This window comes from Thamnophis elegans, chromosome 1 (genome assembly GCF_009769535.1).
Source record: "Thamnophis elegans isolate rThaEle1 chromosome 1, rThaEle1.pri, whole genome shotgun sequence".
Classification (NCBI taxonomy): Eukaryota; Metazoa; Chordata; class Lepidosauria; order Squamata; family Colubridae; genus Thamnophis; species Thamnophis elegans.
Window position 1 is genome coordinate 183,073,306 of NC_045541.1, and position 72,089 is coordinate 183,145,394.

The 72,089-nt window shown below is 41.2% G+C and overlaps 2 protein-coding genes across 2 annotated transcripts; both read left to right on the forward strand.

Annotated features, from left to right (window-relative positions):
- Positions 1–6,306: 6,306 nt before the first annotated feature.
- Positions 6,307–30,243, forward strand: LOC116506828 (vomeronasal type-2 receptor 26-like). Its single transcript, XM_032214756.1, has 7 exons — positions 6,307–6,572; positions 13,766–14,011; positions 14,735–15,026; positions 15,431–16,240; positions 16,705–16,896; positions 26,972–27,190; positions 29,305–30,243. The coding sequence occupies exons 1-7, from the start codon at positions 6,307–6,309 to the stop codon at positions 30,241–30,243; spliced, it is 2,964 nt and encodes a 987-aa protein (XP_032070647.1).
- A 2,721-nt stretch (positions 30,244–32,964) lies between these two features.
- On the forward strand, positions 32,965–46,825 carry LOC116506835 (vomeronasal type-2 receptor 26-like). The gene is made up of 7 exons (XM_032214767.1): positions 32,965–32,977; positions 34,889–34,994; positions 35,136–35,381; positions 37,451–37,742; positions 44,032–44,250; positions 44,935–45,064; positions 45,921–46,825. The coding sequence occupies exons 1-7, from the start codon at positions 32,965–32,967 to the stop codon at positions 46,823–46,825; spliced, it is 1,911 nt and encodes a 636-aa protein (XP_032070658.1).
- Positions 46,826–72,089: the final 25,264 nt, after the last annotated feature.

Here is a 72,089-nt window from a genome sequence, read left to right on the forward strand (position 1 = left end):
ATTGGAAGAAGAAAGATTTACCTATAATTCAAGAATGGACTTTGAAAGTTATGAACTTAGCCGAAATGGCCAAAATCTCAGCATATCTCAAAGAACATTCAAACGAGAGATACAAAAGAGACTGGAAAAAGTGGATTGATTACATAAAAAGTAAATATGGGACTAAAAAACTCCAGATAGCTTATGCTTAGTATCAGTAATACTTTAAATAGTTTTAAATTTGGGTAACAGTAAGAAGCTGAGTTCAATGTAGAGATATTTCAGACTGTGATTGTTCAAAAATTATACCACGTATGGTCTTTGGGAAGTCGGGGGGAGGGAAGGGAGGTGGGGATTTAGGGGGAGGGGGGAGGGGGGAAATACAATATGTGTTAAGAAAAATAAATAAATAAAAAATTGCAAATCTCAAAAAAATAAAAAAAAAAATAAAAAGGTCCACCTTGGTTTAAGGGTTGGACTAGAAAGTCCTGTAGGGAACCCATGAATTGTGCTCTGGAATTACCCTGTACCCTGAGTCCCCTTCGGAGGAAAAGGGCGGCATATAAATACAATAAACTAAATTGCTGAGGAGCAGAAAAGCTGTCTGGGGTGGGGGAGGGATGAAGACAGTTTAGATACATGAATTTAGAGGTTCTGCTGAAAAGCGTGAATTGTTTGAAGAATGTCAATCTACCAAACAATGACAATACATTTGACATTTGTTTTTTTTTTATCCTGGAAGGTCTACATTTAAAGTGTGTTGTACCTGTCTCATTAGAAATGGTTCCTTCTGGACAAAGGACACATTGGTAGCAACAGACCTGCTCACCCTCTGGAACTCTTCTCCTCTCTCCTGCATGGCACCTCTTCATGACACACCTAGCAATAGGCACCTTCTAAAAGAGAAAAGACAAATACTGTTGGTGGCCCAAACATTGAATATGCTTCTTTTATTGATTTGTTCATTCCTGATTCCATTATCTGAGTGTCTTCAAAAGAAATGATTACATAGGGCACATCACAAATCAAGAAAACCCATAGGGGGGTTAAGGCCAGTGCCACTCCAAACCACCCATGGATACTGGAGATTGGAACTGGGACTCAGCATGCAAAAGAAGACTTATGAATTGAGACATAGTTTTCCTAAAACAAACAATCTAAAACAATTTTTGATCTGTCACAAATCAGACTTCAAACATGTTCTATGTAAAATAATTTTTTCATCAAATGGTTGCCCACTATTTTCTGGTAAGGAGGATTTTTGGAATCCCCAGAAGGGAATGAGTCTTTAGAAGGAATTTATTTGACCTTCCAGCTCACCTTTATTGCCCAGACAATTGCATCAGAGTTGATGATGAAATCTTGGTCTTGGGAAGCCCCAGGGTCTATATGTCCAACTTTCATGGGGACAAAAGATAGATTTGGGAAGAGAACCCAGTTGAGAAGATCATAACGAGCAGACCCCAGTCCATCTTCTGAGAAGTATATTTCATCTCCAGCACTGTTGTTGAACTGGACAGTCCTCAAATAGGGAAGAAGCTGAAAGAAAACAGACATTCAGACAATGGAGTAATTTGTTGAAGACAAAAATTGGGGCATCATGGTTTCTATCATTCTTGGGGTGGCCATCATCTTAGGAGATGTGTGTATATCTGAGAATCTAGAAGAGTTTCTTTGGTGGAGATCTGAATAATCAGAAGTAACACAAAACTTCAAAATCTCCTCTTTCACAATGGGCATTTTTATTATGGCTTCTTCAACTGCAGTTCTATGAGAATGATACCTATATACAAAGAATTCAATGTATTATTTCACATAAATAGGAGTGGAACCAATTTCCACCGGAGATAGTGGGTCAATCATATGTCACTGAGATTAAGCTTGCTTGGGATCACATATCCATCATCTGACAAAAATGAAAAAAATAACATAAAAATAAATAAACTATAAAAATAGTAATTAAAATAAAAACAAATACAGAGATTAAAAAGAAAGAAAGAAAGGGGAGAGTCAATGGACCGCTATGTCTTTTTCTCCTGTCGGTTTCCATGTTTCTTTACTTCTATTTATTCTCACTATAATGAAATTTTTCCTTAATTCTAGGCTGGATCTCTCTTTGATAATCTTCCATCTATTATTTCTTGTCCTGCCTTCAGATGCTCTGGAGATAAATTGAGCCCCTCTTCTCTGTGACAGCCCCTCAATATTTGGAAAGCTGCATTCAGTTCACCCCTAATCTTTCTCTTTGTTGGACTAAAGTTCCAGTTCCCACAACCTCCAAAACTACAAAAGCCAAAAACCCATGTGAATGAAACACTGATGGACACAGGGAATGGGGCATGAGAGAAAGGGCATTGAAGTAGAGAACTAAAAGAAGGATGAGGCATTTGGTGGAACAAGCAAGATGACTCTGAAGCTACAATGGTAGAGTAAGATGTAGTTGATCATTTCTAGCCTTACAAGCCTTCCTGAGATACAGACCAGCTACAGCCATCAGGTCACAAGAAACTCTTTCCTCCCAAGAACTGTGTGATGAAGGAGCAACTCACTCAAATTGAAGTTTACAAGGCTTCAGAAGTATCAAGGCTGGAAGATGTTGAATAAAGGGGGATTAAGCCCTGGAAAATGAACCAAATCACCCAATCCTTAAAAGTGAAGGCTGCCAAGGAATGGTGGTTATGCTGCCTTCATAGCTAAAATGGTGGGTAGTTAAAAGAATATAGAGTGAAAAGGCAACTTTTAACATTTAGCACTAATAATAGCACTTAGACTTATCTACCACTTCACAGTGCTATACAGCCCTCTCTAAGTGGCTTACAGAGCCAGCCTCTTGCCCTGAACAATCTGGGTCCTCATGTAACCCACCTCAGAAGGATGGAAGGCTGAGTCAATCTTGAGCCTGGTGAAATTTGATCTCCCAAATTGCAGGCAACTGGCAGTCAGCAGATGTAGCCTGCAGTCCTGCATTCTAACCACTACATCACACCGGTTTAGCTATTGTTATGGAATCCAAATGCAGTTTTGAAGCAAATGGTCAAGGCTTAGGGCTGTGTTTATTGTTAACATGAGCATTGGAGGCATTCTCTCCAGAAATAATGGGAGGAACTCCCACAGAGAACAGGACAAACTCATATGTATGCATTTCAGAAATGAATTTTACACTACGTTAAGTCCTATTGAGTGTGCTAAAGTTAACAGAGATTGTGTTCATACAACCAGCTCTGCAGCGCAAGAAATGGCAAACTCAATACACTGGTCGACTCACACAAGTCAAGCCATACAGTGTTGGGTTGACAATTTTTCCACTATGTGTTTTGGCGTGCTCCCATAAGCGCTCATGTGTATGAACAATGATTCTGTGCACACACAGAAATGTATGGGTGGGTGGGCAAAGCCTCCCACTGCCACTACTGTAGTACTGGTTCTGCCAAATTGGGCTGAACTGGGAGCAACCCACCACTGAAGCCATAGAAACTAAGCCACAATTAAAATGAACTGAGGTGAGTATCTTTTTGGAAAGGAGGGCAAGATCAGAAAATGTGGAGGGAATCAGGTGTATAGGATTGCAAAGAGTCGGACAGGACTGAATGGATAAGAACATCACCATCATCATAATCACCACCCAGGCTACATCCAGAAGGAAACTGAGATGGTTCTGAAAGTATACCCACTAGGACAGTTGAAACATCTGGCAGAATCTTGTTCTATGTTATTCTGGGATGATGATACCTCCCTGGAATGACCACTTTATGAAACTCAATCTTTGAGGACCTTTTTCAAAGGGCTTCCCTAAATGGAACCTATGGCCAATGATTTTTTTCCCCTTCTACCTTTTTTCAACAAAAACTATATGAAATTCACTTGACAATTGTTTTTTAATTAGTTTCCATTTGGTTTGATGCCAATTATATGCAGTGATATGATGCCATGTGCATTTTATTTCCAGAAATGCACATTGGAAACTTCTTCTTGAAAGATCTATGGACTGGATTAAAAAAAAAGTCACAGAAATTACCTGCCATGACTGGATATTTGAGATCCTCTTTCCAAGTCTTAGCATGGCTGGTCGCCCTCTGGACTCATACATTGCATGTAATGAATGTGCCAGAGCATAAATGGCATTGTAGATATTGTAACTTTCACCTGCCATGCTTGCTTCAAACACATAAGCTGGCAGTTTCTGCAAATTCTCCTTTCCTGTACAGGGTTTTTTCTCTTTCGTAGGGACCTTGTCTGGTTTGTGGATCTGGCAATCAAAGACCCACTCCCACCATCGTGGGAGAAAGATATTCCTTTGTGGGTTCAAAGGGTCTAAAGACATGAGAACACAGCTGAATTCGGAGATATCCCTGGTGTGGTCTCTAAAATGCAAAGCCCCGTGGAAGGGCTTTATAGCTTTCAATAGATATTCAGATTTCATCACATTAAATTTCCAATTGGATGTAAGGATCCAGACATTCAGAAATGATTTTTTGTCAATGTTTCATAAACTAACACCAACAGTTGTACATTTCTGATGGTACTAGAGTCTCCAAATAGAATAATCACTTTGGCTTTAGACCAAGTGTTTAAAATATGGATTCCTTTCGAACTTGGACTATTAGCAAAATCAGAATTCATCATTTGAGTGAAGGCCAGGCAGATCTCCTTCTCCTTGAGCATTGGCATCACAGATGAGATGAAATGTTCTCCATTGTCATCATCAGGGGCCACCAACCCAACCCAGTTCCACTGGAAATACAGGAGCAGCTGGACTAATCCCATATACTGAGGAAATTCACTGGGATTAATTTGGAAGAAAGAAGGATAAACTCTTCTGTCTCTCTGAGTGAACTCAAAGCCAACACCAAGCTGGAGAAAGTGAGAAACCTCTTTAAAAGACAAAGCACATTTTAATGCTGACTTTAAGGGTCCCCATTGTATGTTTTATTGTCCCAATACTCAGGTTTATCCACTTTCAATGGCAGGCTTGATCTTCCTCCCTTCTTAGGAAGAGCCACCAATTACCTATTTTGCCTGGTTGTGATTGATGAGAAGTCAAAGGAACAAACCATCCACCTGCTGCAGAGAATAAACTGAACTGAAAGGTACAGAAACATGATAAATTATGAAAGTCAGGAAGTGCTTCTTCTCTCAGAATTATATCAATATTACCTAGTGGTTATGTAAAAATTTATCCTGACATATAAAATGTGTCCCCCCAACACCTCCTTGGCTTCTGTTGTTTTTCTATTACATATTATATTCCCCTTACCTGTGGGACCTTGAAGAGGCTGAAGATGGAGGCCATCTGCCTTGAGGATTTGGCATTGTCACCTCCAATGACAGAGAGCAGGGTGTCTTGCCTGACACATTTGTAATCTGGAACCATTCGGCCTCGTGTAGACAGAAGAGAGAGGCTGTGTGAGGAAATCTCCCTCGGAATCTGGGCATTCTCATAGACCTGGAAGCCAAGTGTGATGTTGGGGAGGAGATCCAGATCCTTGTTCACCTCCATGACAACAAACATCAAGGCCAGGATGTGCTGGTAGTATTGGGGTGTGAGTCTATTGAGAGAGAAATATTGGGGAACATTAAATTTTGTGTGATTTTTGTGCTGGTGAAGTTGGCCTTGCCATTTTTGTGTCTCTTTGGAACCGGAGTTTCATCACTGGAGGCTTTCAAGAAGACATTGGATTTCCATTTGTCAGAAATGGTGTATGGTCTGCTGCTTGGATCAAGCAGGTCAAGATGACCTCTAAGGTTCCTTCCAAGTCTGTTCATCTGTAATCTCTTTGATTCAGCTTGGATGGATTTCTGCGGAATGACAAAAGCCTGTCTGTCCATATCTCATATCATTCTATCCCCCTCTGTTCTCCCTCCCTTCTTCACTTGGCTGAAGCCCTCCACCATGGGGGGAGAGGCACAGATTTACTAAGATTTACTAAGAGCCATTATTCATAAGCTTTGCTGACTTCTAAACTGAGTGGGTTTTTTTGTAGTACCCCACAGTGGCAAAGATTGAACTTTTATTTGAGGGTATTTTCCTGTGACTTTATGTTCAAAGTAATATTACAAGTCAACTTCTTTACCAGGGCAGTGAGTATCATAGGTGCTGTCCCTCCTAACCTTTAAGTTATATCTCATTTTTCTCATGAAGAGTTCTGGCAAGTTAGGAAATTGTAGCCTATTTCTCAAATGTTCCTCTTTATTGAGACAAGGACAAAGATCTGAAGATCCCTAGAACGCATTTCTTGTCCTAACACTATTTTATTTGGACTAGATGACACCAACGAACCTGGTATCACAAAGGTTTGCAACATTATCAGTAACCATCATACACCAACCATGTCCCCTGAGTTCAAGAACAGTGATGGCTCGTTGGCCCCACAATTTTGTAGAGTCATTTGCAAGAATGAGTCCAGCAAATGCAAATTCATGTATACAATAAACTCAATTGCAAGTACCAACTGGGTCATAAAAAACTTTGCTCATGGCCTGACCTATCCATACTGCAACGAGCCCCCTCCCGAGAACTCTATGAAGAACTCAAAAGACATCAACACCAAGGAGATACTGACTTATACATTGACTGCCATACTGATTGCATCAAAGTAAGTCCCATAGCCCATCATCCAGCATCCAACTCCCATCATCCAAAACTAGGTACATATGCCCCTATCTTCCTCATTACCAACCACTACTGACCTTAAATGCAAGCTCAGTAACACAAGAAGCATCATAAACAAAATGCCTGCGTTCCTCCTCTTACTACATATGGCTACGTTCAACATTATATTTGTCTGCAAAACATGGTTGAAACCACCCCTCCCTGACTCCATTATCAAAGTAAGAGACACCCATGTTTACCGAACTGATTGTGAAACCCGTAGAGGAGGTGGAGTTGCTATCTTCTATAAAAAGTCACAAAATCTAAAATAATATTCAAGTTAAACATGAACATGCTCTTCCTAAGACCATCATATGCGAGTTGTCCTTAAATACCATACTTTGCTTCCTACTATGTTACAGAGCCCTTAATTAGAACATCGTACATGCTAACAAGTTAACTTCACTACTAACATGGGCCACCTCCTACCCACACCCTTTTATCTTTCTGGGTGACCTCAATCTATCTCTTATTAACTGGACCCTAAATGAATGTACAACTGAACCCATACATGCAACCCTATACAATGCTGTTACTAATCTGGGACTGGATCAACTAGTAATTAACAACACTAGACTCAACAACTGCCTTGATCTCATCTTCTGCAATAGTTTAAATTCAATTTATGGACTACAAATAAAAGAACCCTTTTCCACAGCATGATTGACTTTTATCTCAATATACGCCCTTACAAAAATCACCATAAAGATGGGATATAGCAATAGCAATAGCAGTTAGACTTATATACCGCTTCATAGGGCTTTCAGCCCTCTCTAAGCGGTTTACAGAGTCAGCATATTGCCCTCAACAACAATCCAGGTCCTCATTTTACCCACCTCAGAAGGATGGAAGGCTGAGTTAACCCTGAGCTGGTGAGATTTGAACAGCTGAACTGCAGAACTGCAGTCAGCTGAAGTAGCCTGCAGTGCTGCATTTAACCACTGCACCACCTTGACTCTCTATCCAATTATAACTTTTTAAAAAGCCAACTATGATCTCATAGACACTGATCTCTCATCTCCTGATTGGCAAGTTCTATTCATTGACTGTAATACTGCCAAAGACCATTATAACATTTTTTTGCTCGAAGTCAAAAAAGTCATTAAACTATATGTACCACTAATAACCCCCAAAACCAGGAAAAACAGATTACCCAAAACAATAAGGAAGATCCAATCCCCCCCAAAAATCTCTTTGGCAAAAAAACAAGACTGGCTACTTAGCTAACTTTAAAAGCTGTTACAAAAACTTATGCCATCAAATAGAGACTGAATGCACCAATTATCACATCAATCAAAAAGAAAATCTGCAAATGAAATCCACCCACACCTTTTATAATTTTGTAAACAACCAACTTAAAGACTCAAGATCCATCCCATCCCCAAAAGGACCTAATGGCAAAGACTGTAATGATGAAGCGGTTAAAGCGAACCTCTTCAGCTCAGTCTTTGTAAACAGGAATGGCTCATGCCCAATATTTCCTAGTTGTACCACAAATAATTACAATGAACTAACACAAATCAATTTTACAGAAAATAACGTTGAAAATGCACTATGCAGCCTAAAATTATCTCTATCTATTGGACCTGGTGGAGGATGTACATACTTCTTAAAAAAGCTTTGCAATATTTCAGGACCAGCTCCATGCCCAACCTATGGTCATTAGCCACAGTCATCCCTATCTTCAAAAAGGGGGAGCCCAGCCTAGTTGAAAATTACAGACCAATCTCTTTATGTTGCATCACCTGCAAAGTCATGGAGTCAGTCATAAACCAATCCATTACCCTCCACTTAGAAACAAACAAACTACTCTCTAACAAACAATTTGGTTTCAGAAAAAAAGTTGTCCTGTAATCTGCAACTCCTACACTGCAAAAAATATGGACTACACAATTGAATCAGGGCAAAGCAATAGACGCAATCTACATAGACTTCTGTAAAGCCTTTGATTCAGTGATACACTACAAACTACTACTAAAACTAAAATAGTATGGTGTCTCTGAACCCCAACATAATTGCATAGCTACATTCCTGTCAAACAGGCAACAAGTGGTCAAAAGAGGAAGTGCCCTATCAAACCCTGCACCTCTTAACAATGGTGTCCCCCAAGGCAGAACCAACACTCTTTATACTTTACATAAATGACCTTTGTGATCACATTATAAGCAACTGCATTCTCTTCGCTGATGATGTAAAACTATTTAACACCACCGGCAATGCCACCCTTCACCCTTCACAAAGACCTTGACTATGTGTCAGAATGGTCAAACAATTGGCAACTACAAATCTCAACCAACAAATGCTCTGTCTTACACATTGGCAAAAAGAACCAGAACACCAAATACAAGCTGGGTGGACACGACCTTGTAGATGATTCTCACTCTGTCAATGACCTTGGAGTAGTCATATCTAATTATCTAAGTGCCAGAGCCACTGTAACAACATTGCCAAAAAGGCATAAAGAGTGGTTAACCTAATCTTACATAGCTTCTTCTCTGATAATATTATACTGCTAATCAGAGCATACAAAACATTTGCTAAACCAATTCTCGAATACAGCTCATCTGTCTGAAATGTGCACTGCATATCAGATATTAATACAATTGAGTGAGTCTGGACATATTTCACGAGAAAAATCCTCCACTTCTTATGCCACTAGGCTTGAAATTCAGTCTAACCTAAGCGTAGTACACAAAATTATCCGCTACAATGTCCTACCGTCAATGACTGCTTCAGCTTCAACCACAACAATACAGGAGCACACAATAGATACAAAGTCAAGGAAAAGCACTCCAAACCTGATTGCAGAAAATACAACTTCAGCAACAGAGTGATCAATGCCTGGAATGCACTACCTGACTCTGTGGTTTCTTCCCTAAACCCCCAAAACTTTAACCTTAGACTGTCTACTGTCAACTTCACCCCATTCCTAAGAGGTCTGTAAGGGGTGGTACATAAGCGCACTAGCATGCCTACCATCCCTGTCCTAATATTCCCTTGTATTTGTATTTGTACTCATTTCATGTATTCATAATCATGTTTATACTTACAGTATATTTGTTATCTAATACATGCTTGATGAAATGAATGAATGAATGCATGCATGCATGAATGAATGAATGAATAAACAAACAAACAAACAAACAAATAAATAAATAAATAAATAAATAAATAAATAAATAAATAAATAAATAAATATTTCTGAAAGGAGGCCTTACATCCAGAAGGAAGAAAACAATCACCTACATTTTCCCCCTCCAGGTAAAACTTACACAATGCCAATATTAAGCCGCAATGGGAACCCATGGAAATCTGGTATTTTGGACTTCACAAAAGTTACCAGGGGCAAATTCCCTCCAATAATCAGATCTCCAGGTCTGTAAAATTCCCATTGATCTCGGACCTTTACATGTTTTGGCAACGCACATATGGTTTGTATCCTCTTAGCAGTAACTGAAGGTAGGAGCCAGAAGAGCAGAAGCAGTGGCAGGAGAGGCAGCCCAGCCATTCTTCTCACAATCCCTCCTAGATCAGAAATCAAGGCTAGTGCAGAAGCTGAATTGCAGGGAGCATCAGAAATCTCACCAGATTTACATAGTTGAGCCTTCCTTGTCAGCTGGATGGCCCCAGGGCAAATTTATCTGATGTCTCTTCGCATTAAAGCATTTGTATTGTATTGCTTTATTTGCTTCTATCTATCTTATTCTGAAATTAGACTATGTTCTGTATTCTATTGTAATTATAAGGTCACAAGAATAATCCATCAATGAACTACTATTATATCAATCATGTTTTCTGTGTTTGGGCTGTGACATGACAGTCAGTTGAGTCTCAACAAACCCCAAAGCTGGCTTTTTGGAAGACAAGCTAAGGTCCCTCCCTGCTGAAAAACCCAGAGCATGGTTTTCAAAGCAAGTTTTATCTTCTAAGATTCTTAACTAGTTTAACTAGTTTTAACATAATTTAAAAACACACAACAGTCATGCCATTCGAGACGGGGGCAACAGCTCTTTAGCCCCAGGCCTGTCGGAACAGCCAGGTTTTAAGGGCTTTGCGGAAGGCCTGGAGGGTGGTGAGGGTTTGAATCTCCACGGGGAGTTCGTTCCAGAGGGTCGGAGCAGCCACAGAGAAGGCTCTCCTCCGGGTAGTCGCCAGTCGGCATTGGCCGGCGGATGGAATTCGGAGGAGGCCTAATCTGTGGGATCTAATCGGTCTATTGGAGGTCATTGGCAGCAGGCGGTCTCTCAAGTACCCAGGTCCAATACCATGAAGGGCTTTATAAGTGACGACTAGCACCTTGAAGCGTATCCGGAGACCAATAGGCAGCCAGTGCAGCTCGCGGAGGATAGGTGTTACGTGGGTGAACCGACGTGCACCCACGATCGCTCGCATGGCTGCATTCTGGACAAGCTGAAGTCTCCGAATGCTCTTCAAGGGCTGCCCCATGTAGAGCATGTTGCAGTAGTCCAGTCTAGAGGTCACAAGGGCGCGAGTGACTGTTGTGAGGGCCTCCCGGTTCAGGTAGGGACGCAACTGGTGCACCAGGCGATGGGGCATGTTGGGAACCATGGACCAAGAGAGGTTGCAGACAGTGATCCCATCCAAGGCCTCAGTAGCTTTCCTATTCAAGGTAGTGGCCAAGGTCTCAGAAGGACCATGCAGCAGAGCCTGGGGTATAATCCCCATTTCCCTTTGGAACCCCATCAGTCACTAAGAGGGGAAATAGATCCGGCCTCCCTGCAGAGAGGGGCAGTATAAAATAATCTCAAAGGTATCAGGCTGTGATCTGGCCAGGACAAAGAAAACAGGGATAGCTTCTCCTCAAATTACGTTGGAACTGGTCTGTTTTGAGTTGAGCCAAGAATGATGGTGGGCATGTTGAAAAGCCTCTAAGGCCAGTCCCAAGGATGGCAAATGGACCTCTCTCAAGACCATAAGTCGGGGAAACCGATCAGTCAACTGTGAAATGCCCTCCTGAAGCCCATGGAGGTTGCTGTGCAGCAGGAAGGTTGCTACAGAAGTAATGATCCCAACTGGTCCTGTGAATGAATCTTCAAGGAAAGAATTTCAGACCTTGTAATTTGGAGAGCAACATGCCAAAAGGCCAAAAGAGACACTCAGATGACAATTCAGATTCAGATTCAGATTTAGTTTATTTGTATGCCGCCCTTCTCCGGGAGGGACTCAGGGCGGCGAACAACTCGAAAGGGAAAAAGGGGATGTAAAACACAATACACGTAATTAAAATACACAAGAATCACACAGGCATACAAGTCGAGAGGGGAGGGGAACTCATCAACCCCAGGCCTGCTGGCACAGCCAGGCTTTGATGGCTTTCCGGAAGGCCTGGAGAGAGGTGAGGGTCCGAATCTCCGTGGGGAGTTCATTACAAAGGGCCGGAGCTGCTACAGAGAAGGCCCTCCCCCAGGTGGTAGCCAGGTGGCATTGGCTGGTGGACGGAACCCGGAGGAGGCCGACCCTGTGTGATCTAACAGGTCTTTGGGAGGTAATTGGCAGCAGGCGGTCTCTCAAGTACCCAGGTCCAATACCATGAAGGGCTTTATAAGTTACAACTAGCACTTTGAAGCGTATCTGGAGACCGATCGGTAGCCAGTGCAGCTCGCGGAGGATAGGTGTAACATGGGTGTACCGAGGTGCACCCAAAATCGCTCGCGCGGCTGCGTTCTGGATGAGTTGAAGTCTCCGAATACTCTTCAAAGGCTGCCCCATGTAGAGCGCATTGCAGTAGTCCAGTCTTGAGGTCACGAGGGAGTGAGTGACTGTTGCGAGTGCCTCCCGGTTCAGGTAGGGACGCAACTGGTGCACCAGGTGAACCTGGGCAAATGCCCCCCTGGTCACAGCTGACAGGTGATTATCTAAAGTCAGCTGTGGGTCCAGTTGCGCGCCTTGTCGGAGGGGCGTAAATTTTCACCCCCCAGCCTGAGTGATGGAATACTGGTCAAATTCTTGGGAGGAAAATACAACAGCCACTCGGTCTTGTCTGGATTGAGTACAAGCTTGTTAACCCCCATCCAGACCCTGACAGCCTCCAGGCACTGGCACATCATGTCAACCGCTTCTCTGAGTTGGCATGGGGCGGACAGATACAGCTGAGTATCGTCCGCATATTGATGGTATTTTATCCCGTGCCGTCGAATGATCTCACCCAGTGGCTTCATGTAGATATTGAACAGAAGGGGGGATAGGACCGAACCCTGAGGAACCCCATATTTCAGGGGCCTAGAGGTCAACCTCTCTCCCCCAACTAACACCGACTGCGACCTGTCCGAGAGGTAGGAGGAGAACCACCGAAAAACGGTGCCGCCCACTCCTACCTCTCGTAACCGTCGCAGAAGGATACCATGGTCGATGGTATCGAAGGCCGCTGAGAGGTCAAGGAGCACTAGGATGGAGGAATGACTTCCATCCCTGGCTCTCCAGAGATCATTGGTCAGTGCGACCAATTGCTACACTTAGGCTACAGAAACAGAAATGTGCACCTCTTGCCAAAAATCTTGCAGTTAATATCTTGAGATACTTCCTCAATTTACATTTCTGCCTTCTGCCAATTATACCCAAGTAGCACTCCTATAATTTGACCAAACTAGGATATAAGCCAAAATCCAACTTGTGTGCAGGGGTCACTTTCATGTAGGTCAACTACACAACTTCCCCAGGACTCCATCTGCTCTGTGAATTACACAAAGAGATACAAATATGTTTTCCATTCTGCTGCATGGAGAGAAGCTGTTGCTAAGGAGAAGGGACAATGGCTTTTCCCTGCAATTATCAGAAGAACAACAATTCTTCATGTATCCTCTGTGGATTTCTACAAACAGAGATCTTCCATGATAAAACTTGCTTTAAAAATATCTCTGAGTTCGCCAGTTGGGGAGACAGAACGTGTCATCTTGGCCTCTCTTGCAAAGAGCTGACTCCTGGGTTGGCAGAGACTTACATTCCTTTGTTTCCTTTATGGCCACAGCCAAAGTACAGGTAAGAGGAAGCATGGTTTCTATAAATCTGTGTTGGGGCAATCCAGGTGGCACAGATGGTGTCTGATCTGCTAAAGTTCCAGTGAGATTTCAGGAGCAACCTTCAAATCAGTTTCTGCATAAACCTTCATTTCTGTTCTAGGAAGGAAGAAGACATGAAAGACTGGGCAGGAGATATGCTACTGTTCTGGCTGATGCTCTTCTGGCTCCTGGCTCCAACTACAGCAAAGAGGCTGCAAACCATATGTGTGTTCAAGGATTATATGAACATAGATAAAAGTTACTATAAGCCTGGTGACCTCATTATTGGTGGGAATTTGCCTTTGGGGATAAATTTCAAGACTCCTGTTCCAGAGTTTAATACAATGAGGCTTCGTTTAGAGAGTCTGTAAGTTTCAGCTAGAAATTTTTTGCTTTAAATTCAGTGACTCCTTTCAGAAATATTCTTGTGTTTTGTACTGTCCAGTTTAGTGCATATTTTAAGCTTTTCTGAATAAAACAGCAAGCTTTTAAAATAGGCTGGAAATCTCAATCTCTTCATCAGGAAGATGATAAATAGCAAAAATGAAGATGGAAGCTGTGCTGGCCTAATGGAGAAGTCAAGTTATAATATTCATCTGACCAGTAACTTGTGGAAGAAAATTCAAATAAAAGCTCAACACCCTTCAAGTGTTCAGGGGTGAAAAAAAAATCCCCCCCAGTTTGGGAATCAGCATGGTTCTTACATAATGTCCTTCAGTGCATCTATGAGGTGACTCCCACTGAAGTCCTGTGCTCAGCAATCTTTACCCTACCTGAAGAAGCTGCTCCAAGAGAGACCATAAATGATTACAGTGAAAGGGGAGCAGTTGGAAAGGATTACAGCCACTGCAGCAAAGTGAATATGGCAGGGATATAGAGAGTATAAAAGAGGCCATGAGGTCTATAGAAAGGCTTGTTTCCTATCTCAGAAAGTCATCCAAGTTTAGTCAAGGGAAGTCCTTTGAAAGAAAAATCCAATCCAATAAAATGTGGGAGTTTCTGCCATCAAAAGTCTGCCGAAGAGTAAAGCCAATTCTACAGACATGCAGAAGTTTTCCTGTAATGTTCTCCAATGTTTTTCTCACTATAGGTTCATCCTCATTAACTACCAGCAGTTCCTTGCCTTGATGTTTGCTGTCTCCCAGGTCAATAAGGATTTTCTTCTGCTCCCCAACATCACACTTGGCTTCCACATCTATGGCCATTACGAGAGGGAGATTAATATTTCCTTAGACAGCCTCTCCATGCTCTCCTCACGAACAGAAATGGTTCCAGGTTACAAATGTGACCACCCGGACACTCTGCTGTCTGTCATTGGTGGTCTCAGTGCCAAGTCCTCAAGGCTGATGGCCTCCATCTTCAGCATCTTTAAGATCCCACAGGTAAGAGAGCTCTCCTGCATATATTATGGAATAGACAGAGATCAAAATACACACAGAAGCCAAAGATGAAGCAAAAAATAATTTTTTATGGGTTAGCAAATAATGAGCTTGTAATTCTTTATCTCGGAGATAATTCTTTATCTAAATGATGGTAGCTATCATTTTAGTGTCATTTATTCTCCGTATCAGGTTGTTGATCTATTCTCTTGCCTTCTAATATAACACAATCAATAAAAATGGCTAAAAAGGGAAGATTAAGTTTGCCAGTCAAAGTGAGTCAGCCTGACAGTGAAGGCCATCAACCACACAATGGTCACTACTAAAGTCAGCATAAAACTTTTACTTTGTCTTTGAAAGAGGATTCTCTTTTTCTCCAGCTTGGTGTTGGCTTTGAGTTCTCTCAGGGAGAGAGAAGAGTTTATACTTCATTCTTCCGGATTAATCCCAAGGAATCTCCTCAGTATGTGGGTCTAGTCCAGCTGCTCCTGTATTTCCAGTGGAACTGGGTTGGGCTTGTGGTCCCTAAAGATGACAGGGGAGAACGTTTCGTCTCAACTCTGACACCAATGCTCCAGGAGAAGGAGATCTGCCTGGCCTTCACCCTGATGCTGGAATTGGATGATGTTGACAAACGTCTGGAAAAGTTTGTTCTCAATTTCCTTCCCTGCTTTAAAACAGAAGTGTTTATTCTCCTTGCAGATTCAACTGTTACTAGCACTTTAATAGTGGCACTACAGGCTTTTGAAAAATACAAAAAAGTATCATTTAGGAAAGTTTACATCTCCACTTCCCATTGGAAACTTGGTATACAAGAAGCTGAAGGAATATTGAAATACATAAAGTATTTCCATGGGGTCTTGCATTTTTGGGACCACTCCGAGGATGTCTCAGAATTCATACACTTCCTCCTTTCTTTAGACCCCTTGAACCCCCAAGGAGATGTTTTTCTCCCTCTGTGGTGGGAAAAAGTCTTTGGCTGCAAGATCCATAAATCAGGAAAGATCCCTCCAAAGGCTGAAAAACAATGCACAGGAAAGGAGAATGTGCAAAATCTGCCCAATTACAGTTTTGAAACAAGAATGACAGGTGAAAGCTACAACATCTACAATGCTGTTTATGCTCTGACACACGCTTTACATACAATGTATGGATCCAGAGCCTGGCTGACCTTGATGAGGCTTGGAAGGAGGATCTCAAATGTCCAGTCATGGCAGGTAAGTTCTGTGGCTTTTGACTTAGTCCAAAAAGCTTAGATCAGAATTGAAAACTCCTGGAATTGCATTAATATTTCAGTATACAGTAGAATTCAATATTGCTACTGCACTGGGATAAAAGCTATTATTCAGCCTATTTGTCCTTGTTTTTATTGCCCTGTAATATTTCAAAAAATGGGTACCCAGGATGAGGTGCACCTTTAAGAATGTTTTGAACTTTCTTAAGACAGCAGGAGCTATAGAGCTCTTCCAAAGAGGAGAGAGGGCAACCAATGAACCTCTCGGCAATGATATTAACACTCATATATGTCATCAGTTACTGATTAGCGAGGAAGATGGCTGCCGGGTCTGCCGCTCGGCTCCTGTACTATAGTTAATATCTGTAAAAGTTGGATTCTGGCACTCGAGAGTTGACCCAAAGGAGGTGAGGTCGCCTGAACATCTAGCGACCCCGGGACTGGCAGCGGCAACGGAGAATTCGATTGCTCCGAGCTGCCAGCTCGAGAAGACGCCGAGCTCTGAAAGACGCTGAGCTCCGGGAAGCGCTGAAGGATATCGTCACCGCTGTGCCGCCGAACGCCGAACGCCGCCTAACATCGCAGCTCGAATGCAAGAACTGTGAGGACGGCGAGGATCGAGTTAAACAAAGAGAGCCAGTGAGAGGGAGAATTTGGGAGGCGACGCTAGCACCGGAATACGGTCTACCGCTGCTGCTGCTGGCTTGCTGCCGGCATTGTTGGTGACGGAGGCCGCCTAATGCCGATGAACACCGCGGCTTCAACCAAAAAAGAGAACCTGTGGAGACTGCAAGGCTGTAAGACTGATAAACAAAACCTGTGGAGTCTACAAGCTGACAAAACAAAAAAAAGAAGAGAACTGGTGAGAGAGGAAACTGGCCCCTGGGACTGAGCCGAGGGAGTGGGGGAGTGATATAGACGCCCTGGGATTAGTGCTAGCAGCGGACCGGTAAAATCTCACTCTCCGAGCTGCCAGCCTTGAAGGGACGCTAACATTCGTGGATATTGCCATTGACCATCTTGGATTCTATCCTGGATTCCATTTCTGACGCCTTTGGGACCTTAAGAACATCGAGCCCTACCGCTGAATAGAACGGTCCCCCCCTCCCCTTCCACCAGAGACAAGCATTCTTCCTCCCCCTATGACTCTTTGATCTGGAAATGTTACTAGGGGGGATGGCTGGAATGAATTAGCCACCAAACTTTTCCCACTATGGTTAACCTCCTGGCTTACACTACTGCAGCTGCTACCCGAACTCACCCTGCCTCCCAGCCCCCCCCCTCCTTGGACTATATTGAACTCTTTAGAGGAGCCCCCTTCAAGGTGTGGCCCCCCTTCAGGAGAGGGGGGAGGCACCTCTGGACTATTATACATCTAGTACGGACTTTGCGAACCTGCACAATCTTTCTAATTTTATTTTAAATAGGTATGTTGAGTGCATGGGATTGTATGGGATGGTATGAATGAACTCACTTTTTACTATTAATATTGCTGTATTTGTGTTTTAACTTTTTAGTGAGGACTGTCTGTGTGAGAGTTTGGGTATGACTGATTCGGAGGACCTGGCGGGGCATGCAGGGGTCACCGGGGTGGTCGGGGGAACTACATCCACGGGAGAGGGTCGGGGCATTACGGTCATAACAGGGAGAGGCAGATATGGCGGGGACTTTAGGGCAGGCCATTACCGGGGAAGGAGGGCTCGCTATATCACAGGGATCCCTCCTTCCGGCCCTAGGAGTCCCAATCCAAGGTCAGATGGTGCGAGCAATCAGGACCCTGGTCTCAGGCTGGTGTCGCTAAATGCCAGGTCTGTTGTTCATAAGGCTCCCCTCGTCCGGGATTTAATTTTAGACGAGGGGGCAGACCTGGCATGTATTACTGAGACATGGCTGGGCACGGAGGGAGGAGTCCCCCTCGTAGAGATGTGCCCAGACGGATTTCAGGTGCTTCATCAGCCGAGAGCCCAGGGAAGGGGTGGCGGTGTGGCTATTGTAGTCCGGGAGTCTTTAGTACCTCGTAGGATCCCTGCTCCGGAGCTTGTCGGGTGTGAGACCCTACTGGTGAAGCTGGACCTCAAGGGTCAAGTGGGTCTGCTGCTAACGTACCTGCCTCCCAACTGTATTGCAGCAGCCCTCCCCTCGCTCCTCGAGTCAGTAACCGAGCTGGCAGTTGAGTTCCCCAGGCTTATGGTTCTGGGGGACTTTAACTTGCCTTCGCTCGGTGAACGCTCTGATGGAGCGCAGGAGTTCATGGCTTCCATGACAGCCATGGGCTTGATCCAGATAATTCGAGGCCCGACTCACTCAGCGGGTCACACACTCAACCTCGTATTCCTCTCGGAGCAGTGGAGTTATGATCTTGGTCTGAGGGGTAATGAGATCATAACCCTGTCGTGGTCAGACCACTGCCTACTGAGGCTAGACTTCCGGAGGCCAAACCCCCACCGTAGGGAGGAGGAACCGACCAGGTGGTTCCGCCCCAGGCGACTTATGGACCCTGTAAGGTCCCAGACGGAGCTTGGGGTTATTCCTGATACTCTTGCCCACAGTTCGGCGGAGACTCTTGCTGCTGCCTGGCACTCGGCAGCGTCAGAGTCTCTGGACCGGATTGCGCCACTATGGCCCCTCCGGGTCAGCGGCTCCCGGAGGCCTCCTTGGTTTACTGAGGAGCTCCGGGAGATAAAGCGCCGGAGGAGACGCCTAGAGCACCAGTGGAGATCCGATAGGTCCGAACCGAACCGAGCACTTTTGACAGCATGCACCAAGGAGTACATCCGGGCATTAAGAACAGCTAAGAGAACACACATTGCCACCTTGTTAGCATCCGCTGAGTCCCGCCCAGCCGCCCTGTTTAGGATAACCCGCTCCCTCCTAAATAGGAGGGAGACGGGGGACCCCTTACAGGGTAGAGCTGAGGAGTATGTTCAGTTCTTGGCGGACAAAGTTGCTCGGTTTCGGTCGGACCTGGACTCCACCCCCGCAGATCCAGCCGAAACACAAGGGAATGACTTGGCAGACAATCTCTGGGTTGAGTTTCAGGATGTTGCCTCCGGGGATGTGGACAAGGCTATGCGAGCTGTGAGTGCCTCCACCTGTATACTGGACCCGTGTCCCTCCTGGCTGGTTGCCAACAGCAGTGAGGTGACACGAGGCTGGATCCAGGCGGTTGTTACCGCCTCTCTTCGGGAGGGGCACTTCCCCACCGCGCTTAAGACGGCGGTGGTGAGACCCCTCCTGAAGAAACCGTCCTTGGATCCAGCTGTTTTTAATAACTACATCCAGTCTCCAACCTCCCCTTTGTGGGGAAGGTTGTTGAGAAGGTGGTGGCCTTCCAGCTTCAGCGTACCTTGGAGGAAGCTAACTATCTTGATCCCTTCCAGTCAGGCTTCAGGCCCGGTTACAGCACTGAAACCGCTTTGGTCGCATTGACCGATGATCTCTGGAGAGCCAGAGATGGAGGCCAGGCGTCCATCCTGGTTCTCCTTGACCTCTCAGCGGCTTTCGATACCATCGACCATGGTATCCTTCTGCGACAACTGCGGGAGGTGGGGGTGGGCGGCACTGTCCTGCAGTGGTTCTCCTCCTACCTCTCGGACAGGTCGCAGTTGGTGTCGGTGGGGGGGGGGGCAGAGATCGTCCCTGAGGCCCCTAATTTATGGGGTGCCGCAGGGTTCGGTCTTATCCCCCCTGCTGTTTAACATATACATGAAACCGCTGGGCGAGATCATTCGGAGGCACGGGATAAAATACCATCAATACGCGGACGATACACAGTTGTATCTGTCCGCCCCGTGCCAACTCAATGAAGTGGTGGACGTGATGAACCGGGGTCTTGAGGCTGTTAAAGACTGGATGAGAGCTAACAAACTGGTACTCAACCCGGACAAGACTGAGTGGCTGTTATGTTTTCCTCCCAACAATTTGGCTGACATTCCATCACTCAGGCTGGTGGGTCAAAATTTATACCCCTCAGACAGGGTCCGCAACTTGGGAGTCCTCCTGGACCCACAGCTGAGTTTCGACCACCACTTATCAGCTGTGACCAGGGGGGCATTTGCCCAGGTTCGCCTGGTGCGCCAATTGCGGCCCTACCTGAACCGGGAGGCCCTCACAACAGTCACTCGAGCCCTTGTGATCTCTAGGCTGGAATACTGCAATGTGCTCTACATGGGGCTGCCCTTGAAGAGCATCCGGTGACTTCAGCTAGTCCAAAATGCAGCCGCGCGAGTGATTGTGGGCGCACCACGGTTCGCCCACATAACACCGATCCTCCGTGAGCTGCGCGGGCTACCTGTTGGTCTCCGGGTGCACTTCAAGGTCCTACTTACCATCTATAAAGCGCTCCATGGTAGTGGATCTGGCTATTTGAGAGACCACCTTCTGCCGATTACCTCCCTCCGTCCCATCAGATCGCATAGAGTAGGCCTCCTCCGAATCCCATCCGCCAGTCAGTGCCGACTGGCGACTACACGGAGGAGAGCCTTCTCAGTTGCAGCTCCGACGCTATGGAACAATCTCCCCGTGGAGATCCGCACCCTCACCACCGTCCAGGCCTTCCGCACAGCCCTCAAGATCTGGCTATCCCGTCAGGCCTGGGGATAAGACTTTACTCTCGCCCCTCCCGAATGTTGAATGAATGTTGGGTTTTTTATTGCTAATTATTTTTATTCACATTTTCTTTTCGTGTTTTGTCCTGCACTCCCCTCCTCTATTATTGTAAGCCGCCCTGAGTCCCCTCAGGGAAAAGGGCGGCATATAAATGCTTAATAAAATGAAAAATGAAATGAAAAAATGATTAAATGTATGCATACTTCCCGTACCAATTTATCTGAGACCCTGTCCTTTTTTTAGTTTAGCATTTGTTGGGCTACTCGGCTTGCTGTGTGAAAAGAAGCTTCTGATTAATAATTGAGGGAAACTAACCAATGAGAGAAGCAACCTACAACTAAGGAGAATTTTTTTAAGGACTCCCATTGCTGGAGTCATTTAAGAAGAGACAGGATAGCCAATTGTCTAAAACTGTAGAGGGTCTGTTGCTTGTGCACGGGGTTGGACTAGAAGACCTCCAATGTCCCTTCCAATACTTTTGAAGGGAAATAATAATAATAATAATAATAATAATAATAATAATAATAATAATAATAGCAGTTAGCAATAGCAATAGCAGTTAGACTTATATACCGCTTCATAGGGCTTTCAGCCCTCTCTAAGCGGTTTACAGAGTCAGCATATCGCCCCCACAATCTGGGTCCTCATTTTACCCACCTCGGAAGGATGGAAGGCTGAGTCAACCTTGAGCCGGTGAGATTTGAACAGCCGAACTGCAGAACTGCAGTCAGCTGAAGTAGCCTGCAGTGCTGCATTTAACCACTGAGCCACTTCGGCTCTCAATAATAATAATAATAATAAGTGGGTGGGGCCCAACTAGTAACCAATGCCAAATCCAGCGAAACAACTGGCCGCTGTGATACAATTGTATAATAATAATAATAATAATAATAATAATAATAATAATAATAATAATAATAATAATCAGGTGGCAGAGGATTATTACAAGTGAAGCAAACAGTTGAAGAAGAAAAACATGCACTGGCTGATTATTTAAAAGACACCCAAGAACATCTATTAATCGAAGTAAAGAACAAAAATCTACTGAAGGCCCAACAGACAAAACAAGAATACAGAAAAGATGTGATAAAATCAAGAATGGAGAGTTGGCAGAACAAAGCACTGCATGGTCAATTTCTGGAAAAAATAAAAGATAAAGTGGACAGTGAACAAACTTGGTTATGGTTAACAACAGGTACATTAAAGAAAGAAACAGAGTCACTAATCCTGGCTGCGCAAGAACAAGCTATCCGCACAAATGCCATTAAGGCCAAAATCGAAAAATCCTCTGATGATGCCAAATGCAGACTTTGCAAAGAAGCTGATGAAACTGTTGATCACATACTCAGCTGCTGTAAAAAAAACACGCAGACTGATTATAAATTGCAGCACAATTCAGTAGCACAAATGATCCATTGGAATTTGTGCAAAAATTATAATATTAAAACAGCAACAAACTGGTGGGAACATCAGCCTGAAAAGGTCACCGAAAATCAGATGGTCAAGATCTTGTGGGATTTCCGTATACAAACCGACAAAATACTGGCGCATAATACACCAGACATCACACTGGTTGAGAAAAATAAGGTCACAATCATAGACATCGCAATACCAGGTGATAGCAGGGTCGCCGAGAAGGAACATGAAAAAATCGCAAGATACCAGGACTTAAAAATCGAAATTCAACGACTATGGCACAAACCAGCAGTGGTAATTCCAGTGGTAATTGGCACACTGGGTGCTATTCCAAAAGCACTGGAATTACATTTAAAACAGTTAAAAATTGACAAAATCACCATCAGTCAAATGCAAAAAGCCGCACTGCTTGGATCTGCACGCATATTACGAAAATACGTTACGACGTCCTAGGCCCCTGGGTGGGGCCCGACTAGTAACCAATGCCAAATCCGGCGAAACAACTGGCCGCTGTGATACAATTGTACAACAACAACAACAATAATAATAATCCAACTGATGAGCTAACTCAAAAAAAAAGAATTGAAGGATAAGATCATGGAGCATTTTCTGCTTAATGAGGAAAGGCAACGTTTACCATCACTATAAACTGTGCCTAAGAAAATTTTGGCCCCTATCATGAAAATGGTTAATGCAGTGTTTTCAACAATTGAACGGGGATCCATCTTGGAAACAAACCAGCTAATGTACAGCGCAGCTGTAATAGTCACTAATGAACTAGGCATTAAAATTAAAGTACCTAGTCACACAACAGAAAAAGCATCAAAGCCAAAGTGGAAAATCTGTTTAGAACAAAAAATCAAAAAATTAAGGGCAGATGCTAGTAACTTAAAGAACATGCATGAGCAACGGCTTAAAAACAACAAAATCATAGATCGGCTAATCAGAAGATATAGATTGGATACAAGAAACATCAATGAAGCTGTAGAGATTGTAAAACAGCAGATAACAGCAACAGCTAGAAAAATTGAAAGATATGAGGCATGAATCATCCAACATAAACAAAATCAGCAATTTCTATCAGACCAATGGCGTTTTTATCAAAGTCTTAATGTGAATGGTGACACCAAAAGTGAAAAACCAGAAAAGCAGGCCACCGTTGAATTCTGGAAAGAATTGTGGGAAAATGCAAAGGATTACAACAAGAAAGCAAAGTGGATACATAACTTTGAGAAAAGCATTCGCAACAAACGAATGCAAGTATTAGAAATAACAACTGAGATGGTCAAAAATCGAGTTAAATGGTAAAGAATTGGACATCACCTGGAAAGGACCAATTACATGGTTTCTGGCTCAAATATCTGACCAGTTTACATGCAATATTGGCCAGGCAACTGAATGAAATTTTACAAAAGGGCCAAATTGATGAATGGTTGACAACTGGAAAAACATACTTGATTCAGAAAGATGCAACTAAAGGAACAACACCTGAAAACTACAGAACAATAACATGCTTGCCAAAAACCTTCAAATTACTCACAGGCATTATTGCAGATAACATAATGGATTATTTGGAAACAAACAACATCTTGCCAGTAGAGCAAAAAGGCAACAAAAGAAGGAGCAGGGGCACAAAAGATCAGCTTCTAATTGATAAAATGATATTAGAAAATTGTAAGAACAGAAAAACGAACTTGAATATGGTCTGGATTGATTACAAAAAGGCATTTGACTCACTGCCACATAGTTGGATCATAAAATGCTTAGAAACAACTGGCATTAGCAAAAATATTACATCCTTTACTGAAAAGGCGATGAAACAATGGAGAACTGAGTTGGCAGTAGGGAATGAGATCTACGGAATGGTTAATATCAAGTGAGGAATTTTCCAGGGTGATTCCCTTTCACCTCTTCTCTTCATCATCGCAATGATCCCACTATCAGTAATCTTAAAAAAAAATGGCTACCAAACAGCCAAAGAAGCTGAAAAAATTTCGCATTTACTATATATGGATGATTTGAAACTCTATGGAAAGTCAGAAATAGAAATCCAATCATTGACAAACACAGTCCGAGTATTCAGCACCGATATTTCAATGCAGTTCGGCATGGAAAAATGCGCCACTGTATCCATAAAAAGGGGCAAAATCACTGCATGTGAGGGAATTGAAATGCCCAATGGCCAATTAATTAAATGCAAAGAAAATGAAGCCTACAAATACTTAGGCATTCTGCAGTTGGATAACATCAAGCATGGAGAAGTAAAAACTATTGTCAGGTGAGAGTACGCCAACAAGAGTTAGGAAAATTTTGAAATCTAAATTGAATGGTGGAAATATAATCAAGGCCATAAATACCTGGGCAATACCAGTTATAAGATACACAGCTGGTATAGTTAACTGGACACAAGCTGATTTGGACCTTTTGGACCGAAAAACCAGGAAACTAATGACAATGCACTACAGTTTACATCCACGTGGTGATACTGATAGACTATACCTGCCACGAAAATCAGGTGGCAGAGGATTATTACAAGTGAAGCAAACAGTTGAAGAAGAAAAACATGCACTGGCTGATTATTTAAAAGAAAGTCAAGAACATCTATTAATCGAAGTAAAGAACAAAAATCTACTGAAGGCCCAACAGACGAAACAAGAATACAGAAAAGATGTGATAAAATCAAGAATGGAGAGTTGGCAGAACAAAGCACTGCATGGTCAATTTCTGGAAAAAATAAAAGATAAAGTGGACAGTGAACAAACTTGGTTATGGTTAACAACAGGTACATTAAAGAAAGAAACAGAGTCACTAATCCTGGCTGCGCAAGAACAAGCTATCCGCACAAATGCCATTAAGGCCAAAATCGAAAAATCCTCTGATGATGCCAAATGCAGACTTTGCAAAGAAGCTGATGAAACTGTTGATCACATACTCAGCTGCTGTAAAAAAAACACGCAGACTGATTATAAATTGCAGCACAATTCAGTAGCACAAATGATCCATTGGAATTTGTGCAAAAATTATAATATTAAAACAGCAACAAACTGGTGGGAACATCAGCCTGAAAAAGTCACCGAAAATCAGATGGTCAAGATCTTGTGGGATTTCCGTATACAAACCGACAAAATACTGGCGCATAATACACCAGACATCACACTGGTTGAGAAAAATAAGGTCACAATCATAGACATCGCAATACCAGGTGATAGCAGGGTTGCCAAGAAGGAACATGAAAAAATCGCAAGATACCAGGACTTAAAAATCGAAATTCAACGACTATGGCACAAACCAGCAGTGATAATTCCAGTGGTAATTGGCACACTGGGTGCTATTCCAAAAGCACTGGAATTACATTTGAAACAGTTAAAAATTGACAAAATCACCATCAGTCAAATGCAAAAAGCCGCACTGCTTGGATCTGCACGTATATTACAAAAATACATTACGATGTCCTAGGCCCCTGGGTGGGGCCTGACTAGTAACCAATGCCAAATCCGGCGAAACAACTGGTCGCTGTGATACAATTGTATAATAATAAGTATTAGTATTAGTATTAGTATTAGTATTAGTAGTAGTAGTAGTAGTAGTAGTAGTAGTAGTAGTAGTAGTATGGTTCATTGACATTGCAATGCCTGGTGATGCACGAATTGAAGATAAGCAGCAAGAAAAAAATCACAAAGTGCTGGGACTTGCAAATTGAGGTTGAGCGACTGTGGAAAAAGAAATCGTATGTTGTCCCAATTGTAATTGAAGCCCTTGGAGCAATACCTAAAGGGCTACCTCGCTATTTGGAAATTTTAAATTTACCTGACTTGAACATTCTGACTCTACAAAAAACCACTCTACTTGGAACATCTTACATCCTCCAATATTACCTTAACAGTTCCTAGGTCCTTGGTTAGGACTCAAGCTGTTGAGCTACTAACGAGCCCCAAAGGCTGTGAATCTCACCAAAGATTATAACAAACAACAACAACAATAATGTATATAATAATAGAACAGGTAGAATTAGTAGGAGATAATAGTAGAGACAGTAGAATTGGTTTGACTTGCTGTTTTCTTTCTGTAAGAATTCCTTTGCTAAGAATTGGAATTGCCTCTGCCTTTTGCTTCTACCGGTGATCTAACTCCTGTTATCTTGTGGGGTTTTTTTGTATAACTCGGTGCCTGGTCCCTATCTGAAACAAGAAGGGGGAAATGTCATGGTTTGTCAGGGTTTCATTGGGCAAATACCTGTGTTGCTAAGCACCAAGCCCTTCTGTTCCTTGCCGCACAGCCAATGCAGGCTAGGGGTCCAGAATTGGGTACTACGCTGATGTTATGAAGTTATAAAAGAATGCCATTCTTTCCCCCACAGATAATGCATCTTATCTGTCTGTTCATGGAATGGTCTACCCAGCTCTTCTTTGCACAAATAAAAGCTGTCTCTTTTCTGAGCCTCTTCTTGAGTCTCTCTCTTTGGCATTCTGCTGACTCAAGTACATTTTGGGACCTTACTGTGATTCTCTTTGACAATATTCAAAGTGGTCCTAATGGGTTCCTGGTCTGAAATTCATCTGAATTTCCTGTATCAAAGGTTAAAATGTTGGACCTCTCTGAACATTATCATTATGTGATGATAAGAACCGCAACATCTCATTTGTACCTTTAACCCAAATACTCCAATTTCTGAAGGTCTCCTTTCTTTCAGATTCTTCCATATTTGAGCAATGTGCAGTTCAACAATAGTGTTGGAGATGAAGTCTCCTTCTCACAAGATGGACTGGGATCTGCTCGTTATGATCTTCTCAACTGGGTTCTCTTCCCCAATCGATCTTTTGTCCCCATGAAAGTTGGACAAGTAAATCCTGAGGCTCCCCCAGGCCAAGATTTCACCATTGACTCTGATGGAATCATCTGGGCCCCAAAGGTGAGCTGCAAGGAAATTTTGTAAGTCCAGGGAAAGATTCATTCTCTTCTTGAGATGCAGAACATCTTTCTAGATTGAAAAATAATCAATTGACTCAGAAATCATGACAGTCATTTGGTGAAAAATATACTAACAAGTTTGAGGTCTGATTTGTGTCATTCCACAAAGGGTAAGGCTTGGGAACATTGTTTCCTTGAAATGCAGGATCCAATTACAGTAAGCAACAGTGATTTCCATGGACCATTGTCACTCAGTTGTATCCTCACAGTTTGTTCTTTAAGAAATGCTTTCGTCCCATCACAAGCCTTCCTCTGCAGGCTGAGATTCCAGATCCAAACTCCCGCATCCATGGGTGTGTCAGGAATGCCCCTGGCCTGATTCCCTCATGACTGTTCATGATTTTTGATAGACAGTGGCAATATATTTCTTTAGAAGAGATTCTGAATATAGAAGTAGGAAGAAGGAAAGGAAATAGGAATGGGGAAAAGAATGGATGCAGCAGGTTCATTGCTTAGGTCATCTCAAGTATTTCTTTTTCCCTCTTTCAGAAGGTGCCCTTTGCCAGGTGTGGCATGAAGAGGTGCCATGCAGGACAGAGAAGAAGAGTTCCAGAGGGCCAACCAGTTTGCTGCTACCAATGTGACACTTGTCCAGAAGGAACTTTTTCTAATCAGATAGGTAGAGCAGACTTCAAATATTAATCTTCCAGGATCAAAGAAGACATTCGTTGTCATTTTTATGAGCTTGACAGGAAATCATATTTTCAGCAAAACTTTTCAGTTTAGAGATATAAACTGCCCTGGCCACAGAGGCCACCTTTCATGATCCTCTGCAGTTCCAGGCAAGATAGCTTTAGGGCAGAATTTATGAATGTCCAACTCGGATTTCTACTGGTACTCTAACGTCCAATTGCAAAAACTGCCTTCCAATATTTCCTGAGGAAGTGTGGTGTGTGCTCCAACCTTTCTTTTTTATTATTCAGAATATCCTCCTTCCCTCAGCACTATCAACCTCTGAGGGAATAGACCTGCCAGGGAAAGAGGACATTCCTCTATCTATGTCTCTTTTATATAGCAGGAGGGAGCAAAAAATGTCTGAATGAACTTATTTGCCAACTTATGAGCCAAGGTGGCGCAGTGGTTAAATGCAGCACTGCAGGCTACTGCTAGATCAGCAGGTCAGCGGTTCAAATCTCACCGGCTCAGGGTTGACTCAGCCTTCCATCCTTCCGAGGGGGGTAAAATGAGGACCCAGATTGTTGGGGGCAATATGCTGACTCTCTGTAAACCGCTTAGAGAGGCCTGAAAGGCCTATGAAGCGGTATATAAGTCTACTGCTATTGCTATTGCTTATTTGAGGTACATAGCGGAGTGTCAGGCCTGGAAGCCATCTTTTACATTGGGCCTTCAAGCCTGTCACATATTCCACTGTGGGAAACTGGGAGGGGAGATTATATGATGCATGGGAGACATATAGTCAAAATAAGATTCTTTCTCATCAAGGTCATCTTGCCCCTGCACCTGGATGACATGATTGGGAGGAAACTTCTCTTGGGACAGTGTTTGATTGGACCGTGTGATGGACATGTGGGTGCTGGGCAGGGACTTGAACATTCACTTGCTTGAGGAAAACCTGGAAACCTTCACATTTGGATTTTTCCCGATGTGCCAATATGATATTTCTAATGCATTGGAACTTTGAGGAAACTCGGGCCTCTGAGTTTTATTTCATTGGGGGTATTACATGGAACCCTGATACAGAGAGATTAAGGCAAAGATAATATACACACAAACAAAATAGCAGCATTCCTGGATAACAGATCTGTCAATCTTCTTAGTGTTCCATTATAAAATGAAAAGAAAAAAAGAGGCAGACGCCTCAGACTGAAAGCCATATTACTCATGGAGGACCACAGTGAATGGATAGCTGGAACTGAACAAAACCTTGTCTCTGGCTAATCTATCTCCTTGATCATCATTAAGGAAGGATTATTTGCTCTTTTCAATGCCCTATAAATTGCACATGGGTTTTTTCACCATTCCCTTTGTGGGTAGAACAGTCACAGAAAGTTAATACCTGCATCACCTTTGGGTTGGGGATAATGTGTATGGTAGTTGCTCAAGAAATCCTTAGACACTTTTTTTCCAGATGCGGCTCAATGTGAACCCTGCCCAGAAATCCAATATCCCAACAAGGACAAGGACTACTGCATTGCCAAGAAGATCCACTTCCTTGCCTATCAAGACACACTGGGATACATTTTAGTTATTCTTGCTGTCTTTTTCTCTGTGATCACTTCTGTAGTCCTGGTGATTTTCTATAAACATCATGACACACCGATTGTCAAGGCCAACAACAGAGATCTCACCTACCTCCTCCTGCTCTCCCTCTTGCTCTGCTTCCTTTGTTCCTTTCTTTTCATTGGTCAACCTGGGAAGGTCACTTGTCTCTTCCGACAAACTGCCTCCGCCATTCTCTTTTCTCTTGCAGTTTCCTCTGTGTTGGCAAAAACTGTCATGGTGGTTCTGGCCTTCATGGCTACCAAGCCAGGGAACAAGGCAAGGAAACTCTTGGGAAAACCCCTGACCAACTCCATTGTCATAGCTTGCCCCCTGATCCAAGCAATTCTTTGTGCCACCTGGCTGGGAACCTCTCCTCCATTTCCCAACCTGGACTTCCACTCCTTATTTGGAGAGACGATTTTGGAATGCAAGGAAGGCTCAGCTTTAATGTTCTACATTGTCCTTGCCTACCTAGGTTTTTTGGCCCTTGTCAGTTTCACGTTGGCATTTTTAGCTAGGAAATTGCCTGATAGTTTTAATGAAGCCAAGTTCATTACTTTTAGCATGCTGGTCTTTTGCAGTGTTTGGATAACTTTCCTCCCCACCTACCTGAGCACCAAAGGGAAGTCCATGGTGGCCGTGGAGATCTTCTCCATTTTGGCCTCTGGAGCTGCTCTCTTGGCTTGTATCTTTTCCCCCAAATGCTACATTATTCTACTGAGGCCGGATCTGAATTGTAGAGAAAATATAGTAAGGAACAGGAATTTCTAACTAATGCAGGAAAGTGTTTCCAGCTAGTGAGGAATTTTTATTGTTTTAAAAAAAGAGACTGCAATTAAAACTTAAAAATCAATTTAAATTGAAGAATAGAACTATGAAGCAGTGGAATTAAATTTGGAATGATTTTGGACAGTGGTTTACTTACTTTTTAAATGCTATTTTCATGAATCGAATCTATGCAAACCTTTTGAAACAGATGGATTAAGTTTTCTTCTTCTACCTTCTCTTTGTGATTCTCTGTAATTTATAGATTAAAGTTTTCCTTTTTTATTGCTGTGGGTAATTTTCTAATTCATTTAAAGATTGGACTTCTTTTTCTAACTTGAAATACAAAAAAGATACAAAAAGAAACTCTTTAACAGTGTTTCCGCACGGACACTGGGAGGTTTTCTTGATCAGAGCTTTGTGTATTCAAAACAGATTTTTTTTTCACGGATTGTTTTGACTTGACACCACAAAGTTTTACTGTTTGGCTACAGAGTGATAAGAAGGGAAGCATATAGATGTCCCTTTGAAGTATATTTCCAGTCAGAGAAAAGTGAAAACAACATTCTTTGTGAATCTATGCTTTAATTTTAGTAACCTTCCAAGCTAGAGCATCTGTGTTTGTTAGAATGGCACAACGTTAAGAGAAAATAGAGGTCTTAACTTTGCAAAATATATTTTCAGAACTACAGAAATTATCAAATATAGATGAAAGAATAGAGAAAAAAACTGGAATACCTAGAGCACATAACAAGAAAATATGATGAAAAAATTGAGGATGTTCATCAAATGCAAAACGGGGTGATTGAAACTCAAAAAACGAAGTGGAAAATGAATATAAAGAGATTAAACCTGCTGATATCTATGATAATTGGTTTGTTTCTGAAAATGGAAAGAATGGAATACTGGAAGAGGAATTAAATGGAGAGGAAATCTATTCCAAAGGTCAAGATATAGAAGTAGATAAAATTAAAGAATCTATGGGCTTAAAGAAAGAAATTCTATTAGCAAAAGCATTGATAACACTGCTGACAATCAAATTGTCAAGAGCCGAGGTTGTGCAATGGTTAAATGCAGCACTGCAGGCTACTTCAGCTGACTGCAGTTCTGCAGTTCGGCTGTTCAAATCTCACCGGCTCAGGATTGACTCAACCTTCCATCCTTCCGAGGTGGGTAAAATTAGGACCCGGATTGTTGTTGGGGGCAATATGCTGACTCTGTAAACCGCTTAGAGAGGGCTGAAAGCCATATGAAGCTGTATATAAGTCTAACTGCTATTGCTATTGCTACAAGCTGAATAAGGACACAAAAAGAGAGCATCAAGATTATATGAGAGATCTTATAAACAAGGAGTTGCTAAGAGAAGACCATACAAAGCTGATCAAGAAGATGATTAGAGGATTGGTACCATAAATGGCAGAAGATATGAGATTGTTTTGTTATTGGAAGGATACATGTTGATAGATGGAAGGATATAACTTAAAACTAGTTAAACTTAGTGAAATTTAGTGATAATAGATATAGTTAAATAAATAATTGATAATAATGTATACAATGTGTAGTGTTATTATAAGTAATAATTGGATATGAATATTGAATGGTACCCATGAAAGGAAGATTAGAAATCCTTTTGGATTATATACAAAGGTTAATAAAAAAGAATTAAGTTAGATACAGTTAAGTTTTGATTATTAGGGGGGAAATGTTAGGATATAGTCAAATAAAGGAGGGATAATGATGACAACCTATATATATGTATGGGTATAACCTAAGGAAACTAGATGAAAATTGTAAACAGTGATTTGGAAAGAAGGATTAGAAAATTTTGTTATTAAATATTAAGGATGTTTAGCTAGAATAGGACATAAGGATTCAGGGTTATTGGAGGATTTTAGAAATATTAAATGAAATGCCAGTATGTGGTTATGTGTTAAATGTTGGTATAGTTTATGATGAAGGACGTTTAAACAATTATAGTCAAATAAAAATGGAGGTATGATGACGGTAACATGTATAAATATCTGAGTTAAGATATTAGAATTAATATGAATTATGCTTGATTACCATAGAAGAGATGCATGATAGACTTTTGTAACCAACTGATACACTTTCTACAGTATGTAAAGAAAAAGGATTTTATGTGTTGTGTGTGTTTTAAAAATAATAAAAAAAATTAATAAAAAAGAATTTCTAACTAATGCAAGAATTGGTTCATTTATGTTTTTAGGGATATTTAGAATGTGATAAAATTTCTAAAATATGATGACATGAAGGACGAATGTTTCCATTAAAAAGTTTCTATAGAGTGCTGTAACTAGTTGCAATATACTTGTGGCCAACAACAATCACTCAGCCTTTTTTAATTGTATACTTTCTTATTTTATCTGGCCTCCAGAAAACCTCTTCCTTGTTTAACAATAAAGAAATCTCAAAAAGGAGTAATAGGCTGTGACTAAAAAGGAGCTTCTTTTAGCTAATAAAGATAATGATCCCAGAAAGTGATTAAGAAATGAAAAGTGTGACTTAGTGTCCATTTGAAAAACAAATTCCAAAATGGCTGCTTTTTCACCAATGAAGTGAGCGGCGCTCTGACTGCTTCAAAGCACAGTTCCTGAGGCTTCCTGCAGACCTCTGCTGTATGGAGGGTCATGTGGGGTGATTCTAGCACTCTCCCTAATGCAGGAGAGTCATAATAAAATGAAGGAATGCCTGTTGCTTTGATACAGCATGGGTTGCACAGGTAAACCCACCAGTGGCTGGCCAGGTTAGGTGGTCTTAATAGAATGGACCTTATAAATTCATTTTAGTTTGGCTTTTACTCCAGTGCCCTGGAGTCCCAAAGTTGACTTTTAGCTTCCTCATAGGTATTACAAATAGGGCTGAACAGTGTGGCAAGACTCTGTAAAGGAGGGGCACAGGAAGCCAGACATGGGGGAGAGATAGAACAGAGAAGTTGCAGAAAACTGTTGGTACGAAATCAGCTTTCCTGTTCTTGATACTTTTGTATGAATATCTGCTTTTGTATTTTTCCAAGATGTACTTCCCTGTTCTGAACAGGGGCTTTTACGTTTTGTATGAATACGCCTCTTTAAACGCCCTCTGATTGACGAAGTTTGATTAAAGATATAAAATCACTGCCCTGGGCGTAGCCAGGTCAGTTCAGATTTTGGTGTGTGAACACGCTGAACTTGATGCATCCAATAAACCTGTTTCTCTCACTTTCATGGTCTCAAGTCCTGCTCTTTCGTAAGTAGATTACTAACCACAATCTGCTGCAACAGCTTTCATTAGAAAGTTGAAATCACGATAATCCTGAAAAAATCCCCTCAGGGAATCTCTCTCATCCAGTCATCAGTCAGTCATCTTCACTGGAAGTCCTACTTTCCTAATGCACAGCTCTGCAGAAAGCCCAGAAGCCTTGGAAGTCTTCAAAAAATACATGCACAAAGGATAATGGGGGTGAGGAAGAGGCCCAACCCTTGTGGAAACTTGGGGAGATTACACCTTTAACAATAAAAACTGCCCTGAGATTTGATTATTGGTTTTGGCTCCTGCATTTCATTCATGGTGGGTTTGGGAGGGAGGGGGTTTGAAGTATAGGCACACATTCTTCCAGATGCAGCCTGAAAGTTGGAGGATTTGGTTCAATCGGTCCCTTCAACCAACATTGAATGGAACCCCCTTTACATGAAGGAGAGAATCACATACCACTATATACCATATTTTTCAGAATAAAAGACGCACCAAGATTTTGAAAAGGTAAATTTAAAAAAAAACGTGTTTGCACTCTGCAGACCTCCCAACCCTCTGCATGGTTTATTTTTTGTGAAAAACAGGGCATGCAGAAAGTTTGAGAGGCCTGCAAAGTGCTTCTGGGGGCTGGCGGGGCAAAAACGAGCAGAAAATGGCCCATTTTTTTGTGACAATGGGCCCATTTTTTGCCAAAAAGGCATGCATAGCTTTTAGGTGGCTTGTAGAGTGTTCCTGGGGGGATGGGGGGGGAACAAGCAAAAAACCAGCCCATTTTCTGCTAGTTTTTGCACTCTCAAGCCCCCAGGAGCACTTTGCAGGCTTCCCGAACTTCTGTACATCCATTTTTGTGAAGGGGGTGGGGTTTCCAGAGGCCAAAAATGCTATATTCAGTCTATAAGACGCACCCAGATTTTCATCCTTTTTTGGGGGGGAAAGGTGCATCTTATACTCTGAAAAATATGGTATACCCATTCTTTGTTATCCCAGTTTCCAACTTCATCCCCTGCCATCTAGTTATAAAAAACCCTGGTTATTCCATCCAAATACTGACATGACCACTCACAGTTACAAGGGTACAACTGATCATTGTATGCCACCAAACCCCATTACTCTCATACTAGCTGACCTATTATGGCACAGACCAATCTCCAACATATTTGCAGGAGGTCAGTTTCATGGAGGTCAAATTAATAACTTCAGAATGGCCCCATCTTCTCTGGTATTACAAAAAACACAAACATGCCCCCCCCATCCAGCTTTATGAGAAGCTATTGCTACAAGGGTAGAACAATTGCTTTTCCTTGCAATTATCAAAACTACAGTAATTCTTAGTGTATCCCCTGTGGATTTCTAGATACGAAAACTTCCAAGCTATAAAAAATATCTCTGAGTTCTCCAGGTGGGGGCAGAATTTGTCACCTTAGCCTGTCTTACAAAGAGTTCACTCCTGGGTATGAAGAGACTCACATGCCTTTGTTTCCTCTATGGTCACAGCCCAAAGACAGGTAAGAGGAAGCATGGTTGTTATAAATGTGTCCTGGGGACATCCAGGTGGCACAGGTGGTGTCTGCTCTGCTAAAGTTCTCGTGAGATATCAGGAGCAACTTTCAGATCAGTTTCTGCATAAACCTTGATTTCTGTTCTAGGAAGAAAGAAGACAAGAATGACCAGGCAGGAGTCATGCTGCTTTTGATGTTGATGCTCTTCTGCCTTCTGGCTCCAACTACAGTGAAGAGGCTGCAAACCATGTGTGTGTTCAGGGATTATATCGACCTAGATGAAAGCTACTATAGGCCTGGCGATCTCATTGTTGGTGGGAATTTGCCCTTGGGAACTATTTTAAAGACTGTTCTACTAGACTTTAATTCACTGAATCCAATTCTACGGAATACGTAAGTTTCAGATGGAAGGGAAGCATGCAGATAAATGTTCTCTTTGCTTTAAATTTGGGGACTTTTTTCAGAAATACTTCTAGTATTTGTACTGTCCTGGTGTAGTGCACATTTTGTGATTTTCTCCATAAATTAGCAAGCTCTTCAAATAGGCTGAAATTCTCAATCAGGAAGATAATAAACAACAGAAATGAAGAGGAAAGCTATGGTGCTGACCTAGTAAAGAAGTCAAATTATAATATTAATCTGAATAGTATCTTCTGGAAGAAAACTCAAAAGCTCAACACCGGGGAACTGCCAGAGGAGTGGAAAGAGCTGACGTAGTTCCCATTTCTAAAAAAGGGAAAAAATAGCTCCAGGAAACCTATCAGCCTGACATCAAGGCAAGATTCTGGAAAAGATAATCAAGCAACGAATCAGTGAACACCTAGAAGCAAAAAAAGTAATAACCAAAAGCCAACATGTGCTTGTCAAAAACAGATAATGCCAGACTAATTTTACTGCATTCTTTGACAAAGTGACAAAATTAGTGAAGTAGAGGAATGCTATACATACAATCTACTTGGACTTCAGTAAGGTATTTGATGAAGTAGACCATAACCTACTACTAGATAACGTAGAAGAATGTGGGTTAGACAACATCACCACCAGATGGATTTGTAACTGGCTGACCAGCTGCACTCACTGTGTAGTCCTGAATGGAACTGCATCTTCATGGATGGAAGCTTGCAGTGGAGTACCCCAAGGCTCTGTTTTAGGACCAGTATTCTTCAACATCTTCATCAATGATTTGGATGAGAGAATAAATGGGGAACTCATCAACTTTGCAGATGACATCAAGCTGGCAGGAAAAGCCAACACTCCAGAAGATAAGCTTAAGATACAGAAGGATCTTGACAGACTTGAACATTGGGCACTATCTAACAAAATGGAATTTAATGGTGAAAAGAGTAAGGTTCTACATTTAGGCAAGAAAAACGAAATGCACAGGTACAGTATAGGTGGTACCTGGCTCAATAGTACTAACTATGAGGGGGATCTTGGAGTCCTAGTGGACAACCATTTAAATAGGAGCCAGCAGTGTGCAGCAGCTGCCAAAAAAGCCAACATAGGGAAAGATAAAATCAAGATCAGGTGAAGTGTTAATATGATTTTATAATACCTTGGTAAGACCACACTTGGAATGCTACATTCAGGTTTGGTTGCCACAATGTAAATAAGATGTTTAGACTCTAGAAAGAGTGCAGAGAAGAGCAACAAAGGTGATTAGGGGATTGGAGACTAAACAATGGTTGCAGGAACTGGGTATGTCTAGTTTAATGAAAAGAAGGACTAGGGGAAACATGATAGCAGTGTTCCAATATCTCAAACTATTCTCCAAAGCACCTGAGGGTAGATCAAGAAGCAATGGGTGGAAACTAATGAAGGAGAGAGGCAACTTAGAACTAAGGAGAAATTTTCTGACAGTTAAAATAATTAATCATGGAACAGCTTACCTCAGAAGTTGTGAATGTCCCAACACTGGAAATCTTTAAGAAGATGCTGGATAGCCATTTGTCTGAAATGGTATAGGCTTTCCTGCCTAGGCAGGGAGTTGGACTAGAAGACCTCCAAGGTCCCTTCCAACTCTGCTATTCTGTTCCACTCTTCAAGTGTTTAGGAGGTATGAAAATCACTCTGTGTTTTGGAATCAGCATTGCTCAATGGCCTTCAGTAAATCTATGAGGTGACCCCCACAGTAGTCCTGTGCTCAGCAATCCTTACCCCACCTGAAGAAGCTTCTCCAAGGGAGTCCTTAAATAATTATGGTGAAAGGGGAGCAGTTTGAAAGGATTGCAGCCACTGCAGCAAACTGAATATGGCAGGAATGATAAAGAGTATAAAACAGTTCATGATATCTATGAAAAGACTTGTCATCCAAGTTTACACAAGGGAAATACTTTGAAAAAAACCAAACCCAATGAAATTTGGGAGTTTCTGCCCCCAAAAGATCCTCCAAACAGTGAAGCAAATTCTGCAGCCATGCACAAGCTTTCCTGTAATGTTCTCCAATGTTTTTCTCGCTACAGATTCATCACCAGTTACTACCAGCAGTTCCTTGCATTGATGTTTGCTGTCTCCCAGGTCAATAAAGATTTTCTCTTGCTCCCCAACATCACCCTTGGCTTCCACATCTATGGCCATTTCCAGAGGGAGATATATATTTCCTTAAACAGCCTCTCCATGCTCTCTTCACGAGGCCAAGTGGTTCCAGGTTACAAATGTGACCTGCAGGACACTCTGCTGTCCATCATTGGTGATCTCAGTGCCAAGTCCTCAAGGCTGATGGCCCCCATCTTCAGCATCTTTAAGGTCCCACAGGTAAGAGAGCTCTCTTGGATACAGTATGGAATAGATAAAGGTCAAAATCACACAGGGGATCCAAAGATGAAACTAAAAGTAGTTTTTTGTGTTGGGGGCCATATAATGAACTTGTGATTATTAATTTATTCTTTACTAATTGGTAGCCATCATTTTAGTGCTGTTTATTCTCTATATTAGGTTGTTGGTTTCTTCTCTTCTGATGTACCACAAGCAATAAAAATGGCTAAGAAGGGAAGAAGATTAAGATTGGCAGTCAAAGTGACTCAGCCTGACTGCGAGGGCCATCAATCACACAATGGTCACTACTAAAATCAGCATAAAACTTTTACTTTGTCTTTCAAAATAGAATCTCTTTTTCTCCAGCTCGGTGTTGGCTTTGAGTTCTCTCAGGGAGAGAGAAGAGTTTATCCTTCCTTCTTCCGGATTAATCCCAAGGAATCTCCTCAGTATGTGGGTTTAGTCCAGCTGCTCCTATTCTTCCAATGGAACTGGGTTGGGCTTTTGGCCCCTGAAGATGAGAGGGGAGAACGTTTCATCTCAACTCTGAGGCCAATGCTCCAGGAGAAGGAGATCTGCCTGGCCTTCACCCTGATGCTGGAATTGGACAATATTCAACAAACTCAGAAATGGTTTATTCTCAATTCCCTTACCTGGTCTAAAACACAAGTATTTATTCTGTTTGCAGACTCAATTGTTACTCTGAGTGTAATAAGCGCTATACATTTTTTTGAAAAATTCATAAAGGTATCCTTAAGAAAAGTTTATATCTTCACTTCCCATTGGAAACTAGGCATGGAAGAAAGTGAAGTCGCATTGCAACATATAAAGCGTTTTCATGGGGTCTTGCATTTTAGAGACCACTCCAGGGATGTCTCTGAATTCAGGCAATTCCTCCTGTCTTTAGACCCCTTGAACCCGCAAGGAGACGTCTTTCTCCCTCTATGGTGGGAAAATGTCTTTCACTGCAAGATCCATAAATCAGGAAAGACCCCTCCAAAGGGGGAAAAACAATGTACAGGAAAGGAGAATATGCAGAATCTACCCAATTATACATTTGAAAAAAGAATGACAGGTGAAAGCTACAATATCTACAATGCTGTTAATGCTCTGGCACACGCTTTACATGCAATGCATGGATCCAGAGTTCGAACGAACATGATGAGGCTTGGAAAGAGGATCTCAAATGTCCAGTCATGGCAGGTATTTACTATTGCTTGCTACTCAGTCCGCTTAGATTGAAAACTCCCCATATGAATTTCTTCGGTTACTGATTGAATGTATGCATGCTCCCATCCAAATTCATCTGAGACCCTGCCCATTTTTTTTAGTTTACCATTTGTTGTGCTACTCAGCTTGCTGGGTTGAAGCAGATTCTGATTAATAATGGATGGAAACTAACCAAGGAAAGAAGCAACCTAGAACTAAGGGGAAATTTCATAAGGAACAGTTTAGAAGTCATGGTTGCTGCATTGTGGGAGTCATTTATGAAGAGACAGAATAGCCACTTGTCTAAAACTGTAGAGGGTCTGTTGCTTGATCAGGGGGTTGAACTAGAAGACCTCCAATGTTCCTTCCAATATTGTTGAAAGCGTGAGCCGACAAATGCGCGCATGACAAAACCGCACCGACAAAACCGTGGTGAGAAAACCGCAACATCGAAATCGCGCCCACAACAGTGCGCCGACAACAGCGCCCTGACAAAAGCACGATTAGGGTTAAGGTAAGAGTTAGGGTTAGGGTTAGGTTCAGGGTTAGGTTTAGGGTTAGGGTTAGGGTTAGGGTGAGGGTTAGGATTAGGGTTAGGGATAGTACGTTGTTTTTGCGTTGTTTGTTGAAGGCGCGCTTTTGTCGCTGTGCTGTTGTCGGCGCGCTGTTGTTGGCCTGATTTTGATGTAGTGGTTTTCTCACCACGGGGTTTTTTTTTTTTAAAGAGAATTTTGGCTCGTTTTATTTCTTTTAAAAAACACAAATATTTCATCATTCATCAATCATTAAAACATTGAAGTACAATTTTTTTTGTATGCCCCTCCCTCCCTCCACCCCCCCAACCCCCCTCCTCCTCCACCCCCGACTTCCCAGAACCCATACACGGTATGGATTTTTAACTAACACTGTCTAAAATGTATTGAGAAAAAAGAAATAAAGAAATTAATGACATTCTACATTGACCTTAGCTTCTTCTTACTGAACTAACTTTAAACAGTTTAAATCATTTCTGATCTTAAGCATAGGCTAACTGGAATTTCTTGGTCCCGTATTTATTTTGTATATAGTCAATCCATTTTTTCCAGTCTCGTTTATATCTCTCATTTGAGTGATCTTTAAGATATGCCGATATTTTAGCCATCTCGGCTAAGTTTGTGACTTTCAATGTCCATTCTTGGATTGTAGGCAAGTCTTCCTTCTTCAGTATTGTGCCACCAACAGTCTTGCTGCAGTTATTAGGTGCAGAATCAAGTTAGTCTCTACCACTGTAAAGTCAGTACATATACCTAGTAAAAATAACTGAGGAGTAAACTTTATCCTTCTTTTAAAAATATTTTGCATAACCCACCATATTTTTATCCAGAATGCCTTAACCTTTTGGCAGGTCCACCATATATGATAATATGTAACATCGAGATTTTGTCACCACGGTTTTGTCGCTGCGCTTTTGTTGTCCGCGCATTTGTCGGTGAACCGTTGAAAGGACATCATAATAAAAATGGAACAGGTAGAATTAGTGGGATGTAATAGTAGAATCAGTAGAATTGGTTTGACTTGCTTTTTTGCTTCTGTAAGAATTCCTTTGCTAAGAATTGGAATTTCCTCTGCTGTTTGCTTCTACCAGTGATCCAACTCCTGTTATCTTTTTATATTATGGTTTGGCAGGGATTCATCTGGAAAATACCTGGGATGCTAAGCACCCAGCTCCCCTGTTTCTTGCTGCACAGCCAATGCACGGCTACAAGGAAGGCATGGGCCAGGGGTCCAGAATTGGGAACTAAGCTGATGTTTCTTTTTTTTTAAAAAAAAATATTTGTTTTATTTTTTCCAGTATAAACATATATATTTTGTGGACAAGACTTTTTCAAACCACATTAACAATAATAATACGAATAATATATGGAGTTCTAATCTTCCAACTTCAACAAGACTAGTCTCATTTCATACTCCTTTTACATTTTTCCATTAATTCCTTTAAACATAAATAACATTTCTTTACACCCTGTGTTTGTTATTCCTTACTAAATGTTATCATTCAATATTTTAAAAGTCACTCATTATTGAACCATAGCCTTAATATTCTAAATGTGTGGGATTACTAATAACACCAATTATTAAAAATATTCACAGGAGTGTATCTTAAAGTCCCCACCATTTCTAATCCTTAGTATTTTAAATTCACAATATATTTTAACAAACTGTTAGTATTAATAATACAGTTAGATTACCTAATATTAAATTAAGATAGAGCCATTTAACCACTGAGCCAAGGTGGTGCAGTGGTTAAATGCAGCACTGCAGGCTACTGCTAGATCAGCAGGTCAGCGGTTCAAATCTCACCGGCTCAGGGTTGACTCAGCCTTCCATCCTTCCGAGGTGGGTAAAATGAGGACCCAGATTGTTGGGGGCAATATGCTGACTCTCTGTAAACCGCTTAGAGAGGCCTGAAAGGCCTATGAAGCGGTATATAAGTCTACTGCTATTGCTATTGCTATTAAATTACCACCTACTAATCTGATTGTATTGGGGGCTGTGGTATTTTCACATTTTATTAATATATTTTCTCATTATCCATCATCTCTTAATATTTCTAAAATTTCATCATTTATTGATTCAACATTTGTCTCTCTCTTGGAATCTTGTATCTCTTTTTGTTTTGTTTTTTGTCTTCTAAACTTTACCTTCTGGGTGCCTTTTATCTCTTTCTGTTGTGTTATTTGAACACCCATCCACAAGACTTTATTTTGTTTTGTTTTGTATTAAGAATATTTTTCTCTTTAATCTCTGTACCATTATAAATTGATGGGTTAAGTAATTATCTTCTACTTATTAATCTTTTCTCCTCCTTGTTCTTGACTTGTCGCTTCTCATTTTTATTTTCCCCTTCCCCTGCTTTTTCTAATTACTCGTCTATTCCTTGCGTATCATGTTCCTCTTTTCCCCCAATTGTTGAGTAGCTTCTACATTCATCTCTGCATCTTTAAACAATCCCTTTGTCTCTTTATTGACTCTTCAAGATTCACACACACTTTTTAACATAAACAATATTTCTTCATAGATCTCTAATGTCTCTTGCAAATCCATTTTATAGTGATTTAATACAGGTTATGAAAAGTATATTTCTATTGCTCCAATATCTCAATATTTAAAAACTCCTACCTAATAAAATTACATCAATCCCATAGTTATACCTCCAAAACCCCTCATTTTATTTCATAATAATTTACAGCCTTATAGTTCCCCAATTATCCATCTCCCAACTGTCCAAATTTTAAAGTCTTATTTTCCTCCTTCTCTCTTTTCTTCTGCTCTTTTACTTCCTTTGCCTTATAGAATATTCTACCAAATAACATTAATAGTCCAAGTCCAAATTAGTCCAAATTAACCCACTAAATTCTTCCAATCTTTCCAATCCATAATCCAATAATCAGTTTTAATAAAGTTTAGTTGTTTACAAATTAGTTCCTTTTATAACTCTTCAAAAGGAAAAACAAACATTGAATGTTCTCAAATTTTCCCAGTCGTCTTTTAATATCAGAGTCAAGGTCAGGCCATTCTCCAGATGTTGTTGCTATTATTCTGTGTATTAGGCTTTGTGTGTATTAGATTAGCTTTCATTGAATATACTGTGGCTATAATGTTGCAATACTACACTTTCTCCAGTAGATGGCTCTTTGATTCCAATGTTAAGGAATCTGTAAAATACAACAACAGCTGATTATCCAATGAATCCAGGTGGTTTAAAAAAAATCAAATAAACAAATAAAATTTCCCTAAAGTCACTTTCAAATTATTTGAGCTCTTTTCCAAGCTTTCTGTATTTTATAGCTTCTCTTGGTCTTTTTTCACCTTTGTTTCTGGAAGGGTTTTCTCTGTGTGTTAATTCACTGCTATTTTAATCTTAGGAGTTTTCTTTTCATATTCTTTTTGTTATTGCAAGTCTTTGGAGTAAAAGTTGGTAATTAACTCACCCAGTTTCAATGTTCTGTCTATACACCACTCCTGCACAAATATTGGGTCCTGATTGTCCCGGCTTTGTGACTGCCAGCAATGGCGGTCATACCGTTTGCCTTTCGGGAGAGCCTGCTTCGGACCTAACGAGGAATTTGTGAGTTCTTTGATCAGAGAATTGTGCCTCCTTCCTTCACCTCCCCACCAAGGAGGCTATGACCCCGAAGGGTCTCCCAGCAGCAATTACCGGCTGATTTTTGCGGGGCTCAGCAAAGCCCACTATTTTCCAGCTGTTCTTACCACAGCTGCAACTGGAAGCAAAAGCTGGTGTTTCTGATGGTATAAAAGGACGCCATACTTTCCCCAAGGTGTGGCCTTATTTACATGCATCTCATCTGAATATTCATGGAATGGTCTACCCAGCTCTTCTTTGTGCAAATAAGCCTCCAAGCCTCTTCTTGGGTTTCTCCCTTTGCCATTGAGGAGACTCAAGTACAGTTTGGGACCTTACACTGTGATTCTGTTTCTATGACAAGATTCAAAGTGGTCTTAATGTGTTTCTGGTCTGAAATTCATCAGAATTTTCTCCATCAAAAGGTAAAATGTTGCACCTCTTTGAATAGTGAAGTGACCAACCAGGTCAGATGCTTCCTTCCACATGGCCCAGTGGATCAAACCTGATTCCTGCATTCTTCTGCTTTTGATAACAAACTAGAGAAAACAATTGGAATTTTCCATGGTTTTGATAGAAATGATTTATTCATTTCAAACATTCATTTATCAGTTAACAAGACTTTCGGCCAAATAAACTATTGGAAAGTGCATGTAGCCAAGTATCACAAGAGGAAATTCCTTAAATTAAATTTAGACTGTGGAACAAAAATTATTGTGTTTTGCTGAAATTGGAGTTGGAAACTATGCCCAGTGATAATTGGAAAATGTTTAGTTTCAGAGTTAAATATTTGGTGTTACATCTGAGTCCTCAGATTGCAACCAAGAGATGGAACTATCTTCTCAAATAGAAACCCATCTTCTCAAGATGGCCATCATGTGATGATAGAAGCCATGATGTCTCATTTGTAGCTCTAGCAAAAAATACACAAATTTCTAAAGGTCTCCTTTCTTTCAGATTCTTCCCTATTTGAGCAAAATGCAGTTCAACAACAGTGCTGGAGATGAAGTCTCCTTCTCAGAAGGTGGACTGGGATCTGCTCGTTATGATCTTCTCAATTGGCTTTTCCTTCCAAATCGATCTTTTCTCCCCATGAAGGTTGGGCAAGTAAATCCTGAGGCTCCCCAAGGCCAGGATTTCACCATTAACTCTGATAGAATCTTCTGGGCTACAAAGGTGAGTTGCAAGGAAATGTTGTATGTTCAGGGAAAGATCATTCTCTTCCTGAGGTGCAGAACATCTTCCTAACTTGAAAAATATTTGAGTCAGAAATCATAGCGGTCATTTGGTGAAAAATCTGTTTTGCATGTAACACATTTGAGGTCTGGTTTGTGTCATTCCACAAAGGGTTAGGCTTGGGAATGACTTCTGCTTGAAATGCAGGATGCAATTACAGCCAGCAACAGTGATTTCTAAGGACCATTTCTACTCAGTTGTATCAAGTGGTGGGATTCAAATAATTTAACAACCAGTTCTCTGCCCTAATGATTTCTTCCAACAACCAGTTCACCAAACTGCTCAGAAAGTTAATACCCCTGAAGTGGTGCAAACCTGCTGAATCCCACCACTGGTTCTATCCTCATGGTTCTATCTTTTAGAAATGCTCTAGTCCCATCATAAGCCTTTCTCTGAAGGCTGAGATTCCAGTTCCAATCTCCTACATCCATAGGCGTGTCAGGAATGCCATTGGCCTGATTCCCTCAGGAATGCTCTCGATTTCTGAAAAATGGTGGCAATATATTTCTTCAGAAGAAATTCTGAACATAGAAGTAGGAATAAGAAAGGGAAATAGGAATGGGGAAAAGAATGAAAGCAGATTCATTTCTTAGGTCATCTAAAGTGTTTCTCTTTTTCTTTCAGGAGGTGCCCTTTGCTAGGTGTGGCATGAAGAGGTGCCTTGCAGGAGAGAGGAGGAGAGTTCCTGAGGGCAAGCCGGTTTGCTGCTACCACTGTGATGCTTGTCCAGAAGGGACCATTTCTAATCAGACAGGTAGACAAGGCTTTGAATGTTAATCCTCCTGGATCAAAGAAGGCATTCATTGTCATTTTTTTTGCTATTGTCATTTTTTATGAGATTGACAGGAAATCATATTTTTCAGCAAAACCTTTCAGTTTACAGATATAAACTCTCCTGGCCACAGAGCCCACCTTTCCCTGATAATCAGCAGTTCCAGGCAGGGTAACTTTAGGGCAGAATGTATGTCCAACTAGGATTTCCACTCCTCCTCTAACATCCAATTAAAAAAAAAACAACTTCCAAACTTTCCTGAGGAAGTGGGGTGTCTGGTCCAAGCTTTAATTTTTTTTTTATTCAGAATATTCTCCTTCTGTCAGCACTATCAACCTCTGAGGAAATAGACCTGCCAGGGAAAGAGGACATTCATCTATCTATGTTTCTTTGATAGAGCAGAGAGAGCAAAAATGTTTGAATGAACAGATTTGAAGTACAAAGCAGAGAGGTTAAGACAGGAATAATATACACACAAACAAAACAGCAGCATTCCTGGATAACAGGTCTGTCCTTCTTCTTTGTGTTCCATTATAAAATGGCCAAAAAAACCAGGCAGGAACCTCAGACTGAAATCCATGTTACTCATGGAAGTGCACAGTGAATGGATAGCTGGACCTGAACAAAACCTTGTCTCTGGCTAATCTATCCCCAGGATCATTATAAATGAAGGATGATCTGCTCTTTTCAATGCCCCATAAATTGCACATGGGTTCTTTAATCAAGCCCTTTGTGGGTAGGCAAACAGCAGAAAGTCTAAACCTGTATCACCTTTGTGGGAGGGATAGTTGCATGGTAGTTGCTCAATAAATCCTTAGATAAAGTCTTTTGTTTTCAGATGCAGCTTCCTGTAATCCCTGCCCAGAAGATCAATATCCCAACAAGGACAAGGACCAATGCATTGCCAAGAAGCTCCACTTCCTTCCCTATCAAGACACCCTGGGATACGTCTTAGTTTTTCTTGCTCTTTTTTTCTCTGTGATCACTTCTGCAGTCCTGGTGATTTTCTATAAACATCATGACACACCAATTGTCAAAGCCAACAACCGAGATCTCACCTACATCCTCCTGGTCTCTTTATTGCTCTGCTTCCTTTGCTCCTTCCTCTTCATTGGTCAACCTGGGAAGGTCACCTGTTTCTTTCAACAATCTGCCTTTGCTATTCTCTTTTCCCTCGCAGTTTCCTCTGTGTTGGCAAAAACTGTTATAGTGGTTCTGGCCTTCATGGCCACCAAGCCAGGAAACAGGACAAGGAAACTCTTAGGAAAACCACTGACCAACTCCATTGTCATAGCTTGTCCCCTGGTCCAAGCACTTATTTGTGCCACCTGGCTGGGAACCTCTCCCCCATATCCCAGCTGGGATTTCCATTCCGTGTTTGGAGAAATCATCTTGGAATGCAAGGAAGGCTCAGCTTTAATGTTTTACACTGTCCTAGCCTACCTAGGTTTTTTGGCCTTTGTCAGTTTCACGGTGGCATTTCTAGCTAGGAAATTGCCCGACAACTTCAATGAAGCCAAGTTCATTACTTTTAGTATGCTGGTCTTTTGCAGTGTTTGGATCTCCTTCCTCCCCACCTACCTGAGCACCAAAGGGAAGTCCATGGTGGCTGTGGAGATCTTCTCCATTTTGGCCTCTGGGGCTGCTCTTTTGGCTTGTATCTTTTTCCCCAAATGCTACATTATTCTGATGAGGCCAGAACTGAATTGTAGAGAAAATATAGTAAGAAAGAAAAATTTCTAACTAATGCAATAGTTGGCCTCATTTATATTTGTTTTTGAGGCATGTTTAGAATGTGATAAGATTTTGGAAAAACATGACATTAAGGAGAAATTTGTCTATAAAAGAATCAAGTGTTGCACCTCTATACAATAAACCTACTTTCAGTAACAATCACCCAGCCTTTCCTTTATCATGTCTTTCATTTATCGTGTTGTCAAAGTATCCTGGCGAGCTCCAGTGCCCTATGTAGATGGGAAGCTAGTTGTTGAAAATGCATTTATTATTCCAAGGATTTATTTTTTCTCATTTTATTCATTTTAATTTTTTTTCTTTAAGATAGTATTTTAAAGGTTAAGTATCAGTGTTTTAAAGATAGGTGGTTGTTTCCTTAGATGTCTGAGGCTTTATGGAGGTCTATACCACTTTTTTAAATTATATCTCCCTTTTCATCAAATGGTTTCTCATGTGAGACGAAGAAACAGAAGGAATTTGTACTAATTTCCCCATAAAATAGCAAACTTGAAAGCTGTGGTGTTCAATAAGCTTTATCACCATTTCTATGGCAATACACCTGATATGTAGCTTATTAAGAATATATTTCTTTGTTGAAGATAGTATCAGTAAAAGGACGGGGGGGAGTAGAAAGGTGGGAAAATAACTGATATTCCAAATTATGAATACATATGCTGACATCATCTATTCCTTATGCATATATCATTTTCTCTTCCTTTCTCAAATGTATAAAATGAGTTCATCTTTTGGTCTTCAAGAGTTCTTCCCACTATTCTCTGGAGAAAATTTATCACAGGCACTATTTTAACAAACTATACTTGATTATTGGTTTTTGGTCCTGCATTTGAAACCACAGAGGGAGGGAGCCTGAAGGATTAAGCAGTTGTAATAGCTACACATTACAGATAGTCCTTATTTAGCAACAATGATGAAACAGTAACTTTGCAACACATTACATTGATGGGAATGGGACAATTGGCTGCAGTCGCCTTGCCCTGGCCACATCACCCCAGCCTCCCCATTTCACCTAAAACACATCATGGCCACCCTTCCCCATTAGCCCCATCTTGGTATGCCCTCCCTATCATCCCCCCTCAACTGATTCTCTCTAATCACCACTCCCCAGCCACCCCATCCCAGCTAACCCACCATGGCCACCCCTCCTTGTCAGCACCTCCCCAGTTGATCCTCTCCAGCCACCTCTCTCCAGCTTCCCTTCTCCTTTGCCTCACCCCAGGTGATTCACTGCACTACAAATTGACCAGGGAGATTTGCCATGCAGGACAATTAGCTGTAGGGGTCTCAACCTTCCAGACCAAATCCATTCACAGAAGGTCCTTCCCACTACACCAACCTCCTCCTACACTGACTCCTGGAAATAGGCTCCATTCCCCATTTTTTCCATCTCTTCCCACATGAGAATCACTCCCAGAGAGGAGGGATCGGTGCCAGGTGGGTTGCGGACAGTAAGAGTTTCTATGTAAGATCTGCCATAAAGGATGGGGGAAGATAGGTGGGGAGGAATGACAGAAAAGGGAGGCAACCACCAACAATGACTGAATGATCCAAGGACACAGGCATGGGAACAGAACACAGGCACCAAACTTTAGAATTGTTACAAAAACAACTAATTTTAACCTCATGGGACACCAACAACATGACATATGGGAAGGACCTGGGAAAATGGAAAATTACATGGTTTATGCGGGAATCTTCAGATCTGGCTTTGCTTACATTGTAACCACTTGACTTTTAGTAAAAGTATATCCCACTCTACAAGGAGTCAAGGATTTTTCTTTCTTAAATATCTAAGCTGGGACAAAGTGATTCGTTCTGCTTCCCTCTTGCTGTTTGTGGAGTGTTGCAGAAAACTCCGGAGATCCAGCAAAGGTGGAATTTCAGGTGGGAGTCAACAACAGTGATTTTGTTTGTTTATTTTATTTTTATTTATTTTAATACCTTACATTAAAAGGAGAAAATAGATTATTTAAAATTAGTATTGATTAAATATTGATTTAATTTAAAAAATATCAAAAACAATATAATAAATATAAAACTTAAACACAGAAGGAATTTAAAATCCTTATGTGACATTATACAGGCTGTCCTTGACTTACAAAAGTTCATTTAGTGACCGTTCAAAGTTACAAAGGCATTGAAAAAAAGAGGTTTTTTATACACTTATGAAAAAGCATTCCCATGGGCAAGTGCTGAAAATTCGGGCACTTGGCAACTGACTCATATTTATGACGGTTGTAGTGTCCTGGAGTCACATGATCCCCTTTTGTGACCTTCCAACAAGCCAAGTCAACGGGGAAGCCAGATTCACTTAACCACCATGCCATTAACAACAGCGGTGATTTACTTAACAACTACAGCAAGAAAGGTTGTAAAATGGGGCCAAACTCACTTAACACATGTTTCCCTTAACAACATAAATTTCCAGTTCACCTGTGGTTGTAAGTCGAGGACAACCTGTATAGCATTTGAGGTTCAGAAAGTAGAGGTTTAGGCATTGAGAGCTGGGATCATGGAAGACCAAAGCTCTTTGCCTTTAGGGGGGTTCAGACAGCAAGAGAAGAGGACAAGAGGAGAAGGTGGCAATTGGGGGCATCTCTGAGAAGGACTACCTGGAGTAAAGCAAGTGGCTATGAGTGTCCAGCTGACTTGAGACTGGAGGAGGCATCTGAACATGATTCTGCCATATGGAGTCATGACACCTCCTGCCAAGGGAAAGGGGGACAGGCCACATGAATCATGATGGGAGGGGACAGATCTCATCTTTGGTTGTGGGATATTCCATGATAGAAAAGATTCTCCTTCTAGAGCCTGCCAGCTGAAGCTCTGACCACAAAGGCCTTCAGTATGGCCCTTCTGCTGAATTGAGAGGAATGGGCCAAAAGTACTGGGTGAGATGGTTCCTCACATACAATATAGGGCTGGAAGGGACCTTGGAGGTGTTGTACTCCTACCACTTTCCCAAGGCAGGAGTCTTTATACTGTCAGGCCTGCAGTCATATTCCTTTTAGGCCACACTCCCGCTTATTTTACTGTGCTTTTTCATTAGTGGGGAATAGGGAGGTGGAATAGTAAGGAGTAGAATGTATGTTGTCAAAATGAAAAAAAATTCCTTCCTAGAAGCCCAAAGTCATCCTTTGTCTCTGTACCTCTGAGCCTGATCAGAACTGGATGGGTGGAACTGCCAGCATGGCAGTGGAAGATTGGACCACATGATGGACTTGTGGGTGTGAGGGCAAGATCATGAACTTTCAACTGGGTGGAAAATCCAGGAAGCTTTCAGATTCTTGTTTTCCACAGATGTGCCAACATGTCTCTCTTAATAAATTGGAAGTTTGAGGAAAGTTCTGCCTTGGCCTCTGATTTTATTTTGGATGATATTTGGAATGCTGACATTAACCCGAATCTCCTTTAAAAATAAATCACCAGTGGAAGAAGGCGGGGCTTAGCAGTGTGAAGACGGACTTTCAGGCTGCTCCTGAATGTCCATCTATACCGGGGCCTCTGGATGGTTCCTTTTTTGAGCCAAGCTGTCCTGAAGAGACAGTGAAAAGTAGGGGGAGACCCAGTGGTCCCAGAGACGTTCGCAAAGTATCTGGGGACTCAGGAAAAATCCTCTTTGCCAGTGACTTCCAGATTAGCCACAAGGCTATTGAAACTGTAGACAGCCCTAAAGAAAGAGAAAGTGTTTCCAGCTGGTAAGAACATTTTATTGTTTAAAGAAAAGAAAAACGGATTGCCTAAAAATTCAAACTAATTTAAATTAAAGAACAGAAGAATCTAGCAGCGATTTTGATCTTTTTAATGGTTTTGGATGGTGGTTATCTTACTTTTTAAATGTTATTCACATGGATAATGGATAGATTACTCCAACATCTTTTCTGATTTTCTGCAAGCGGGCTGTAAACCAAATCACTATAATTTGGCTGTTTACATCTTGACACTTTTATTGCTTGGTTGTTTTGGCTTAAGATCTGATAAGATTGTACAGCTTTCAGTCTGCTTTTACTTGCAAATACCTCAGAGCTTTTAAGAAAAAATACTAACTGCGTATAAACATGGCATCTATTCAAGCGTCTCTTCAAGTGATTCTTTCAGCACTAAAGATGCTGTCTGATACAGAAGACAGAATTCAGAGAAAATTGGATTATTTGGTGTTTTTGGCAACAAAGTACGAGGAAAAAACTGAGGATGTTTTTCAAATACAAAATAAGAATGACAGAGATAAAGAATCTGAGCTTGTTGATATTCGTGACAATTGGTTTACTTCTGAGAGAGGAAAGAATGGAATGTTTGAAGAGGAGTTAAATGAAGAGAAAATTTACTTCAAAAGACAGGGCACAGGAGGAGAAGAAAACATCAAAGAATTTATAGTTTATGAAATACTATCTGCAAAACATTTGATACCACTGCTGATAATTAAAGACAAGCTGATAAAGGAAATAAAAAGAGGGCATCAACATCATATGAGAGGCACTACAGACAAGAAGGTGCAAAGATTTCTTCGTATGGACTTGTTTATAAAGATGTTTGGAGAATTGGACCCACAAATGGCAGCATATATAAGATTGTTCTGTTATTGGAGAGATACAGGTTGATAGATGGAAGAGTATAATTCAAAATTAGCTAAACTTAATTAAATCCATTTGTAATAGGTATAGTTAAATAAAAATTGATAATGATAGTAATGTATACAATGTTGAGTTGATATGATAAGTAATAATTGGATATGAGAAGGGGAGGTTAGAAATATCTTTGGACTATATTTAAAGATTATTAATAGCAATAATAATTATTATAAAAAATAAAATAAAACTATATACAGTTAAATCTTAACTAATAGGGGGAAATGTTATGATATAGGATATAATTACATAAAGAAAGGAGAATGATAATAAATTATATACATGTAGGATTAGAAATCTTTGGTATTAAATATTATGGATGTTTAGCTAAAACAGGATATGAGGATTTAATGTTAATGGGGGATTTTATAAATAAGTAAATGCCAGCATGTGGTTATGGATTGAATTTTTGGTATATTTAAGGATGAAGGATGTTTAAATACCTGTAGTCAACTAAAAGTGGAGGTATGATGATGTTAATATAGTAAATATTTGAGTTAAGACATTCAAATTAATATGAATTAATGGAAGAGATGCACAAAAGCTTTATGTAACCAGCTGATATACTTTTTTATAACATATGCTTGTTGTGGTTTTTTGTGTGTTTTTTATTGTTTGTGTATCAAATATATAAGTATATATACAATAGAGAGAAACAAAGTGTGTCTATGGGGGGAAATATGGTTAGGATAGATTAGCAAAGGTAAGGGAATGATACTAAATTATATCTGGGTTGGTGGAAGTACCATCCCAAGGAAACATAAACTGAGATTTAAAATAGACACACCAACAATAATAGAAAAAGAAAGGGAGAAAGGAGGAGAGAATGAAAGGAAGATGGGGGAAGGAAGAAAGAGGTAAGGAGAGGAGGATGGAAAGGAGAGAAAGAGGAGGAGAGAGGGTAGAAAGGGGAAGAGGAAGAGCAGGAGTAGGAGAAAGGTACGGGAAGAAGGAAGGGGAAGGAGAGGAGGAAGGAGGAAAGTAGAAAAGGGAGGGAGGGGGAAAGGAAAGGGAAAGGAAAAGAAGATGGAAGGGAGAGAAAAGGAAGGAGAGAGGGTAGGAAGGAAAAGAGGAAGAGTAGGAGCAAAGGAGAAGTAAGGGAAGAAGGAAGGGGAAGGAGAGGAGGAAGGAAGAAAGTAGAGAAGGGAGAGAGGGTGAAAAGAAAGAGGTAAGGAGAGGAGGATGGAAAGGAGAGAAAGAGGAGGAGAGAGGGTAGGAAGGGGATGAGGAAGAGCAGGAGTAGGAGAAAGGTACAAGAAGAAGGAAGGGAAAGGAGAGGAGGAAGGAAGAAAGGAGAGAAGGGAGGGAGGGAGAAAAAAAAGGGAAAATAAGGTGGGGTTATAATAGGAGGAAGGGATGGTAAACAAAGCAACCCAAACTGTATATTATAACCTATTAAATGAAATAATAAATGTATAAGAATGATAAATGTTAAAATACTTGTAACCAAACGACATGCTGTATGTGATGATGGTGTTTTGTTTTTTTTTGGTGTATGTGTTTTTTTTTCCTGTTTTGTTTTGTTTTTTGTTTTTTTATTGTTGTGGGTATGTGTTGTCTATGTAACAAAAATATTTTTTTAAAAAAATAAATCACCAGCAACCCCGGCATGACCTGCTCAGTGTAAAATATCAACAAAAATGAAAATCGAGCCTTTGAGAATGGAAGCAGAGGACGAGTCGCTTCTCTGCAAACCTTCCACTTTTACAAAGGAATCTGTGGAGGAGGAAGGCAAGAGATTTATAGCGTCTGGGAAGATGTGGTCGCAGCTGGAGAGGGTTGGAAAAGCTATTTCAACACACTGCTTGAGGGGACCAAAGCAGTCACCCAGCAGCCGACAAGATGATTGGTGCCTCGCAGACCAACTTGTGCAGCTAAATGTGAGTAGATGATCCCCCTCCTCCCCCAGCCAAGGCTCGGCAAAACCCAGGAGTGGAGATTTTGACTCCTTCCATACAGTGATAAATGAGCTGAGCCAGCAGGAAGGGATTTGGCCAGCATCTCTCACTACTCAGCCCCCGATGTTTGGGCTGCAGCCTGTGAATTAAGCACCACCAAATCAGGCTTTCTTCCCAGGTCATGGATGGGAGAGATGTCTATAGCTGCCTGCTTGGCCACCAATATGGGAAAATCAACCCAGCCAGCGGAAAGGGGCTTGGGCCATATCTTCCCCTAGCCAGCCATCGATGTTTGGGCTGCAACCAGTGAATCAAGCAGCCCCACAATGGGCTTTCTTCCCAGGTCATGGATGGGAGAGATGCCAGTGGGCACCTGCCTTCCCTCAGCAGATGTGCCAACATGTATCTTTTAATAAATTGGAATTTTGAGAAAAGCTCTGTCTTGAGCTCTGATTGAATTTTGGATGATATTTGGAATGCTGACATATTTATTAGGAACAACCTCTCGGCAATACCCGTGTGGAGTCAGATCTAATTTCAGTTTAATGATGGCTGAACTTTATACCTGTGTCTCCCCTCTCCTCAGTCTGTGTCATAAATAACATTCGCCAACAAAGTGCTGCAGCAGGTTGTAAAATTTTGCACCTCAAAATCCTGCTGTAATAATCTGAAATCCGTCTCTAGCCGAAGGTATCCATGGAATTCTCTCCCCCCTTTCCTCCAATATCAACTTAATAACAGACATGGAAATGCTTTACAAGTTGACAGCCTATTTTCCCCACATCCAGATTCTCATAGACTCTACACATCAGGACAGGGCATGCATAGCATCGTTTAGTTTACCAGAAGCAAAGATGTACAATTGGGTGTCCTTAGCATACTAAGGATGCCTCACCATATGGCGATGGATGAGCTTACCCTGGGGTCTCATGCATATGTCGAACAAGAGAGGGGACAGCACAGACCCATATGGCACTTCCCATCAAGAAGGATCTCTCCTCCCCAATCACCACTGTCCAGGATGGAAGCACTGCCACAATCCCACCTACATCAAGACTCACAACCAATGATGTTTCTGTAAGATATCCTGATCTAAAATACATCCAGGTCTAAACCCTGAGTAATAAGCAGAGGTAGTATTCAACAGGTTCTGACCAGTTCTGGAGAACCAGTTGCAGAAATTTTGAGTAGTTCGAGAACCGGCAAACACCACCTCTGACTGCCCCTGCCCCCATCTATTCTCTGCCTCCCAAGCCCCAGCTGATTGGGAGGGAATGGGGATTTTACACTACCCTTACCCTGCCATGCTCACCAAGCCATGCCCACTAAGCCATGCCCACCAAGCCATGCCAGGCCCACCTTGCCACGCCCACAGAACTGGTAGTAAAAAAGTTTGAACCAGAAACCTCTGAAGCTGTTGCACAGCCATCCTCTCCATCATCTACTCCAAAAATTGAATTTCTCTCGTAATTTTAAAAATAGGTAAGATGCTCTCTCAAGATCATGGCTAATTTGAACTCTGCAGGAGTATTGTCTAACAGTTGTCTAGTTGGAACCAGCAAAGTTGGTCTTCTGGGTTGTGTTGGGAAACAATATATGTTTGCGATGGTGGTGAATATCTGTAGCTCAAGTGTAGGCTGGGAGTGGAGATTTGTTCTCCAAACTTGTGAGTTGGTTTATGAATGTTTCTTTACCAGGCTAGGTAAAATCATCACATCTTCAGTGGAATGAGACATCTGGGAACCAACCCACAGACTTGGAGAATGAATCTCCACCCTCAGGACTATATGTGTCCAGTATTGTCAACTGGTGTGGGAAGGAACCCATCATCCTTGGTAAACCTCTGGGGTAATAAGAATGGGTGCAATGTGTTTGTTATGTGTCTCTCTCCTTTCTCTGAAGATGGTCCCAGTCAGTGTCGCTTGGAAGGAAGAGATTGAGCCCAAACTGCTGGTTCTTTAGGTGGCTCAGTGGGGCCTTTTCAGTTCTAGCTCAGAGGTCAACTGTAGGTTGATGATGTTCAGTTCTACAGGCATTGACTGACAAAGCAATGCAGTCAATTTTTTGTCCAGGTGCTTGAAGGCTGTTGGAAGGGGAGGAAAAATCTCAGTTTGAATCCTCGCAAAACTAAGCAGCTGTGGATGATTGGTCCATTCAGGACTTTCTCTCTTTGGTCCTGCATGATGTTACACTGCCTTGTGGTGTGATATTGGAGGGTGGGGTTTCGTACTTGACTCTCAGCTCCTGCTCAAGAATTGGATCCTTTTCTGCTGCTGCCCCTGTTCTCTGGAGGTTTTGTTTTGTCTATTTATTTAAAATATTTATAGAGCCTCCCACCTTCCAGGACACTGTCAGCTTTGCCTGAGAAACTAGATCTGATTCTTGTGTCCCACAAGCTTTTAAAAATAGAATTATTCTGGAATGTATTTGGTGTTTAATGCCTTGCCCTCAATCTATACTAGTGTCTGTTTATTTCTTTGTTAGTGAAACATAAAGTCAACACAAAAATAGTTTGTCATGAAAGCAACTGTCTGTGAAGGATCGTGGATTGGGGCTGAAAGGCAAAAATAAAAATGGAAGCAATATGCTCCATCTCATAATTGAGTAGACCAGGTTGCCCTGGCAAAAAACATTTAATGTTTCCCCTGGTATAGCTGACAAAGGGAGGAGAGCCCATAGCTTAGAGGTTAATACATCTACCTAATATGCAAGTAGCCCGGGTTCTAATCCCAGAAGGGTATGGCTAGCTGATGAGAGCTAAATAGCTTGAAATAGATCTGTACTAGTTTCCCTTTATATCTTTGTTGGTAAAACATAAATTCAACACAAAAATGGTTTGTCCCAAAATTGACTGCCTGAGAAAGATCCTGGATTGGTGCTGAAAGACAAAAATGAAAATGGAAGCAGTACACTCCATCCCATAATTGGGTAGACCAGGTTGCCCTGGCAAAAAAAAATCCTTGCTCTCAATTTCATTGTTTTTATAGGAAATACAGCTAAACTCAGCATAGCTCTTCATACCTTTCCCTTCCTTCAGGCCACCATAGTTTCCCCCAAATCTGTACAGCACAAAATAATTGCCCTTCTTTCAGGTTCTTTTGGGATGCTCCCCTCAGTTTCCCCCATCCATGACTTTCTGTTCCAGGTGGCAAATGGGAGGTTCTGCAACACTCTGGCAAGGGCATCTTCTAAATAGTTTGCTTCAGAGGTGGTATTCAGCCAGTTCTGACCGCTACTGGCAAACGAGTAGTGCAAAATTTGAGTAGTTTGGAGAACCAGCAAATACCACCTCTGGCTTGCCCTGCCCACATCTATTCTCTGCCTCCCAAGTCCCAGATGATCTGAGTCCCAGCTGATTGGCTGGGTCTTCTTATGTTGCCTTGCACCGGAAAATGGAGGTGGAAAGCAGGTTAGTGGAGTGGGGAGGGAATGGGGATTTTACGGTATCCTTCCCCTGGAATTGGGTGGAAATGGAGATTTTGCAGTATCCTTCTATATTTATATTTATTTTATATTTTATTAATATTTATAGGCCGCCCTTTTCCCCACGGGGACTCAGGGCGGCTTACATAAAATAGGGAGGGGGGGTATAAACAATAAACATAAAACAATACATAAGAGTAAAATAGTACACAACATTCATTCTTCATTCGGGTGGGGACAGATTGTGATCTTATCCCCAGGCCTGACGGGATAGCCAGGTCTTGAGGGCTGTGCGGAAGGTCTGGACGGTGGTGAGGGTACGAATCTCCACGGAGAGATCATTCCAAAGGGTCGGAGCTGCTACTGAAAAGGCCCTCCTCCGTGTAGTTGCCAGTCGGCACTGACTGGTGGATGGTATTCGGAGGAGGCCCAATATATGTGATCTTATAGGTCGCAGGGAGGTAATTGGCAAGATCCTGCCACACCCACCAAGCCATGCCCACCAAGCCACACCCACAGAACTGCTATAACAAAATTGAATCCCACCATTGGTTTGCTCAATTCCTCTGCCAAATACAACTGTTTTGGTATTTGATATATTAATTTGCAAATATATTCAACAAGTATGTATTTCAAATCTAGAAAACATTTATTTTGACTTCTGAGAAAACATTTATTCTCATCCATGCTTCTTTCCTTTCTTCCATTCTTCTCTTTGTCCTTCCTTCTTCATCAATAAACCATAAAAAGTAGTAACAATTAGCAGGGACAGAAAAATATTGTTAATATCTACTTTTAATATCTACTATTGTTACTATCTTATATCTTCATAAAGTATTTTTCAATTAATAAAGAGAAAAACAATGTGGATTATTTGAATTCTATAATTTATTTTAAAAGAACTAGTAATCAGTTGAATGAAAAAATTAATAAGAAATTCAGAAAACTTTCAGTGATCTATGGAAACAAAAGTGCTTAAAAATAATGATAGTAAATCCACCCCAACATATTTTCTTAGACACTTTTGATTCAAATAAATCCATCATTTTGGAAAGGAATATTTACATCTTTAACATCCAGATTTATTTCCAAGAAGATCAACTCAAGGGGATTGACTCAGAAGAAGAAATAAAAAAATAAAATAAAAGGTAAAGTGGCTGTTTCAGATTAACAGATACTTTGTAATGGTTTGTATTATCTGATTATTTCATGGAAAAGCCCATTCCTCATTTCATATTTTAAAGAAAGCTGATAAAATAAAAAAAGTCCAAAAATCAAATAAAAGTTATCAAAACCTACATTAGTCAGAGATTCTTGGATCTCATTATGTTTTCTCTACAATTTAGATCGGGTCTCAGTAGAATAATATAACATTTAGGGAAAAAGATGCAAGCCAAGAGACCAGCCCCAGATGCCAAGATGGAGAAGATCTCCACGGCCACCATGGACTTCCCATTGGTGCTCAGATAAGTGGGGATGAAAGTGATCCAAACACTGCAGAAGATCAGCATGCTGAAAGTAATGAACTTGGCTTCGTTAAAGCTGTCAGGCAAGTTCCTAGCCAGAAAGGCCACAATGAAACTCAAAAGGGCCAAAAAACCCAGGTAGGCCAGGACAGTGTAAAACATTAAAGCTGAGCCTTCATTACATTCCAAGATGGTCTCTCCAGTCACGGAGTGGAAATCATTATTGGCAAATGGGGGAGTGGTTATCAGCCAGGTGGCACAAAGAATTGTCTGGATCAGGGGACAGCACAATACAATGGAGTTGGTCAGTGGTTTTCCTAAGAATTTCCTTGCCCTGTTTTCTGGCTTGGTGGCCATGAAGGCCAGAACCACTATGACAGTTTTTGCCAAGACAGAGGAAACTGCAAGGGAAAACAGAATGGCAAAGGCTGTTTGTTGGAAGAGACAGGTGAGCATCCGAGGTCGCCCAATGAAAAGGAAGGAGCAGAGGAAGCAGAGCAGGAGAGAGACTAGGAGGATGTAGGTGAGATCTCGGTTGTTGGCCTTGACAATTGGCGTGTCATGATGTTTACGGAAAACCACCAGGACTGCAGATGTGGTCACAGAGAGAAAAAGAGCAAGAGAAACTAAGATGTATCCCAGAGTCTCTTGATAGGAGAGGAAGTGGAGCACCTGGGCAATGCAGTGGTCCTTGTCCTTGTTGGGATACTGGTCTTCTGGACAGGGGTCACAGTGAGCTGCATCTGAAATCAAGAGTCATTTTGTATTTCATGATGGATCAAAAAGGGTTAATCATCCTTTACTGATGACCCTGATGACAGGTTAGCTAGAGGCAAGGATGTTTTCACCTCTTTGGCTCAAATTCTCTGCTTTGTGTTTTGCAATTACACTTTCAGTATTTTGTTGCAGAGGAGAATACACAGATATAGCTGGATAGAACTTCTCATTCCCCAACAGGTCTATCAATTTTCTGGGACTGAACAATCATACTCTAGATAATAAATATTAGAGCTTGAACCTCACACTCCTCCATGAGAAGATTTGTAGTGGGATTTCCCAATGGGTTGTAAGAGAAGGAGTAGAAAGTCAAGGAGGTAACACATGAAGAGCACCAAGGACTCCTCAACACATGAATTGTGTCCCAAACTACCTTGCGTTAAATTGCTGAGCAGCGGGACAGGTTGTCTCCTCAGGACAACCTCAGGATAACCCTGACACAGGTAGCCTGGGGTGGGAGGTGGGCAGGACAGTTTAGATCCATGAAATTTTTCTGCTGAAAAAACATGACTATGTTGAAGAATGTCAATTTATGAAAAATAACAACAAAATTGATATTTGCTTCTACTGAGTGGTTTCCTGGATCTTAGACGATCTACATTAAAAGTTTGTTCTACCTGTCTGATTAGAAATGGTCCCTTCTGGACAAGGGTCGCATCGATAGCAGCAGACCTGCTCTCCCTCTGGAACACTCCTCTTCTCTCCTGCATGGCACCTCTTCATGGCACACCGGCCAAAAGGCACTTTCTAATAGAGAATAAGGAGATGATTGAGATGGCATAAGCAACAAACATGCTTCACTGATTCATTTGTACATTTATGTTTCCATTACCAAATGTCTTCAAAAGAAATGGTTAACTGGGCTCTAGCAGAAACCTGGAAAAGGCACAGAGAGATTAAGGACCATTCCATTCCAGACCACCAATGGATGCTGGAGATTGTAACTGGGGCTTGACATGAATAGAAGGGTCATGAATTGAGCTATAGCTTTTCTGAAGCAAACACTGATGGAGATCCAACTGGATGGGAATGGTCCATGGAAACCACTATTGGCTGCTCCATCTGCATCCTGGGTATGAAGTAGAATTTCTTCCTAATCTCAACCCTTTTGGATCTGTCACAAATCAGACCTCAAATATGTTACATGCAAAGTAGTTTTGTCATCAAATGGTTGCCAAAGTTTTGATTCAGTAACCTGTTCTCCAGTAAGGGAGATGTTTTGAATCCCCAGAAGAGAATAACTCTTTTGCTGCATTTATTTTAACTTCCAGCTCACCCTTTTTATCCAGACAATTGCATCAGAGTTAATGTTGAAATCCTGGCCTGGGGGAGCCTCAGGTTCTATCTGTCCAACTTTTCTGTGGACAAAAGATAGATTGGGGAAGAAAACCCAGTTGAGAAGATCATAACGAGCAGATCCAAGTCCACTTTCTGAGAAGGAGATTTCATCACCAGCACTGTTGTTGAAGTTGACCTTCCTCAAATAGGGAAGAAGCTGAATGAAAAGAAATTGGAATAACTGGTTTCTATCATTGTGTGATGGCCCTCATATTAGGGGATTCGTATCTATCTGAGAATCTAGAAGAGTTTCCTTGTTGAAGATATGAGCAATCTAGAATAGCATCAATTTTTTAACTACTTCCCCTACAAAAGTTTCTCTTTTGAATTGGCCATTTGTATTACAGCTACTTCAGCTGCAATTTTTATCAGAATGGTGTCTACCTACAAACATGTCAAATTCAAAATTCCTTGTATGATCTTGCTTCTGTGATACTAGGCTCTTTATAATGTTGACTTTGGCCCAAAGTCTTGAAAATGAGTAATGCATTTTAGGAATGATTAAATCATTTCGACCACATCAGTGTAGAATCCCAGTGACTTTCTCTAGCTGAAAATCAAGGAAAGCAGAATGTGGGAACAAGATATGACCAAGTGGGGCCATGTGAAGGAATTTCCTGTCCCAGTTTGTTATTCTACTGTCCAGAAGAGGCCCATGGTTTAGCATTTGATGCCGAATTGTGTGCTTGCTTTTTCCCTTCTTGCCATTTTCTTCCATTAATGGATCAATTGTTTCCTTGACTTTTTTTTTTTTTAAATGTTGAAATAAGTTTTTTATTTTTTTTACTTTTGTAAAAGTTTTGTAAAAGGAAAAGTTCCTTTTAATATGCCAATTAGCAAACATTCTTTCTTTATTTCTGTTTTGCTGATACTCCCTTCACTCTGCTAAGGATTTGTTTTCCACACTGCGTTTGCCCTGATTTGTAGCTTCACTGAAATAAAAACATCTGATGAATTTCAGACTAGGTTGAGTCTAGTTCTGTGTGGTAAATTTGACAAAGGTTGCTTGGGCACAACAAGCTGTTCAGTACAACACGTTGCAAACTAAAGACATGAGGAGGGTCACATAGAATGCTAAGCCATACAAACACAATTAGCTTCAACTGAGTTTAATATCTTTTTAAAGAGTAGTGCAAGATTGGAAAATGAGGAGAGATCTGACCATAGAATCACCAAAAGTCAGGCATGATGGATAACATCATCATCGTCATCATGGGCACATCCATAAGGAAACTGAAGTGGTTCTGCAAATATGCCCACTAGGACTGTTGAAGCATCTAGCAAAATTGCCATCTTGTTCTATGTTCTCTCTTGCTCTTGGATGGTGCTTCTTCTCTGGGTTGACCACTTTATGAAACTCAGACAAACTCTGAAGACCTTTGAAGAACTTTTAGGAAGGTCTTTCCTACATGAACCTTGTGCCGAGGAGCCGAGATGGCACAGTGGTTAGGGTGCAGTACTGCAGGCCACTTCAGCTGACTGTTATCTGCAGTTCAGCGGTTCTAATCTCGCCGGCTCAAGGTTGACTCAGCCTTCCATCCTTCCGAGGTGGGTGAAATGAGGACCCAGACTATGGGGGCGATATGCTGACTCTGTGAACCGCTTAGAGAGGGCTGAAAGCCCTATGAAGTGGTATATAAGTCTAACTGCTATGGGCAATTGTCTTGGATTATTTCTCTTCTCCCCTCCAACTCTTCTAACAAAATATTGTGTTTAATTCACTTTACTGTTGTTTTCTGCTTAAATACTATTTCAGTCTTGTTTGATGCAGTAATATGATGCCATACATATAGTTGATGAAAGAAATACACATTGTGAGTTTCCTATTTAAAGAAGAAGAAGAAGAAGAAGAAGAAGAAGAAGAAGAAGAAGAAGAAGAAGAAGAAGAAGAAGAAGAAGATGATGATAATGGTGATGATGATTGCAGAAATTACCTTTCGTGACTGGACATTGGATCACTATTGACAATCTTCCATTTATTACTTCCTATCCTGCTCTCAGTTACTTTGGAATAGGTTGACCCCTCATTTGTGTTTTTGTTAATAATTACTGTTTTAATTTGGTTTGATGCAGATTTGACGCAGTGATATGATGCCATAGAATTGTTTAATTCAGGAAATACACATGAGGATCTTCCTCTCTAAGCATCTGTGTCCTGTATTAAAAACCTTTATCCAGTCCAAGGAATGGACTGGGCCAAAAAAACCTCACAGAAATTACCTGCCATGACTGGACATTTGAGATCCTCTTTCCAATCCTCATCATGGCTGGTTGCCCTCTGGATCCATGGATGGCATGTAACGTGTGTGCTACAGCATAAATGGCATTGTAGATGTTGTAACTTTCCCCTGTCATGCTTGTTTCAAACACGTAAGATGGTAGATTCCATATATCCTCCTTTCCTGTACATGGTTTACTTCCCTTTGCATGGGTCTTGCCTGGTTTAGGGATGTTGCAGCCAAATACCCATTCCCACCACATTGGGAGAAAAATGTCCCCTTGTGGGTTCAAAGGGTCTAAAGACAGAAGAAAACGGCTGAATTCTGAGACATCCCTGGTGTGGTCCCTAAAATGCAAAGCTCCATGGAAGGGCTTTATACCTTGCAATAGATATTGAGAGTTTGGCACATTAAATTTCCAACCGGATGTAAAGATCCAGACTTTTAGAAATGACACATTTCTCTGTTTTTCATAAACAAACGTAAGTGCCTGTACATTTGTAATAGTATTGGAATCTGCAAACAAAACAATCACTTCACCTATAGACCATATGTTAAAAATTGGAAGTAATTTCAAATCTGAAGTAGCAGCAAAATCAGATTTCATAATTTCAGTGAAGGCCAGGCAGATCTCCTTCTCCTTCAGCATTGGCACCAGAGAGGAGATGAAATGTTCTCCACTGTCATTTTCAGGTGCCACCAGCCCAATCCAGTTCCACTGGAAATACAGGAGCAGCTGGGCTATACCCATGTACTGAGGAAATTCCCTGGGATTAATCTGGAAGAAGGATGGATAAACTCTTCTGCCTCCCTGAGTGAACTCAGAGCCAACACCAAGCTGGAGAAAATAAGAATCTTCTTAAAAAGACAAAGTACATTTTAATGCTGATTTTAAGGGTCCCCATTGTGATTCATTGCCCCACCAGTCACAGTTTATCCACTTTGAGTGGGTGGTTTCATCTTTCTCCCTTCTTAGGAAGAGCCACCAGTTATCTATTTTTTCCTGGTTGTGATAGATCAGAAGTCAAAGGAACAAATCCTAAATCTGATACAGAGAAGAAATTGCACTGAAAGGTGCAGAGGGATGATAAACATTTATGAAAGTCAGGAATGAATTCCTTTTGCAGAATTATATCAATATGGCTTTGTGGTTATATAAAAATATATCTTGACATATAAAATCCAGAAATCAATTCAAATTGGGGTGGATTATTTAAGGCAAATACCACTGATATCCCCCCCCCCAACAACTTTGCTTTCTTCCTTATCTTCTGTATCCTTGTCTACTCCATACTGTACCCCCCACTTACCTGTGGGATCTTGAAGATGCTGAAGATGGAGGCCATCTGCCTTGAGGATTTGGGGCCCTCACCCCCAATGACGGAGAGAAGGGTGTCCTGCCTGTCACATTTATAACCTGGAAGCATTTGGCCTCGTGTGGAGAGCAGGGAGAGGCTGTGTAAGGAAATCTCCCTGTGAATTTTGCTATTCTCATAGATGTGGAAGCCAAGGGTGATGTTGGGCAGGAGATCCAGATCCTTGTTCACCTCCATGACAGAAAACACCAAGGCTAGGAAGTACTGGTAGTTTGCAGGTGTGAGTCTGTAGTGGGAAAAATGTGGGAGAGCATTATATTTTGGGTGCTGTTGAATTTTGCATTGCCTTTCTTGTGTGTCCTTGGAACAGAAAGTCACACATTTAATTTGTTTGGCTTTTTTAAAGGATGTTCCTTGACTCAACTTAGAGAGATTTCTGAATAAGGAGAAAGGCCTGGCTGTCCTTCTCCCATATCAATTTACCCCCCTCTGTTCTCCCTCCTTCCTTCATTTGGCCTGAAATCCTCCCCAGTTGCTCCTCTTCTTCCCTAATCATTTTCTTCCTCTCTCGGAGCAGCTTCTTCAGGTTTGAGCAAAAGACTCCAGTGAGGGTCACAACATAGACTCACTAAGGGCCATTATTCATGACCACTGCTGATTCCTAAACTGAGGGGGTTTTATTTGGCAATGTCCCACATTGGAATAAGATTGAACATTTCTTTGAGAGTTTTTATTACTATAACTTTAGCTCCAAATTAATATTATAAATCAACTTCTTCACTAGGGCAGCTAGAGTCTCGTAGTGTTGTCTCTCTTCAGCTTCATGTTGCCTCTCGTATTCCTCATGAACAATTTAGGGGAGTTAAAAATTTAAGTGTATTTCTTGAATTTGCCTCTTTATTGAGACAAGGACTAAGATCTGAAGATCCCCAGAACAAGGATTTCTTTAAAAAGGCCCTGAATCGAAAGGAAAGAAAACAATCACCTCCATCTTTCCCCTTCAGGTGAAACTTACGTGACTCTATTATTAAGATGCAATGGGTCCTTTTGAAAATCTGGGTTGATGAACTGCAAAGAAGTTAACAGAGGCAAATTCCCCCCAACATTCAGATCGCCAGGCCTGTAAAATTCCCATGGATCTTGAATCTTTAAATGTTTTTGCGATGTACATACAATTTGAATCTCCTTAGTAGCAATTGGGGGAAGGAGCCAGAAGAGCAGCAGCAGGAGAGGCAGCCCAGCCATTCTTCTCCCCTTCCCTCCTAGATCAGAAATGAAGGTTTGTGCAGAAGCTGAACTGCAAGGAGCATCAGAAATCTCACCAGATTTACACAGTTGAAACTGCCCAGATTATCTCAGGGCAAATTTATCTGATGTCTCTTTGAATTAACACATTTGTATTTTATCCCTTTATATCATCCTATCTATCTTATTCTGAAATTAGACCATGTGCTGTATTTTATTCTATTTTAAGGATAGGGCTGGGAGAGTAATCAATTAATAAACTAGTCTAATATCATGCTTTCTCTTACCTGTGTTTGGGCTTTGAGACAAAGACCAGCTGAATCTCATTGAATCCTGGAGTTAGATCTTTGGAAGACAAAGCAAAGTCCTCCACCACTGGGAAAACTCACATCATATTTTCTAAAGCCTTTTTTTGTGGGTCAAAATCCACAGGGGATACAATACAAATTACTGTTCTTCTGATAATTGCAAGGAAAAGCCATTGTCCTACCCACTGAGCAATAGATGCGGTTTGCACATCAGATGGAAAAAACATGTTTGTGTCTCTTGCAGCTAATCCACAGAGCAGATGGACTTGAGAGTCAAAGTGCACTAAACTTTTTGACCTATCTGAAAGTGAACACAAGATGGGGTTTGGCCTGTGCCATAGTGTGTTCAGATAGAATGGGTGCTGATGGGGCAGGGTGGCACTCAGCTGTACCCTAGAAAGAGTGAGCAATCATCCCAGTGCTTAGATGGAAGAACTGGTTTAGTTCTTTAGGGATGGAATGGATTGATTGATCAAGCTTATATGGCCACTCATCTCATGCAAAGTGATCCTGAGCAGCATACAACAGTCCAGTAAAAAGTGTAAACAAGTGTAAATAAAGTGTAAGTGTAAATAAAGAAGACAATCATTGCCCAAAACCTTTATACAACATTTATTAAAAGGAATTAGAATTATTGGGCTCCCCAAGTCTGCAAGCAAGACCAGATTTGAAAGATCTTCAGAAGCTCAGGAGTGATGAGGCCACACAATGCAGCTCAGCAAGCAAAGGTATGATGAGATGTACCAGAAACATAACTGCTCTTCTTAATGCAGTTTGCACCAGCTGAAGTTACTGGATACTCTTCAAGGGAAGGCTCATACGGAACACATTGCCTTAGTCCAACCAAGATGTGACCGGGGCATTTTCTGTCTTGGAAGTGGTGCGACTGGCATATACAGTTGTGAAAAGGCCTTTCTAGCCATATCCTAAAGCAGGAGTTGTGAGTGTAGAAGGACCCCACCTTTCTTGCAGGGTCTGTTTGGGGCAAATGCTACTCCACCCAGCACCATAGATTGTATAGTCCTAGAACTAGAGATCCCCCCAAACCCAAAGCCACTCAGTCTTGCTGAGGTTCCTTAGAAGCCTGTTTTTCCCCATCCAGATATTCATAGCCTCTAGACAGCAGGACAGGACATGTACAGCACTGTTTAATTTACCAGAAGCACTGATGATCCATTGGGTGTCATCAGCATATTGAGGATACCTCACCACATGGAGATACATGAGCTTACCCTGGGGTCTCATGCAGATGTCGAATAGAAGAGGGGACAGTACTGACCCCTGTGGCATCTCACAATAAGAAGGCCCAGGGTGGGGTCACTCCTCCACATTTGCCATTGAGTCGAGTAAGACAAGGATGGACACACTAATTTACCTGTTCCTAGCACTTCACTCTTCTGGGCCCAGGGCTCTGCTGTTGTTCCTGGGATCTGCTGGAGCTCCTCTACCAGTTTAAAAGCCACAGCCCAAAATACCCCTATCACTAGGACCACTTTGTCCTTGACTTTCCTCTCCAATTCATCCTTTAGACCCCAGACCTTTTCAGTGTCCCATCCTCCTTCTTCCTGATCTTGCTATCATTCACAGATACAGATTAACAGAGTTGGAAGGGACCTTGTAGGTCATTTAGTCCAACACACCACCCAAGAAGACTCTATACCATTTTTGACAGATGGCAGTCCAGTCTCTTCTTGAAAGCTTCCAGTTATGAAGCTCCCACAACTTCTGAAGGCAACTTCTGTTCCATTGGACACTGCTTCATCTATCCCCCCTCTGTCTTTTTCTCTATGACCTCTGTGTCTGGTTCATTGGCCAGGACCTGCCAGTCTGCTTTGATCCAGAAGTTCTAGAGGATCTTAGCCCTATTATTCTCCACAACTTTGTGTGCAATATCACAACTGGGTTTTAGAAGGCTTAGCCCATACAGTGTGCATATATTCCTGTTCCAACTACTTGGTGGTGTTATTCAGTGTATGCTGTCCCTGCCTGCATCTTACACCCTGTCACTTATGTATTGGATTCTCTCTGAGGCTGGATGCAATATTGAGGTGTGATCTATCCAATGTATAATAGGGATCCATATCCATTGAGTTGGATACATTTGTCAGTGATTCTATGGGCCAGAATCCACATCTTCTGATCCTGCGCTATACTTTTGAGTTGTTTTATGTTCCAGCTGTTGTCACCTTTGGTAATGTCCAGCCATGGTATTTTTGGTGGCCTGGTTTCCTTTTACTTTTCCAAACATCATTGCTTTCTCAAATTGCGAAAGTAAATGAGACTCAATTTCATAATTTTCTTCCAGCAGCATACCTGGTGTTATATGCTCCAGTACTTGCTTGTCCGTCACATTTACATAAACAAAAGATTGTTTAATATGTTATTTTAATTAGTTAAGAATAGCACATCACAATACTGAGACCTAAGGAGAAATGTTTTAATACTCTAAATTATATTGTACCAAATCTGAAATGCAAATAGAAGGAATTTCACACAGGAACTAAAATGATGTGTCTTTGGACAGAGATGATTATAAAATACAAATAGCACTTAGACTAATATATGACTTTACAACTTACAGCCCTCTATAAGTGGTTAACAGAGTCAGCCTGTTGCCCCCAACAATCTGGGTTCTCCTTTTATCCACCACAGAAGGATGGAAGGTTGAGTCAAAATTGGTGAGACCCAAACTGGCAGCCAGTGATCAGCATCCTGCATTCTAACCACTGCACTACCAAATATTCCCATAATTTCCAATTATTTGAAGTAAAAGCCACTCTCTTGTTTCACCCAATGGACCTAAAGCATCCTGAAGAGATGATCTTGCTAATCTCGGAGATATCGCAAAATCTCCGAAAGAAGCAAGAAAAGATCTTCAAGCCGGTAATAAAAATTCCAGTCAAAAGACTGATTAAGTCGGGCCGGCCTCAGAATGGAATGATGTGGAAAAAGATAGTGTTTCCAGCTGTTTAGAAACTTTTATTGTTTTAAAAAACAGACTGCCTATAAAACCTAAAAACCAACTTAAATCAAAGAATAGAATAACTTAGCGGTGAATTTGATCTTTGTAATGGTTCTGGACAGTGGTTATCTTACTTTTTAAATGCTATTTACATGGATTGAATCTAAGCAAACCTTTTTCAAATGGTTGGATTAAGCTTTCTTCTTCTTTCTTTGTGACTTTCTGTAAGCTACAGATTAATTTTCTCCTCTTTTATTGGTGTGGGTATTTTTTTTAAACTCATTAAAGAGTGGATTCTTTGCCTAATTTGATATACAAAAGAGATAAAAGAAAAAAGAAAAATCCCCACTCCGGAGGCTGATCAGAGACTTTGCTGTATTTAAAGATGGAACCTGCCTCTTTTTTTTCTTTCATGGATTGTTTTGACTTTGGCATTGCAAGGTTTTACTGCCTGGATGTTTGGCTTAAGATCTGATAAGACTCCACAGCTGTCCCTTTGAAGTTTATTTTTGCTTACAGAGAGCTTGTGAACGTATGTTTTAATCTTGCTGACCTTCAAAGAGAAAGCAACTGTGTATGAATATGGCATATGTGGAGTCTCTGAATTTGCAATGAATACTTTCAGAACTGCAAAAATTATTAAATACAAAGGAAAAAATTGAGAGAAAATTGGAATATTTGGAGCATTTAACAATAAAATATGATGAAAAAACTGAGGACGTTTTTCAAATGCAAAATAAGGAGACTGAAATTCAAAAAACTGAAATGGAAGACAAATATAAAGAGATTAAACTTGTTGATATTCATGGAAATTGATTTATTTCTAAAAAAAGAAAGAATGGAATATTGAAAGAGGAATTAAATGGAGAGAAAATTTATTTCAAAGGTCAGGACATAGAAAAAGAAGAAAACATTAAAGAATCTATGGACTATGAAATCCTATTTGCAAAATATTTGTTAACACTGCTGATAATCAAAGACAAGCTGAATAAGGAATTTGAAAGAGGGTGTCAAGACTACATGAGAGATATTACAAGCAAAGAGTTTCTAAGAGGAGTCCATACAGATTTGATGAAGAGGATGTTTGAAGGATTGGTTCCACAAATGGCCGAAGACATTAGATTGTTTTGCTACTGGAAAGATACAGGTTGATAGATGGAAGAGTATAATTTAAAACTAGCTAAACCTAGTTAAATTTAGTGACAATAAGTATAGTTAAATAAAAATTGATAATGATAGTAATGTATACAATGTGTAGTGTTATGATAAGCAATAATTGGATATGAATATTGAATGATACTCAGGAAGGGAAGGCTAGAAATCCTTTTGTACTATATATAAAGGTTATTAATAATAATAACAATAAAAAGAACAAAATTAGACACAGTTAAGTTTTAATTATTAGGGGGAAATGTTATGATATAGGATATAGTTAAATAAAGAAAGGATAATGATAATAATGTGTGTGTGTGTGTGTGTGTGTGTGTGTGTGTATAATATAAGGGAATTGGATGTAAATTGTAAACAGGGATTTGGAAAGGAGGATTACAAAATTTTGGTGTTAAATATTATGGATGTTTAGCTAGAATAGGATATGAGGATTTAATGTTAATGGAGGATTTTATAAATAAGTAAATGAAATGACAGTATGTGGTTATGTATTAAATCTTGGTATATTTTATGATAAAGGAAGTTTAAATAATCATAGTCAAATTAAAGTGGAGGTATGATGATGGTACTATAATAAATATCTGTTAAGATATTAGAGTTAATATGAATTATGTTTGATGATGGTGGAAGAGATGTACAAAAGCCTTTTGTAACCAACTGATACACTTTCTACAGTATGTAAAGAAGGAGTATTTGTATGTTTGTTTTGAAAATAAAATATATTTTTAAAAAGGGGGGCCCAAAGGCAAAATAAATGTTACTACTTTACATATAAATCAGAGATTCTTGTGCCTCATTATATTTTTTCTCTGATTCAGATCAGGCCTGAGTAGGATAATGTAGCATTTGGGGGAAAAGATACAAGCTAAGAGACCAGCCCCAGAGGCCAGGATGGAGAAGATCTCCACGGCCACCATGGACTTCCCTTTGGTGCTCAGGTAGGTGGGGAGGAAGGTGATCCAAACACTGCAAAATACAAGCATGCTAAAAGTAATGAACTTGGCTTCATTAAAACTATCAGGCAATTTCCTAGCTAGAAATGCCACAGTGAAACTGATGAAGGACAAAAAACCTAGGTAGCCAAGGACAATGTAAAACATTAAAGCTGAGCCTTCCTTGCATTCCAAAATGATTTCTCCAAACAAGGAGTGGAAGTCCCAGCTGGGAAATGGAGGAGAGGTTCCCAGCCAGATGGCACAAAGAACTGCCTGGATCAGGGGACAGGCTAAGATAATGGACTTGGTCAATGGTTTTCCTAATAATTTTCTTGACTTGTTCCCTGGCTTGGTGGCCATGAATGCCAGAACCACCATGACAGTTTTTGCCAAGACAGAGGAAACTGCAAGGGAAAAGAGAATGGCAAAGATAATTTGTCGAAAGAGGCAGGTGAACGTCCGGGGTCTACCAATGAAGAGGAAGGAGCAGAGGAAGCAGAGCAGGAGGGAGACCAGGAGGATGTAGGTGAGATTTTGGTTGTTGGCCTTGACAATAGGTGTGTCGCGGTGTTTAAGGAAAACTGCCAGAACTGCTATTGTGGTCACAGAGAGAGAAAGAGTGAGAGAAACTAAAGTGTATCCCAGGTTGTCTTGATAGGTGAGGAAGTGGATCTTCTTGGCAATGCAGTGGTCCTTGTCCTTGTTGGGATATTGGTCTTCTGGGCAAGGATCACAGGAAGCTGCATCTGAAATTAAAAAATCAAATATTTGCCTGAAGATTCCAGGGACATCTGCCATAAGTTTTATTGCCCCTTCATTATTCCTCCCTCCCTCTATTCTGGCATGATTTCCCCTTTCTGGTATTGCCAGTCTACAAAGGAAGTGATGAAACGACTCTTTGTGCATTTCATCATGGATGAAACAAATCCATTCTTTGTATATTATTGATGATACTTTGGATAAGTTAGCCCCAGACAAGGAGGGGTTCAGCTCCAGCTGCTCTGGTTTTTTTGTTCTATAAAAAAATCAGTGTCTAGTCAATAGCTTCTCCCATGACTTTTGTGGCTTTAAATGTGAGAGAGATTGCCACTTCTTCTCCACTTTTTGCTGGAATCACAAAAAGACTGATAGATATTTCAGCCAGAAATCCAACTCTTTTGTCTGTGTATTATTTTTGAGTTTGTGTTGAGAAGATATACAATGAAACTGAAATGGTCATGAAAATGTCTACTGAGTTTTGGGAGAGAGAAAGGTCGCTTTTCCTGGTCCAAAGTGTTTTACAGAGAAAGAGGGAAGAAGAAAGAATGATCCAGAACCACCACAGCAATGAGAGTTCTTTGACTCAAGTTCTCTGCTTTGTACTTCAACTCTGTTGATTATGATCATTGTTGTTGTTCTTGTTGAGTGCTAGTAGACATGGATACCTGCATCTCCTCTTCCTCTGATATGTCTATCAACTGATCCTGGAAGATCTGCTTTTGACATTTGCTCTACCTGTCTGATTAGAAATGGTGCCTTCTGGGCAAGGGACACATTGATAGCAGCACACCTGCTGGCCCTCTGGAACTCTTCT

Coding starts and splice junctions, on each gene's coding strand:
- LOC116506835 (XM_032214767.1), top strand. Junction 34,995..35,135: donor TGGTCACAGCCCAAAGACAG/GTAAGAGGAAGC, acceptor TTTCTGTTCTAG/GAAGAAAGAAGACAAGAATG. Junction 37,743..44,031: donor GCATCTTTAAGGTCCCACAG/GTAAGAGAGCTC, acceptor CCTTTCTTTCAG/ATTCTTCCCTATTTGAGCAA.
- LOC116506828 (XM_032214756.1), top strand. CDS start 6,307: ATGTCCCCTGAGTTCAAGAACAGTGATGGCTCGTTGGCCCCACAATTT. Junction 6,573..13,765: donor GCCATACTGATTGCATCAAA/GTAAGTCCCATA, acceptor TTTCTGTTCTAG/GAAGGAAGAAGACATGAAAG. Junction 14,012..14,734: donor AGGCTTCGTTTAGAGAGTCT/GTAAGTTTCAGC, acceptor TTCTCACTATAG/GTTCATCCTCATTAACTACC.